Source organism: Triticum aestivum, chromosome 5A (genome assembly GCF_018294505.1).
Source record: "Triticum aestivum cultivar Chinese Spring chromosome 5A, IWGSC CS RefSeq v2.1, whole genome shotgun sequence".
Classification (NCBI taxonomy): Eukaryota; Viridiplantae; Streptophyta; class Magnoliopsida; order Poales; family Poaceae; genus Triticum; species Triticum aestivum.
Genome location: NC_057806.1, coordinates 140,912,712 through 140,984,800, shown reverse-complemented (window position 1 = coordinate 140,984,800; position 72,089 = coordinate 140,912,712). Strand labels below are relative to the sequence as shown.

Sequence of the window (72,089 nt, the reverse complement as noted above, 5' to 3'; positions counted from 1 at the left end):
TCCTTCTTGTCCGCCAAGTATTTGGGGTAGTTCCGCTTCCAGTGACCATTCCCTTTGCAGTATAAGCCCTCAGTTTCAGGCTTAGGTCTAGTTTTGGTCTTCTTCATAGGAGTGGCAACTTGCTTGCCATTTTTTGAAGTTCCCCTTCTTTCCCTTGCCCTTTTTCTTGAAACTAGTGGTCTTGTTAACCATCAACACTTGATGCTATTTCTTGATTTCTACCTTCGCTAATTTCAGCATTGCGAAGAGTTTGGGAGTCATTTTCGTCATCCCTTGCATATTATAGTTCATCACGAAGTTCTAGTAACTTGGTGATAGTGACTAGAGAACTTTGTCAATCACTATCTTATCTGGAAGATTAACTACCACTTGATTCAAGTAATTGTAGTACCCAGACATTCTGAGCACATGCTCACTAGCTGAACTATTCTCCTCCATCTTGTAGGCAAAGTACTTGTTAGAGGTATCATACCTCTTAACACGAGCACGACTCTGAAATATCATTTTCAGCTCTTCAAACATCTCATATGCTCCATGGCGTTCAAAACATTTTTGAAGTCCCAGTTCTAAGCCGTAAAGCACGGTGCACTAAACTATCAAGTAGTCATCATATCGAGCTTGTCAAACATTCATAATGTCTGCATCTGCTCCTGCAATAGGTCTGTCACCTAGCGGTGCATCAAGGACATAATTCTTCTGTGCAGCAATGAGGATAATCCTCATATCACGGACCCGGTCCACATCATTGCTACTATCATCTTTCAACATAGTTTTTCTCTAGGAACATATCAAAAATAAAAGAGAGGAGCTATACATGAGCTATTGATCTACAACATAAATATGCAAATACTATCAGGACTAAGTTCATGATAAATTAAGTTCAATTAATCATATTACTTAAGAACTACCACTTAGATGGACATCCCTCGAGTCATCTAAATGATGACGTGATCCATATCAACTAAACCATGTCCGATCATCATGTGAGATGGAGTAGTTTTCAATGGTGAACATCTCTATGTTGATCATATCTACTATATGATTCACGTTCGACCTTTCGGTCTCCAGTGTTCCGAGGCCATTTATGTACATGCTAGGCTCGTCAAGTTTAACCCAAGTACTCTGCACGTGCAAAACTGGCTTGCACCCGTTGTATGTGAACGTAGAGCTTATCACACCCGATCATCATGTGGTGTCTCGGCATGAAGAACTGTCGCAACGGTGCATACTCAGGGAGAACACTTATACCTTGAAATTTTTAGTAAGGGGTCATCTCATAATGCTACCATCGTACTAAGCAAAATAAGATGCATAAAAGATAAACATCACATGCAATCAAAATATGTGACATAATATGGCCATCATCACCTTATGCCTTTGATCTCCATCTCCAAAGTACCATCATGATCTCCATCGTCACCGGCATGACACCATGATCTCCATCATCTTGATTTCTATCAATGTGTCGTCACATGGTCGTCTCCCCAACTATTGCTTTTGCAACTATTGCTATCGCATAGCGATAAAGTAAAGCAATTATATGGCTCTTGCATCTTATGCAATAAAGAGACAACCATAAGGCTCCTTCCAGTTGCCGATAACTTTAACAAAACATGATCATCTCCTACAACAAATTATATCACATCATGTCTTGACCATATCACATCACAACATGCCCTGTAAAAAAAACAAGTTAGACATCCTCTACTTTGTTGGCAAGTTTTACGTGGCTGCTAACCACAACGATTTTTCGTCAAGTGTGTTGTTTTAACCTTCAACAAGGACTGGGCGTAGTCAAACTCGATTCAACTAAAGTTGGAGAAACAGACACCCGCCAGCCACATGTGTGCAAAGCACGTCGGTAGAACCAGTCTCATGAATGCGGTCATGTAATGTTGGTTCGGGCCGCTTCATCCAACAATACCGCCGAATCAAAGTAAGAGGTTGCTTGTAAGCACTATGACTATTATCGCCCACAACTCTTTGTGTTCTTCTCGTGCATATAACATCTACGCATGGACCTGGCTCGGATACCACTGTTGGGGAACGTAGTAATTCAAAAATTTCCTACGATCACGCAAGATCTATCTAGGAGATGCATAGCAACGAGACGGGAGAGTGTCTCCACGCACCCTCGTAGACCGAAAGCGAAAGCGTTTAGTAACGCAGTTGATGTAGTCGAACGTCTTCACGATCCAACCGATCCAAGTACCGAACATACGGCACCTCCGTGTTCAGCACATGTTCAGCACGATGACGTCCCTCGAGCTCTTGATCCAGTTGAGGACGAGGGAGAGTTCCGTCAACACGATGGCGTGGTGACTGTGATGATGAAGTTACTGGCGCAAGGCTTCGCCTAAGCACTACGATGATATGACCGAGGTGTGTAACTGTGGACGACTAAGACAAATCTTGGAGTGCCTTTGGGGTGCCCCTGCCCATGTATATAAAGGAGGGAGGGAGAGAGGCCAGCCCTCCTAGGGGCGCGCCAAGTGTAGGGAGTCCTACTAGGACTCCCAAGTCCTAGTAGGATTCCCTTTCCTTTTCAGGGTAGGAAAGAAGGAAAGGAGGGAGAGGGAGAAGGAAAGGGGGGGCCGCGCCCCCACCCCTTGTCCAATTCGGTTTGGGCAGGGGGAGGTGCGCACCACCACGTAGCCCTTCTTCCCTCTCTCCACTAAATCCCAACAAGGCCCATTAACTTCCCCGGCGAATTCCCGTAACTCTCTGGTACACCGAAAAATACCCGAATCACTCGGAACCATTCCGATGTCCGAATATAGCCTTCCAATATATTGATCTTTACCTCTCGACCATTTCGAGACTCCTCATCATGTCTGTGATCTCATCCGGGACTCCGAACAAACTTCGGTCATCAAATCACATAACTCATAATATAAATCATGATCGAACGTTAAGCATGCGGACCCTATGGGTTCGAGAACTATGTAGACATGACCGAGACACATCTTAGGTCAATAACCAATAGCGGAACCTGGATGCTCATATTGGCTCCTACATACTCTACAAAGATCTTTATCAGTCAAACCACATAACAACATACGTTATTCCCTTTGTCATCGGTATGTTACTTGCCCGAGATTCGATCGTCGGTATCATCATACCTAGTTCAATCTCGTTACCGGTAAGTCTCTTTACTCATTCCGTAATGCATCATCCCGCAACTAAGTCATTAGTCACATTTCTTGCAAGGTTTATAGTGATGTGCATTACCGAGAGGGCCCAGAGATACCTCTCCGATACTCGGAGTGACAAATCCTAATCTCGATCTATGCCAACCCAAGAAACACCTTTGGAGACACCTATAGAGCGTCTTTATAATCACCTAGTTACATTGTGACGTTTGATAGCACATAAAGGTGTTCCTACGGTATTCGGGAGTTGCATAATCTCATAGTTAGAGGAACATGTATAAGTCATGAAGAAAGCGATAGCAATAAAACTGAACGATCATTATGCTAAGCTAACGGATGGGTCTTGTCCATCACATCATTCTCCTAATGGTGTGATCCCGTTCATCAAATGAAAACACATGTCTATGGTCAGGAAACTTAACCATCTTTGATTAACGAGCTAGTCAAGTAGAGGCATACTAGGGACACTCTGTTTTTTCTATGTATTCACACATGTACTAAGTTTCCGGTTAGTACAATTCTCGCATGAATAATAAACATTTACCATGATATAAGGAAATATAAATAACAACTTTATTATTGCCTCTAGGGCATATTTCCTTCACACCCACATATCAAATTATCAAAGTAGCAAACACATATCAAACCAACATGATGAAAGTGACTAGATGAAATTCCTGTGTACCCTCAAGAACGCTTTGCTTATCATAAGATACCGTTTTGGCCTGTCCTTTTCCTCAAAAGGATTGGGCTACCTTGCTGCACTTTTGTTACTATTATCGTCACTTGCTCGTTACAAATTTTCTTGCTATCAATCTACTCACTACTTACAATTTCAGCACTTGCAGACAATACCTTACCGGAAACTACTTGTCATTTCCTTCTGCTCCTTGTTGGGTTTGACACTCTTACTTATCGAAAAGAGCTACAATTGATCCCCTATACTTGTGGGTCATCACCATTGCACACGATATTAACAATTTTATCGTTTGCGTTATTGAATGCATCACACATGGTGCGTAGAAGAAACTATGGGGCAAAGGCTGTCCATCACACACAGTCTTTATGTGGTAAACGTTTGCGCAAGGTGGCCTAACAAAAACAGTTTTCAAGAGGATGTCGTGTCTGATTGTTCATTGATCCAACACGGTTATTCCTAGAAACTATGTGTGTTGCATGAGGTCATCGCCCACGGTGTTTTCTCAAACCGTTTGCAATAGAAAAACCTAATTAGCAGGCTAATTGGCCATTAGCAGGCTAATTGCCCTATTATTAATAATCCATTTATTAATCTAATTGACATTTCATATTAAGCACACAATATATTTCATTTCCATATTAAGGAAGCGGGATTTCATAATTGAAATACATCAAAGTACAACATCATATAGCTTCAGCACTCAGCTACCCCATTACACAACTTCACCAGCACCAAGTTTCACATGCAACATCTATAACCTTTCGAAATTAGCATCATAGACGGTACATAGATAGATGCATCTCATCTGGAAAACTGCTGAAGCGGAAGGCGAATATTGAGCCTTCATTGATGTTGAAGGTCTTTGCAACATTAGGCCAGTGCATGTGGATGATTAACCGTCCATCCTTCGTCCTCTTCAAGAACACTTCAATATTGAACTGTGGGTGTTGTATGAAAACCTTCCTCGCCTCCTTACCGTAGAGGTGGTTTGAGAGGTAATCATCAGTGAACTTCTTTCGAAAGGCCTGAAAACAAGGATGTGCATAAATATCTTCTCTATATTGGAAATGGGGCAAAGGAATAAAAAAGGCAAGGTATAATAGTTAGTACCATCTTGTAGTGAACTGATGTCTTCTTCATTATGCAGACAAAGATCTTATTGTTTTTTTGGCGCTAATTTCTTTATCCTAACAATTTTTCTGAGTTTCTTCACTTGATTGATATTCATGGGCAACTCATTTCCCCATAAGCAAAAAGGGTCGAACAGTGGGTCAAAACCTCTGACAGCAAGACCTACATGTGCAAGACCAAATTGTTAAAAACCTAAATATTAGAATGGTTCCTGCAATTGCATAATAATGTGCTATTAGACAACGGACCATGCATGTGCTAACCTTGATTGTAAACCTCAGTGCTTCCCATTGTTTTCCCTGCAATACATATAAGGTAGTTAGTCATCAGGTTAAGTGAGGGTTCGCATGCTATCCGTAAAATATGTTGATGAAAAATAAGCACATTGCAGATTCATCAGATTAATTCAAGCCACATGTAAAACCCATTTATCCAAACCAAGCATGATTAAGAACTAGGGAATATAGCACTTGTATATGTTTCTCATGTATTAAGTGCAGTCAAATTCGATTTATTCCTCACATGCACAACAATAAAAAATTCTACCCACGACAATTGTACATCGCATTGCAGAATTGAACCAAGAAGTTAACTAAACACCACAACAAATGAACCAAACATTAACTGAGCACCACATTGCACAATATAACATACTCCTAATAAAAGAGCAGACAGTTAACCAAACCAAGTATGCTTAACAACTTGGAAATATAGCAATTGTTTTTGTTTCTCATGTATTTAGTACATCCAAATTCAATTTATTTCTCACATGGTATACAATAACAGAATGCACCCACAACAATTGAACATCGCAATACAGAATTGAACCAAAGAGTTAACTAAACACCACAACAAATGAACCAAACGTTAACTGAGCACCACATTGCACAATATAACATACTCCTAATAGAAGATCAAACAGTTAACCAAACCAAGCATGCTTAACAACTTGGAAATATAGCAATTGTATTTGTTTCTCATGTATTTAGTACAGCCAAATTCGATTTACTTCTCACATGGTATACAATAACAGAATGCACCCACAACTATTGAACATCGCATTGCAGAATTGAACCAAACAGTTAACTAAACACCACAAGAAATGAACCAAACTTTAACTGAGCACCACATTGCACAATGTATATGTAACACCCACGATGCGGCTATATCTCCCACGTGTCGGAGCACGACTTAGAGGCATAACCGCATTGTAGGCATGTCGCAAGAGGGGTAATCTTTACACATCCCATGTACTGAATAAGAAAGAGGTACAGAGTTGGCTTACAATCGCCACTTCACACAATACATAAATATAGCATTACATCATCCAGATACAATCAAGGTCCGACTACGGAACCAAAATAAAGACAACCCCAAATGCATAAGATCCCTGATCGCCCCAACTGGGCTCCACTACTGATCGTCTGGAAAGGAAACGTAGTAATGTCCTGAGTCCTTGTCGAACTCCCACTTGAGTTCAGTTGCATCCCCTGGAATGGCATCATCGGCACCTACATCTGGTTTTGGAAGTAATCTGTGAGTCACGGGGACTCAGCAATCTCACACCCTCGCGATCAAGACTATTTAAGCTTATGGGTAGGAAAAGGTAGTGAGGTGGAGCTACAGCAAGCACTAGCATATATGGTGGCTAACTTACGCAAATGAGATCGAGAATAGAAGGCAAAGCACGGTCGAGAAGCTACAAAGATCAATAAGTGATCCTAGAACTACTTACATTCAAGCATAACACAAGACCGTGTTCTCTTCCCGGACTCCGCCGAAAAGAGACCATCACGGCTACACACGTTGTTGATTCATTTTAATTAAGTTAAGTTTCAAGTTCTCTACAACCGGATATTAACAAATTCCCATCTGCCCATAACCGCGGGCACGGCTTTCGAAAGTTCAAAACCCTGCAGGGGTGTCCCAACTTAGCCCATCACAAGCTCTCACGGTCAATGAAGGATATTCCTTCTCCCAGGACGACTCGATCAGACTCGGAATCTCGGTTACAAGACATCTCGACAATGGTAAAACAAGACCAGCAAGACCACCCGCTGTGCTGACAAATCCCGATAGGAGCTGCACATATCTCGTTCTCAGGGCACACCGGATAAGCTAAGCATATGGGAGCCAACGTAACCCAAGTTGCCAAGGGACGGCCCCGCACGGTGCTCTAGGTTGGACCAACACTTAGAGAAGCACTGGCCCGGGGGGTTAAAATAAAGATGACCCTTGAGTCCGCGAAACCCAAGGGAAAAAGGCTAGGTGGCAAATGGTAAAACCAAGGTTGGGCCTTGCTGGAGGAGTTTTATTCAAGGCGAACTGTCAAGGGGTTCCCATTATAACCCAACCGCGTAAGGAACGCAAAATCAAGGAACATAACACCGATATGATGGAAACTAGGGCGGCAAGAGTGGAACAAAACACCAGGCATAAGGACGAGCCTTCCACCCTTTACCAAGTATATAGGTTCATTAAAGTAAACAAGATATAATAATGATATCCCAACAATAAACATGTCCCAACAAGGAACAAACTTCAATCTTCACCTGCAACTAGCAACGCTATAAGAGGGGTTGAGCAAAGCGGTAACATAGCCAAACAACGGTTTGCTAGGACAAGGTGGGTTAGAGGTTTGACATGGCAATATGGGAGGCATGATATAGCAAGTGGTAGGTAACGCAGCATAGGCATAGCAATAGAGCGAGCAACTAGCAAGCAAAGATAGAAGTGATTTCGAGGGTATGGTCATCTTGCCTACAAAGTTCTCCGAGTTGACGTAAGCTTGATCCTCATAAGTGTACTCAACGGGTTCCTTGATCACGTACTCATCTCCCAGCTCTACCCAAAGTAAGAACACAAGCAAAGGGAACCACAATCAACCATGGTGCAATGCGCAAGCAACATGATGCAAAAACATGGCATGATATGCGGGATGTAAAATGCAATGCATATGCGTGCTCCGGAAGGAAAAGATTGAACCAGGTCTCAACATGGCAAACCAAGAGCGCTGCTGGAAACATGAGTTGATTTCGGCCGAAATTGATATAAAGATCACCGGAATCGGATGCACGGTTTGCAAATGGCAAGCAAAACAATAATGACACAATTATGCGATTAATAGCACGATGCCATCTAAAATGCAACAAGAAACTAAGCTACTGCACTCTAACATAGCAACAAAGCACATGGCAGTGATCCACTCAAGATGCTTGACAAAAGATGAACACTAAGCTACGGCTAAATCACACAATAGCAGGTTCAAACAAGCATGGCAAAAGTGCAAAAAAAATAACAGCATCTCAGACTTAGTGAAAATGACAACCTGTCAGGATTTAACATCAGGAAGCAATGTTTAGAGCAAGATAACAGCATGCTACAGGAACATATCATGGCAAAGCAAGGCATGGCATGAAACTACTCCAAGCATATAACAAAAGTCCCTTACTAACCATAAGCCAAAAAGGATCAGAAAATATGATGGCACCCATGTAAACATAGCAAGTTTCGTTAACAGATTCAGACTTAGCAGAAAACTGGACATGGCAAAAATAGAGTTACGAAGGCATGTTTGCAAGCTCGATGCACTCACCACAAGGCATTGCATGACAAACTAAGCATACACCCAGCAAGAAGTCATGTTCAATAAGCTAACCATGGCAAGAACAAACTCATAGCATGCATGGATCAACTACAACAACCTTGGCAAAATTGATTAACACGTAAACAATCTGCCAGGAACATTTTATAGCGAAAGTAGAGCAAGATTGAGCCATGCTAGGATACTCCATAATTGCAAACAAAGACATGGATAGATATAACATAACAATATCTCAAAATTATCCTTACTGAACATGCTCAAAAGAGGCATGGATCACTCTGTAGCAACATGAATACATGGCATAAAAATAACATCAGGGAAATGACTTAGAAGAATTCTAAGTCCCTAAAATCAGCAACATCACGAGACCTACTTTGCATGCTTGTGCTAGTCACCACATTGATCACAAAAATACATGGCATACACCCCTGTAAATATGGCATGGCATAGCCCAAAACACATGTAGGGCTCAAGTTCATAGGAGGCACACAATAATCATGGCAAAAATGACAAATGCTCATAATCTGATAAGAATCAGGAACTAACATTTTATAGCACTCTTGCAACAGCATTTTAGGCATCAAGATGGACTCAAACAAGCATGGTGCAATGGAATGAAATGAAGAGCACATTCGGACGAACATTTTGATATATCACACGCGCAAAACGGAGCTACGGATGCGGAGATATGATGCAGTGAACATGCCTAGAAAATGTTAGGGACTTGGGGGAAAACGAGACAACCTAGGGTTACTGTAGCTGGATCTGGACGCACGTGAACCGAGGACATACTAGAAGATCAGACATTTAACCAAACCAAGCATGTTTGACAACTTGGAAATATAGCAATTGTATCCGTGTCTCATGTATTTTGTAAAGATAAATTCAATTTATTTCTCACATGGAAGACAATACAAAATTGCGGCCTGAAGAATTGAACATCACATTTGCAGAATTAAACCAAACAGTTAACTGAAGACGACAACTAATTAACCAAACAGTTAATAAGTGAGCACCACATTGCATGACATATAGAACATATACACTAGGGCAACAGATTGCATGGTAAAATTAGATAGCACAAGTCACTAGAATTTGTTAAAGAAAGGCAGGAGCAGCACACGTGACGGGTAAACCGAGCATGCTTAATCAGCGTAGCTAGCAAATGGCAAGGTGCTCCTCCAAGATATTGGGGTCAGCACGAATGGCAGCCATCACGACCTCATCCGCGCGTGCGGACACAATCTGCTTCTCCACTGCCAAATGCTCCTTGAGCTCTTGTCTATATTGCGTGCACCATGGCTTAAGGCGACGCTTATTTGGTGGAGGTGTCGATGATTTGGGTGGAAGGTGTCACGCCGGCGGTCGGGGCATGTGGGATGTGGAAAGGAGGGGGAGGATGGGGCGGTGTGGATTACCTGCCTGGATAGACGAGGCCGGGCAGCATGAAGGAGGGTCGCCGACGAGGAGGCGGCGCTGCGGAGTGAAGGTTTCAACTGGAAAGGAATGCAAAACAGGGGAAATGTGGCTTTTGGTAAGGGGGAGGGGGCAGGGAGGTAGATATTTCCGCGGAAGGCGAAAAATTTGAATCGGTTCAGCAAAAAAACTGGCGCGCAAAGTGTCATCAGACACGGTCTCGTATTCAGAACTGTGTAAGATATATGAACATCACAAATGATTCAGATAGCTTAACCCATGTGTGATGAGTTTGAACGTCAAAAATTTTGGTTCGAATTTTCCTGGTTACAGTGGTCATCCACGTCATTGCATAATTTGGGTACACAAAGGAGACTACAGCACACCCACACTTCTTAGTCGAGCAAGTTCAGCAATTAAACAGAGCTAGCTGACCTAAACATTACTCTAACAAATTAAAGACTGGCACTCTTAATTAAACAAAACAAACAGTACTACTACGACTTGTGCTCGTCGATCTCCACCGCCTCCTCCATGTCCAGCTTGCGCCCGATGGTCTCCTGGGGAAGGGGCTCCATGGCATCCATCGCACCATACTCGGCAAGCATCTTGCCATCCGCGCCCACCATCTCTTTGGAAAAGGCCGCCACGAGCTGGGTGTGGGCGGTTGTGATCTAGGCTTGGATGGGCTCCGTCGTGGCAAGGTATGCGGTGGAGGAACGAACGGCTGCTCGAACGATCTCAGTGATTGCCAACTCTTCGGTCGTGGGTTGCCGACCGTTGTCGGAGAAGCTTCGTTTGATTTGTGCGGTGAACACCACGAGCTGGGCATGGGCGACCTCGACATGGTCGTGGGTGGCCTCCATCAGGGCTAAGGCCACCGTTGCAGAACGGACAGCTAATGTGCCACTCTTGCCAGTTGCTATCCCCGAGGCAGATGTTGCTGCCGCCACCTGAGAAGCAACAATGGCTGTTTGGGCTGCCTTGGCCGCCCGGTTGCAGATTGCAGCCGCGCTCTTGCACCTTATTAGCACGCGCATGGCGGCTGCGACTGCGCTCTCGCCAGAGTGGGCCGCCGAAGTTTCCCTCACGACACGGGTCCACGTCCCCATCTTTCACCAGCGATGATTGAACAGTGAAATGATATTTGGGGAGTGAGCTAGTGTGATGGACACGCCGGTTGTGGACCGTTGCCGACGCACCTTATCGTGTAACCATAGGCATACTATACACCGCCGGTGCTCCAAGATAGTTTGTATTGCATCTCACACGGTTGGTGATAATAAACTGTGTGTGGTCTACTTGATTTTTCATCTTGATTTGAATTACATAATGGGGTCATAGCGGCAATGGAGGTTGTTTGAATTGCTAGAACTTTTATCTACAGTGAACATGCAACTATATGTGTGTCATAAAAAATTGGAATTATTCATGGTTCGTTTGGACATTTTATACATTAAATTGGTTTTGTAGCCATTTCAGGTGCACAATTCAAAATTAAACTACTTGCACATGCTCCGGTGCACCAACATGGGTTGTAAAATCATATATGTGTCCATGGGTTTATGCTTATGTCCCATGCAAGAAATGAGGATGAATTTCGAACACCACAGCATCGTGGCTCTCCGGCAAACATTGAGATACTTGCTTTTGTAATTTTAGTAAATCCAAAACCTGACTGAAATTCATGAACCTTGGCATGCTATCATGGAATGGCATCAATATGCTGCGGTAAAAAATATTATCCCATTTGGGGCAGGTTATGGTATAAGCTTCTCATAAACCAGAGCTTCACAAGAAGCCTCATGGTTCTATTAGGGAAATGTGTCACCTTTGTGGACAAAACGATATTTGTCGCCTCTTCTTGCTTTTAGTTTTTCCTGGTGTTAACATAGAACAACAGGACTGTCATGTTAAATTTTGGAATTTTCGGGGATCGTTTGGACATTTTTATACGTTAACTGAGTTTTCTAGGCATTTATGTGCATAATTAAAAATTGAACTACATGCACATGCTCTATCCCATAAAAATGGGTTGCAAAATCAAATGTGTGTCATTGGTTGCAAGCTTAGGTCACATGCAAGAAATGAGAATGAATGTCAAACACCTTGACACTGTCGCTCGGCCACTAATTTAAGATACATGGTTTTAAAATTCTAGTAAGTTGAAAACTCGTCTGAAATTCATGAATCTTGACATAATATCATGGAACGGCGTCGACATGCCATGGTAGAAATATTGTCCCATTTGGGTCTGGTTTGGGTATAAACTTCTCGCAAACTAGAGCTTCTCTCACAACAAGCCTGATGGTTTCGGTAGGGAACGTGCCACCTTGGGGACGAAACGATATATGTTGCCTCTTCTTACTTTCAAAAATTTCCTCGTATCAACATAGAACAACACGAGTGTCATGTCAATTATTAGGATTTTTCGGTGTTCGCTTGGACATTTTTATATATTAACTGAGTTTTCTATGCATTCATGTGCATAATTCAAATTTGAACTACATGGACATGCTCCAGTGCGTATAAATGGGTTCAAAATTGAAATGTGTGTCCTTGGTTGCATGCTTAAGTCCCATGCAAGAAATGAGAATGGATGTCAAACACCTTGCCACCGTCACTCGGCCGCTAACATTGAGATACATGGTTTTTAAATTCTAGTGAATCAAAAATGCGTCTAAAATTTATGAAACTTGACATGCTAGCATGTAACGGCATCAACATGCTAGGGTAAAAATATTGTCCCATTTGGGGCAGGTTGGGGTATATAAGTTTCTCACAAACCGGAGCTTCTCACAACAAGCCTCATGGTTATGGTAGGGAACATTTCACCTTTCTAGACGAAACAAAATCCGTTGCCTCTTCTTGATTTCAATTTTTTTTCTAGTGTCAACATAGAACAACATGAGTGTTGTGTTAATTATAGGAATTTTTCGGGGTTCATTTGGACATTTTTATACATTAACTAAGTTTTCTATGCATTTATGTGCATAATTTAAATTTGAACTACATGCACATGCTCCAATGCATGTAAATTGTTTGAAAATCAAATATGTGTCCTTGGCTTCATGCTTAGGTCTCATGCAAGAAATGAGGAATGAATGTCAAACACCATGCCACCGTCGCTCGGCCGCAAACATTGAGATGCATGGTTTTTAAATTCTAGTAAATCCAAAACTCGTTTGAAGTTCATGAAACTTGACATGCTATCATGGAGCGGCATCAACATGTTGTGGTAAAAAAATTGTCTCATTTTGGGCAGGTTTGAGTATAAGAATCTCGCAAATGAGAGCTTATCACAACAAGCCTGATGGTTTCGGTAGGGAATGTGCCACCCTTGGGGACGAAACGATATCCCTTGCCTCTTCTTGCTTTCAAAATTTTTCTAGTGTCAACATAGAACGACAAGAGTGTTGTGTTAATTTTTTGGATTTTCCGGGTTTCGCTTGGACATTTTTATACATTAACTGAGTTTTCTAGGCATTTTATATGCATAATTCAAATTTGAACTACATGCACATGCTCCAGTGCAGAAAAATGGGTTGACATATGAAATGTGTGTCCTTGGGTGCATGCTTAGGTCCCATGTAAGAAATGGGAATGAATTTCAAACACCAGGGCACTGTTCATTGTCGGCAAAACGTTGAGATACTTTGTTTTTAAATTCTAGTAAATCCAAAACTCGTCTGAATTCATGAAACTTGGCATGCTATCATGAAATGGCACCCGACATGTTGTGGTATTTTTCATTTCCATTTAGAGAGAAGGCGCACTCGAATAACAGCCAACAAAGGCATTTTGAAAAAAATAGCTACCACTTTAATATCTCAAATGTTTGTATAATTTAAATCGTGTGTGTTATGTTAACCATTCATGTGATGCCATGTGTCTTGGTTTTAATGGCTATAGGAGGTGTCGTGTGGATAGCTGCTTGACTGAACGGGAGACGTGCCAGCGCAGTCCGGTGCACAAGCAGACCGAGAGGCGTGCAAGTTGTCCTCTAATGCGCAGGCTCATCGGGAAGCATGCGAGATGTACGCTACGCAGGCTCACTGGAAAGCGAGCCCTTTGACTTTCATGGCGGCCCGCCTTGCTCGCATCCTCTCCATTAATGGCGCCTGACCCGTTGTTTAATACGGTCGGTCTTACTGTTCGCCCCCCATTCCCCTGCCTCCCGCGGACCTCCACCAACGCCATGGCACAGAAGGATCATCTACCACTAGTCTTCAAGTTTGGTGAAGTTGACTCGGAGCCGGAGGAGATAGAAAATAAGGAGGAATGGGGCCTCATGGACATGGCCCTAAATGAGCTGGCCGCGGCGGTTGCTGCCCCCGCGCCCGTCCCAGCTCCCATCCTCGTGCCCGCGCTAGCGACCATCCCCGTAGCATTGATGGGCTGGTCTCCGAGCACTATCGCAGAGCTGGAAGCCGCGGGCGTCAGCGAGGTCTTCGCGGACCGGCGCGAGCTCGTGTACATGCCAACGCCAACGCCCATGCCCGTGTGCGCTCCTCCACCCACCGCGGTGCTGGTCCCCGTGCGTTTGCCTGCACCCACCGTGTCCATGCCCGTGCGCGCGCCCCCCTCAGCGGTATGGGATGCTGTTGTCGACCACTATCTCGCAGTGCCGCCAGTTGATGTCCTCCCGTGCCCCGCCCGTCGATCCCGGGACGACATGATGTTTGATTGCCAAGTGAAGAACATTCTATGCTGCCTTGAAGACTTCAACAATGGCGTCCCGGAGGACGACCACGACAATGCCGGCGCGGCACGCCGCCTCCACCGGCGCCGGAAATAGATTTGTTTTGGGGTTTAATATTGTATCTCGATCATATGAATATAAATTCATAGTCTGACTGAATGAAAGATATGGTTTGAACAAACTTGTGTTTTTCTCTCTTAATGTATAGACTTATCAAATAATTTTCTTTTGAAAAAATGTCAATGGTTTTTAAATATAAGACACTCGTCACAAACGTTTTAGTTAGAACACACGTATGCAAACTGACAGCTTCCCCAGGAAGCCAAGGGAAAATGTGTCGAGCAGGATTTGTGCAGCTCTTGATCGCAAACATTTTAGATAGAACACCCGTATGCAAAGTGAGAGCTATGGTCTTCCCCCTTAAGTCAAGGGAAAATTTGCAGCGCGGGATTTGTGCATCTCTTTAAAGCAAACGGTTCAGATTTAATACGATATGCAAAGCCAGACTTCGGCGCTAAGCCAAGAAAAATGTGTCGAGCAGGATTTGTACATCCCTTCAACGCAAACGGTTATTTTGGATGACCTGTGTGTAACCACCTATAGACAATTTGGTAAGATTTGGATCTGTCATATTGGGTATATTGCCATTTGTCAAACTAGAAAGATTGACATTTGTTGATCTAGTAACATTGCCATTTGTCAACCTTGTAACACTGCGATTTGTCTATGCAGCTAAAAATCACTAGCACTACCTAATTTTTGTAACTAAAATTCAGTAATGAAGCATAGATTTCATTCATTGATTAAGCGGTCATTCTTTATACAAATAGTTCAACTCGACAGCTGAACCGACCAAACTTTTCTCCAATTATTGCCAACCACATACTGAAATAGCTAGTTCAACTATATATATACTAGCTAATTTTAAGTACGTTGTACAGTTTCACCACATCCATAGTTAGATGAACTGAACAAAATAGCCCCTAAATACTACTACTACAGAGGGGCTTTGTACTACTTCTGGCAGCCTCTCCTCTGCCAAGCGTGCTCAGTAAGAGGCAGAGGAGGAGGAGCCTACTGATGAGCTGGACAACTGCAATACGGTGCCTGCCACCGCTGCACGTTCAGCGACGCTCACCTCGAACGCCCTCTGCCGCTCCAGATGACCCCTCTCGAAGTGGTGGTTCTCCTCGTAGATCTCCTGATTCCTCGCCTCTGCGGCGGCATGTGCTGCGGCCACGGCGGCGGTAAGGCTCTTTACATGCTCGACGAGGCGCTCCACCTCCTCCCGCAGGAACTCGATGTAGCGCGCAAGGTCGCTGACGCATGTGCGGGCCTCCACCTCCGCCTCCTGCCTTCGGGCGGCGGTGATGGAGTGGGTGATGACCCCGGCGGTCGATGGTGGGCTGGCCGCCATGGTGGGCTGGCGGCCACGATGGCCGGCGATGGGGTGGCGGCCACGACCACCACCTCCCGCCTTCGGGTCGAGGCGGCGAAGCGGGTGATGGCCACGACAGCCACCTCCCGCCTTCGGGTCGCGGCAGCGGAGCGGGCGATGGCCCTGGCTTTCGACGGTGGTGTTGTGGCCACGGCGACAGATGGTGGGTTGGCGGCAACAGTTGCCGACAGGCAGGGGCGGTGGAGAGTGTGGTGGGTGTTCCGCGCACACCCAACAGGGACGCCACGCGCACTACACTACGCCGGGGACTGCACCGCCGCCGCGGTGTAGCCTCCCAACTGGAGATGTCCTCTGATAACAGCGGAGTGGCTGAGCAACAACGACGGAACAATGCCATTGGTGATTGTGGGAGAAGCAGACGAGATAAGCTACAGGGAAGGAGGGCAAAATGCGACGCGGGACTTGCCGACCGTGAGGGTTTATATAGCAGGCCGGTAAGCATTGGGATTTTGGGGGATTTCACCAAGGCGGGCGGGAAGCTTGCGCGGGAACTTACAAGGTTGCACGGGAACGGGGTCACCGAGGATTCATTGGTGCCACTTCGAGCCATCGTTTGGCCAAAAAGAACGCCCCCGCACGCTGTGCAAGCTTGTGCTGTAAGCCGTCTGCGGCAGCGGGGTGACAAGACGTGTGAGAGGAGGACGAAAGGCCACGAACACATACGGTTAATAAAAAATGTTTGCGATTTAATTACCAACTATACCCCCATCCTAGTTTATAAGTAGGATTTAACTAATAAAACACGAATGCATGTCGCCAAAGATTATACCGTTGGATTCGTATTTGAATATAGTTTCCAATTATATAATTTTTATAACATGAATTAACATTGTGTTGGTTAAATTTAAGGGCAAAGTATGGCACAAAATATAAAGGGGACTAATAGACCAAGACGGAGCTAGTAGCACATGGCCGCTCTCTACGCAGCGACGCAACTGTCAGCCGGCTTGTAGGCAACCATTTCCTGCGTGTTCAACTGCTCTATGCATGTGGTTGCTTGCGGTTAAGGCAGCCGTGGTGTGCTCTGCTCGCGTCCCGCCGCACGCTCTCTGCTCTCGCATCCCTTCGGGCGCTCTGCCCTCGTCCCTCCACGCGTGTTGCCAGTGTTTGGGACCGGCGCACGATCACGCACGTTCGTGTGCATGTGGTTTGCTACTTCTTGAGTTTGCGTTGGTTTTTCCCTTAAAGAGGAAAGGGTGATGCAGCAAAGTAGAGATAAGTATTTCCCTCGGTTAGAGAACCAAGGTATCAATCCACTAGGAGACAACGCACAAATCACTTAACACCTGCACAAACAATAAAACAACTTGTGCCCAATGCGATAAAGGGGTTGTCAATCCCTTCACGGTCACTTGCAAAAGTGAGATCTGATAGACATAGATGAAACTAAACAAACAATAAAGTAAATATTTTTGGTATTTTTGGTTTATAGATTGGAAAGTAAAGGATTGCAAAATAGTAGATCGGGAACTAATATTGTAGTTCGGAAACTTATATGATGGAAAATAGACCCGGGGCCATAGATTTCACTAGAGGCTTCTTCCAAGATAGCAAATAATATGGTGGGTGAACAAATTATTGTCGAACAATTGAGAGAAAAGCGCAAAGTTATGACGATATCTAAGGCAATGATTATGAAATATAGGCATCACGTCCGTGTCAAGTATACCGAAAAGATTCTGCATCTACTACTATTACTCCACACATCGACCGACTCCTGCCTGCATCTAGAGTATTAAGTTCATGAAGAACGGAGTAACGCATTAAGTAAGATGACATAATGTAGAGGAATTAACTCAAGCAATATGATGAAAACCCCATCTTCTTATCCTCGATGGCAACAATAAAATGTGTGCCTTGCTGACCCTACTATCACTGGAAAAGGACACCACAAGATTGAACCCAAAGCTGAGCACTTCTCCCATTGCAAGAAAAACCAATCTAGTTGGCCAAACCAAACCGATAGTTCGAAGAGAATTACAAAGATATCAAATCATGCATAAAAGAGTTCAGAGAAGATTCAAATAATATTCATAGATAAGCTGATCATAAATCCACAATTCATCGGATCTTGGCAAACACACTGCAAAAAAGTATTACATGGAATAGATCTCCAAGAAGATCGAGGAGAACATGGTATTGAGAATCAAAGAAAGAGAAGAAGCCATCTAGCTACTAGATATGGACCCGTAGGTCTGTGGTAAACTACTCACGCTTCATCGGAAGGGCAATAGAGTTGATGTAGAAGCCCTCTGTGATGGAATCCACCTCCGGCAGGATGCCGGAAAAGGCCCCTAGTTGGGATCTCACGGGTATAGAAGGTTGCGGCGATGTAAAAGTGTTTTCGTGGATGCCTCTAGTGGTTTGGGGATATTTGGGAATATATAGGTGAAAGAATTAGGTCAGGGCACTCACAGGGGGCCCACAAGGCAGGGGGCGCGCCCTACCCCCCTAGGGCGCCCTCCACCCATGTGGTCGCCTCGTGGCTCCTTTGACTTGAACCCCAAGTCTCCTGGGTGTCTTCTGGTCCAAGAAAAATCATGGCGAAGGTTTTATTCTGTTTGGACTCCGTTTGGCATTCCTTTTCTATGAAGCTCAAAAACAAGGAAAAACAAAAGGTGGCATTGGGCTCTAGGTTAATATGTCAGTCCCAAAAATAATATAAAATAGCATATTAATGCATATAAAAAATCCAAAATAGATAATATAATAGCATTGAACAATCAAAAATTATAGATACGTTGGAGACGTACCACAGTTGCGCCGGGCGCGGCGCAACGATGCAATTACCCGCTGCAAAAACTGTCATGCGGACACGCCGAGAATCCAGGCCGCTCGCCCCCCATTTATTCTTGCGGCCATTTACCTTCATCTCTCACGCCACACGACACAATAAGCACACCCACGACGACACATATAGAGACGACATCCAGCGGTTTCAATGGTGCTCCCCATGGCTCCAATGGCTCCCAACGGCCGACAACGACAACGGCGGGCAGTTCACCACGCATCACGTATTGGACACACACGTCAGGGGGGAAGGCCCTCTCAATGGTGTACACGAACAATCCGGTCTCGGTGGAGAGCTCCATCCAAACTATGGAGCCGTTGCTTGCCGAGGACAAGTACCAAGTGGTCGGCTTCGACCTCGAGTACACCATCGGTCGTGCTGGGCATGATTAGAAGGTTGCCGTCACCCAGTTGTGCGTGCGACATGACGTCCTCGTCTACCACTACCACCTGGCCACAAGGCCTAGCGAGCGTTTCTCCAGGTTTATCAATAGCTCCGACTACAGTTTCGCTATGGTGGACACCACCAACGATCTAAAAGCGCTCAAGGTTTCGGGCTTGAAATGCCAGAATCTTGTCAACATCCAGGACCACTACAAGGTCTGGGGCAGTGACAACAAGAAACAGAACTCCCTGGTCGACCTCACCTCGACCATCATCGACCCCTACTACATGAAGATGAAGGATGAGATCAAGAAGGACAAGAACACCTGGCACAGTATCTGGCATGAGAGACTGGATGAACAACACGTCAAGTATGCGGCCAAGGACGCGTACACAAGCTACGAGATGTACATGCGGATCGTTGACATGAGGGAGTGTCTTCTTCCTACCCCAGACAAGGGATCGAGTCACAGAGCAGTGGCGGGAGCGTCACAAGAAGTAGATGACTAGACAGTCGTTTCTCCTAGTTTAGAATGCATGCAATTGTTCATTAAGGTGTGTGCGAATGATCTGTGTAGTCACTTATGTAATTGGATGTTTATTTCAATTACATATTGTATACATGTTATTCTTCTGTAGACAGAGCAAATCACACGGCTTATTAGCAGCAATCGTCTGTGTTATTATTGGTCTTCGCACACAATTCTGATTACGGACCTGTTTTCCATGTATCACACACATCTTGTTCAGTTAAACTGTTTCCATTGTGTTGCCTAATCACACACAGTTCATCCTATAGTGAACTATATGAAGTATATCGCACACACCCTCATCTGGCTGCCTGTTTCTGTTGTTTTGCATCATCGCAAACAGTTCTTCTAGATTAACCGTTTGCCACTCATCGCACATGCAACTCTAATATGAACCTTGTTTGATGTCGCCGCCATCGCAAACGTTTTGCATCTTTTTTGACGGTTTTATTACATCACCGTTTGTGATTGATGCATCGCACACAGTTTCGTCGAAGGGTCTTTGATTCGACTGTCATGTTTGGACCATCCTGCAGTAATGGGGGCAAGTAGCAAATCATTCTCAGCAGGGGAAACCAACTGAGCCCCGCTCCAAATGGATGGAGCCAAGGCAGCACCGCGGTGTGGGCGGGCTGCAAAAAATCCCTAATAGAATCCATCTACATGGGCCCGTAGCTCCACCAGTTCTTGAATAAGAGAACCCTCATCCCATAACAAGGGGATGGTACAGAGTCTATGACGGGCATTGGTGATAACCTGAAAATATGCCATGTTGGCGTCCCCTAAGAGAACCCACCTCACGGATCCTCGATGACACCAAAATTCCTCTTCCCTACGGAAGATTTCCATAAGCTCATCTTTGAGGCTATACCGCAAGGCCCATTCGTCGGAAGCTAGCCCCACCGTATCCGCCTTCAAATCCAGAGCTTGGATCTGTGAAAGGAGCGACGCCTTTAGGACTCGAAGTTCATGGCCAATATTGGCGCCCCATCCCTTCATAAATTGTCGGGCACGCTTAGCCAAGAAGTGCCAGTCGTCAGTCGCCGACATGACACGATGGGGCTCTAAACACGCTGCCTCCCAGTGGGACTTAACCGCCTGAATGAAACCAGGTTGGCAGAGCAAAAATGTTTTGAAGCAGAATCTGGGAGGGGGGCGGGGACGATCGTCCGAAGAAGTGAGCAGCAAAGACACGTGGTACGAGCCAATTCGCGTGCTGGCCTGGAGGTAAGCGAGAGGGAACCGTAGCTCCCAATCCGGGGACATGAAGACCCAGTCAAGTACTCCCTCCAGTCCTTTTTACTCTGCATATAAGAATTGTCTGAAGTCAAACTACTCAAAGTTTGACCATATTTATATAAAAAAATATTAACATCTACCATGCTAAAGTTATACAATACTATATGAAACTTTAAGTCATGATGCATAAACTAGTATTGATTTCACATTGTGAATGTTGGTATTTTTTTCTATAAAGTTGGTCAAACTTTACGAGGCTTGACTTCAGACAAATCTTATATGCGAACTAAAAAGGACCGAAGGGAGTACACTCATGGTGGGATCTAACTGACAGTTCGTCCGGGTGAACCGGGCGCCAACTCTATCTAACTCTCGGAGGCCGAGGTCAGCGATCCAATCATTGAAACATTGCATGCCCGCCAGATCCAACCAAGCATTAATTTTATTAGTCGGGGCGCCGAGTCCATGAAAACTTATATTGTAATTTTATGTAATGGATAATATGGAAGTAATTAATTAGACTAGGATTAGTGGATGAGGCCCATCCCATTAAATTCAGGGAGAGAGAGAGATAATAAGGAAGTTCACATAGTGGCTTCGTAAGAGCTTGTGGATGGATCATTTTCGGTTCTAGCTATATCTCCTTTTATTTTTTGATTTGAGGGAACACCATCATGCCTCACTTTATTGTTATCAAATATTTTATCAAGAAAAAATACTTCTTGTGTAAAGAAATATAAGAGTCTAGTTGTTACATCATCCGCAAGTAAGAAAATAATAAAACTAGGGGCTTAACAGTCACTCGAGGTTCATCAACCCAAACATTGTGATTGTGACTAGCCTCCCTAGGTAAGCCATGAGCAACAGAATTAGCATCCCTATTACACGCAAAGAATTCAACTCTACTAAAAGTAGTAAGCTGAACACAGATATCCTCAAAGTATGGAGCAACTACTCTTGGTCCTTGTTGATAACTACATCCCGCGGCGGCAGAATCAGATTGCAAGAGCCACCGAGTGGTCCATGTGAGAGTTTTTCTTCGGATCCGGTGGTTGACTTCAGCAGGGAGATCGAATTATGGACAACGGCTTGACGCAGAGGAATGGTTGTGCAGCGGTGCTACTTCTTGAGCTTGTGTTCGTTTTTCCCTTGAAGAGGAAAGGGTGATGCAGCAAAGTAGAGATAAGTATTTCCCTTAGTTTGAGAACCAAGGTATCAATCCAGTAGGAGACAACGCAAAAATCACCTAATACCTACACAAATAATCAAACAACTTGCACCCAACGCGATAAAGGGGTTGTCAATCCCTTCACGGTTACTTGCAAAAGTGAGATATGATATAGATAAATAAATGGTAAAGTAAATATTTTTGGTATTTTTGGTTTATAGATCAGAAAGTAAAAGATTGCAAAATGGTAGACCAGAAACTTATATGATGGAAAATAGACCCGGGGGTCATACGTTTCACTGGAGGCTTCTCTCAAGATAGCAAATAATACGGTGGGTGAACAAATTACTGCCGAGCAATTGATAGAAAAGTGCAAAGTTATGATGATATCTAAGGCAATGATCATGAATATAGGCATCATGTCCGTGTCAAGTAGACCGAAACGATTCTGCATGTACTACTATTACTCCACACATCGACCGACTCATGTCTGCATCTAGAGTATTAAGTTCATGAAGAACAGAGTAACACATTAAGTAAGATGACATGATGTAGAGGAATTAACTCAAGCAATATGATGAAAACCCCATCTTTTTATCCTCGATGGCAACAATACAATACGTGCCTTGCTGCCCCTACTGTCATTGGGAAAGGACACTACAAGATTGAACCCAAAGCTAAGCACTTCTCCCATTGCAAGAAAAACCAATGTAGTTGGCCAAACCAAACCGATAGTTTGAAGAGAATTACAAAGATATCAAATCATGCATAAAAGAATTCAAAGGAGATTCAAATAATATTCATAGATAAGCTGATCATAAATCCACAATTCATCGAATCTCGGCAAACACACCGCAAAAAAGTATTACATCGAATAGATCTCCAAGAACATCAAGGAGAACATAGTATTTAGAATCAAAGAGAGAGAGAAGAAGCCATCTAGCTACTAGCTATATACCCGTAGCTCTGAGGTAAACTACTCACGCTTCATCGGAAGGGCAATAGAGTTGATGTAGAAGCCCTCCATGATCGAATCCCCCTCCGACAGGGAGCCAAAAAAGGTCCCTAGATGGGATCTCACGGGTACAGAAGGTTGCGGTGGTGGAAAAATGTTTTTGTGGATGCCTCTGGTGTTTGGGGATATTTGGGAATATATAGGCGAAAGAATTAGGTCAGGAGGTGCACGGGGGGCCACAAGTGTGGGGGCGCGCCCTACCCCCTGGGTGCGCCCTCCGTCCTTGTGGCCACCTCGTGGCTCCTCCGACTTCATCTCCAAGTCTCCTGGTTGTCTTCTGGTCCAAGAAAATGTTGGGAAACGTAGTAATTTCAAAATTTTCCTACACACACGCAAGATCATGGTGATGCATAGCAACGAGGGGAGAGTGTGATCTATGTACCCTTGTAGACCAACAGCGGAAGCGTTAGCACAACGCGGTTGATGTAGTCGTACGTCTTCACGGCCCGACCGATCAAGCACGGAAACTACGGCACCTTCGAGTTTTAGCACACGTTCAGCTCGATGACGATCCCCGGACTCCGATCCAGCAAAGCGTCGGGGAAGAGTTCCGTCAGCACGACGGCGTGGTGACGATCTTGATGTTCTACCGTCGCAGGGCTTCGCCTAAGCACCGCTACAATATTATCGAGGATTATGGTGGAAGGGGGCACCGCACACGGCTAAGAAAACGATCACATGGATCAAATTGTGTGTCTAGGGGTGCCCCCTGCCCCCGTATATAAAGGAGCAAGGGGAGGAGGCCGGCCGGCCCCTATTGGCGCGCCAGGAGGAGTCCTCCTCCTAGTAGGAGTAGGACTCCTACTAGGAGGGGGAAGGAAGTGGGGAAGGAGAAGGAAAGGGGCCCCCCCTCTCCTAGTCCAATTCGGACCAGGGGGAGGAGGCGCGCGTCCCACCCTTGCTGCCCCTCTCTCTCTCCACTAAGGCCCATATGGCCCATTACTTCTCCCGGTAGGGTTCCAGTAACCCTCCGGCTCTCCGGTTTTCTCCGAAATCACCCGGAACACTTTTGGTGTCCGAATATAGCCGTCCAATATATCAATCTTTATGTCTCGACCATTTCGAGACTCCTCGTTATGTCCGTGATCACATCCGGTACTCCGAACTAACTTCGGTACATCAAAACTCATAAACTCATAATATAAATGTCATCGAAACCTTAAGCGTGCGGACCCTACGGGTTCGAGAACAATGTAGACATGACCGAGACATGTCTCCGGTCAATAACCAATAGCGGAACCTGGATGCTCATATTGGCTCCCACATATTCTACGAAGATCTTTATCGGTCAGACCGCATAACAACATACGGTGTTCCCTTTGTCATCGGTATGTTACTTGCCCGAGATTCGATCGTTGGTATCTCAATACCTAGTTCAATCTCGTTACCGGCAAGTCTCTTTACTCGTTTCGTAATACATCATCTCGCAACCAACTCATTAGTTGCAATGCTTGCAAGGCTTATGTGATGTGCATTACCGAGAGGGCCCAGAGATACCTCTCCGACAATCGGAGTGACAAATCCTAATCTCGAAATACACCAACCCAACATTTACCTTTGGAGACACCTGTAGAGCTCCTTTATAATCACCCAGTTACGTTGTGACGTTTGGTAGCACACAAAGTGTTCCTCCGGCAAACGGGAGTTGCATAATCTCATAGTCATAGGAACATGTATAAGTCATGAAGAAAGCAATAGCAACATACTAAACGACCGGGTGCTAACTAATGGAATGGGTCATGTCAATCACATCATTCTTCTAATAATGTGATCCCGTTGATCAAATGACAACACAAGTCTATGGTTAGGAAACATAACCATCTTTGATTAACGAGCTAGTCAAGTAGAGGCATACTAGTGACGTTTAGTTTGTCTATGTATTCACACAAGTATTATGTTTACGGATAATACAATTCTAGCATGAATAATAAACATTTATCATGATATAAGGAAATAAAATAATAACATTATTATTGCCTCTAGGGCATATTTCCTTCACTCTCCTACTTGCACTAGAGTCAATAATCTAGATTACACTGTAATGATTCTAACACCCATGGAGCTTTGGTGCTGATCATGTTTTGCTCGTGGAAGAGGCTTAGTCAATGGGTCTGCTACATTCAGATCCGTATGTATCTTGCAAATCACTATGTCTCCCACCTGGACTAGATCCCGGATGGAATTGAAGCGTCTCTTGATGTGCTTGGTTCTCTTGTGAAATCTGGATTCCTTTGCCAAGGCAATTGCACCAGTATTGTCACAAAAGATTTTCATTGGACCCGATGCACTAGGTATGACACCTAGATCGGATATGAACTCCTTCATCCAGACTCCTTCGTTTGCTGCTTCCGACGCAGCTATGTACTCCGCTTCACATGTAGATCCCGCCACAAGGCTTTGTTTAGAACTGCACCAACTGACAGCTCCACCGTTTAATGTAAGCACGTATCCGGTTTGCGATTTAGAATCGTCCGGATCAGTGTCAAAGCTTGCATCAACGTAACCATTTACGATGAGCTCTTTGTCACCTCCATATATGAGAAACATATCCTTAGTCCTTTTCAGGTATTTCAGGATGTTCTTGACCGCTGTCCAGTGATCCACTCCTGGATTACTTTGGTACCTCCCTGCTAGACTTATAGCAAGACACACATGAGGTCTGGTACACAGCATTGCATACATGATAGAGCCTATGGCTAAAGCATAGGGAACATCTTTCATTTTCTCTCTATCTTCTGCATTGGTCGGGCATTGAGTCTTACTCAATTTCACACCTTGTAACACAGGCAAGAATCCTTTCTTTGCTTGATCTTTTTCAAAACTTTGTCAAGGTATGTGCTTTGTGAAAGTCCAATTAAGCGTCTTGATCTGTCTCTATAGATCTTAATGCCCAATATGTAAGCAGCTTCACCGAGGTCTTTCATTGAAAAACTCTTATTCAAGTATCCCTTTATGCTATCCAGAAATTCTATATCATTTCCGATTAGTAATATGTCATCTACATATAATATCAGAAATGCTACAGAGCTCCCACTCACTTTCTTGTAAATACAGGCTTCTCCAAAAGTTTGTACAAAACCAAATGCTTTGATCACACTATCAAAGCGTTTATTCCAACTCCGAGAGGCTTGCACCAGTCCATAAATGGATCATTGGAGCTTGCACACTTTGTTAGCTCCCTTTGGATCGACAAAACCTTCCGGTTGCATCATATACAACTCTTCTTGCAGAAATCCATTCAGGAATGCAGTTTTGACATCCATCTGCCAAATTTCATAATCATAAAATGCGGCAATTGCTAACATGATTCGGACAGACTTAAGCATCGCTACGGGTGAGAAGGTCTCATCGTAGTCAATCCCTTGAACTTGTCGAAAACCTTTTGCGACAAGTCGAGCTTTGTAGACAGTAACATTACTGTCAGCGTCAGTCTTCTTCTTAAAGATCCATTTATTCTCAATTGCTTGCCAATCATTGGGCAAGTCAACCAAAGTCCATACTTTGTTCTCATACATGGATCCCATCTCAGATTTCATGGCTTCAAGCCATTTTGCGGAATCTAGGCTCATCATCACTTCTCCATAGTTCGTAGGTTCATCATGATCTAGTAGCATGACTTCCAGAACAGGATTACCGTACCATTCTGGTGCGGATCTTACTTTGGTTGATCTACGAGGTTCAGTAGTATCTTGTTCTGAAGCTTCATGATCATCATCATTAGCTTCCTCACTAATTGGTGTAGGTGTCACAGAAACTGGTTTCTGTGATGTACTACTTTCCAATAAGGGAGCAGGTACAGTTACCTCATCAAGTTCTACTTTCCTCCCACTCACTTCTTTCGAGAGAAACTCCTTCTCTAGAAAGTTTCCGAATTTAGCAACAAAGGTTTTGCCTTCGGATCTGTGATAGAAGGTGTATCCAATAGTTTCCTTTGGATATCCTATGAAGACACATTTCTCCGATTTGGGTTCGAGCTTATCAGGTTGAAGCTTTTTCACATAAGCATCGCAACCCCAAACTTTCAGAAACGACAACTTTGGTTTCTTGCCAAACCACAGTTCATAAGGCGTCGTCTCAACGGATTTTGATGGTGCCCTATTTAACGTGAATGCGGCCGTCTCTAGAGCATAACCCCAAAACAATAGCGGTAAATCAGTAAGAGACATCATAGATCGCACCATATCTAGTAAAGTACGATTACGACGTTCGGACACACCATTACGCTGTGGTGTTCCGGGTGGCGTGAGTTGCGAAACTATTCCGCATTGTTTCAAATGTACACCAAACTCGTAACTCAAATATTCTCCTCCATGATCAGATCGTAGGAATTTTATTTTCTTGTTACGATGATTTTCAACTTCACTCTGAAATTCTTTGAACTTTTCAAATGTTTCAGACTTATGTTTCATTAAGTAGATATACCCATATCTGCTTAAGTCATCTGTGAAGGTGAGAAAATAACGATATCCGCCACGAGCCTCAACATTCATCGGACCACATACATCTGTATGTATGATTTCCAACAAATCTGTTGCTCTCTCCATAGTACCGGAGAATGGTGTTTTTGTCATCTTACCCATAAGGCACGGTTCGCAAGTAACAAGTGATTCATAATCAAGTGGTTCCAAAAGTCCATCAGTATGGAGTTTCTTCATGCGCTTTACACCGATATGACCCAAACGGCAGTGCCACAAATAAGTTGAACTATCATTATCAACTCTGCATCTTTTGGCTTCAACATTATGAATATGTGTGTCACTACTATCGAGATTCAATAAGAATAGACCACTCTTTAAGGGTGCATGACCATAAAAGATATTACTCATATAAATAGAACAACCATTATTCTCTGATTTAAATGAATAACCGTTTCGCATCAAACAAGATCCAGATATAATGTTCATGCTTAACGCTGGCACCAAATAACAATTATTTAGGTCTAATACTAATCCCGAAGGTAGATGTAGAGGTAGCGTGCCGACCGCGATCACATCGACTTTGGAACCATTTCCCACGCGCATCGTCACCTCGTCCTTAGCCAATCTTCGCTTAATCCGTAGTCCCTGTTTCGAGTTGCAAATATTAGCAACAGAACCAGTATCAAATACCCAGGTGCTACTGCGAGCATTAGTAAGGTACACATCAATAACATGTATATCACATATACCTTTGTTCACCTTGCCATCCTTCTTATCCGCCAAATACTTGGGGCAGTTCCGCTTCCAGTGACCAGTCTGCTTGCAGTAGAAGCACTCAGTTTCAGGCTTAGGTCCAGGTTTGGGTTTCTTCTCTTGAGTAGCAACTTGCTTGCTATTCTTTTTGAAGTTCCCCTTCTTCTTTCCTTTGCCCTTTTTCTTGAAACTAGTGGTCTTGTTGACCATCAACACTTGATGCTCCTTCTTGATTTCTACCTCCGCAGCTTTCAGCATTGCGAAGAGCTCGGGAATAGTCTTATTCATCCCTTGCATATTATAGTTCATCACGAAGCTCTTGTAGCTTGGTGGCAGTGATTGGAGAATTCTGTCAATGACGCAATCATCTGGAAGATTAACTCCCAATTGAATCAAGTGATTATTATACCCAGACATTTTGAGTATATGCTCACTGACAGAACTGTTCTCCTCCATCTTGCAGCTATAGAACTTATTGGAGACTTCATATCTCTCAATCTGGGCATTTGCTTGAAATATTAACTTCAACTCCTGGAACATCTCATATGCTCCATGACGTTCAAAACGTCGTTGAAGTCCCGATTCTAAGCCGTAAAGCATGGCACACTGAACTATCGAGTAGTCATCAGCTTTGCTCTGCTAGACGTTCATAATATCTGGTGTTGCTCCAGCAGCAGGCCTGGCACCCAGCGGTGCTTCCAGGACGTAATTCTTCTGTGCAGCAATGAGGATAATCCTCAAGTTACGGACCCAGTCCGTGTAATTGCTACCATCATCTTTCAACTTTGCTTTCTCAAGGAACGCATTAAAATTCAACGGAACAACAACACGGGCCATCTATCTACAATCAAACATAAACAAGCAAGATACTATCAGGTACTAAGTTCATGATAAATTTAGGTTCAATTAATCATATTATTAAAGAACTCCCACTTAGATAGACATCCCCCTAATCCTCTAAGTGATTACGTGATCCAAATCAACTAAACCATGTCCGATCATCACGTGAGATGGAGTAGTTTCATTGGTGAACATCATTATGTTGATCATATCTACTATATGATTCACGCTCGACCTTTCGGTCTCTGTGTTCCGAGGCCATATCTGTATATGCTTGGCTCGTCAAGTATAACCTGAGTATTCTGCGTGTGCAACTGTTTTGCACCCGTTGTATTTGAATGTAGAGCCTATCACACCCGATCATCACGTGGTGTCTCAGCACGAAGAACTTTCGCAACGGTGCATACTCAGGGAGAACACTTCTTGATAATTAGTGAGAGATCATATTATAATGCTACCGTCAATCAAAGCAAGATAAGATGCATAAAAGATAAACATCACATGCAATCAATATAAGTGATATGATATGGCCATCATCTTCTTGTACTTGTGATCTCCATCTCCGAAGTACCGTCATGATCACCATCGTCACCGGCGCGACACCTTGATCACCATCGTAGCATCATTGTCGTCTCGCCAATCTTATGCTTCCACGACTATCGCTACTGTTTAGTGATAAAGTAAAGCATTACAGCGCAGTTGCATTGCATACAATAAAGCGACAACCATATGGCTCCTGCCAGTTGCCGATAACTCGGTTACAAAACATGATCATCTCATACAATAAAATTTAGCATCATGTCTTGACCATATCACATCACAACATGCCCTGAAAAAACAAGTTAGACGTCCTCTACTTTGTTGTTGCAAGTTTTACGTGGCTGCTACGGGCTTAAGCAAGAACCAATATTACCTACGCATCAAAACCACAATGATAGTTTGTCAAGTTGGTGTTGTTTTAACCTTCGCAAGGACCGGGCGTAGCCACACTCGGTTCAACTAAAGTTGGAGAAACTGACACCCGCTAGCCACCTTTGTGCAAAGCACGTCAGGAGAACCGGTCTTGCGTAAGCGTACGCGTAATGTCGGTCCGGGCCGCTTCGTCCAATAATACCGCCGAACCAAAGTATGACATGCTGGTAAGCAGTATGACTTATATCGTCCACAATTCACTTGTGTTCTACTCGTGCATATAACATCAACACATAAAACCTAGGCTCTGATACCACTGTTGGGAAACGTAGTAATTTCAAAATTTTCCTACGCACACGCAAGATCATGGTGATGCATAGCAACGAGGGGAGAGTGTGATCTATGTACCCTTGTAGACCGACAGCGGAAGCGTTAGCACAACGTGGTTGATGTAGTCGTACATCTTCACGGCCCGACCGATCAAGCACCGAAACTACAGCACCTCCGAGTTTTAGCACACGTTCAGCTCGATGACGATCCCCGAACTCCGATCCAGCAAAGCGTCGGGGAAGAGTTCCGTTAGCACGACGGCGTGGTGACGATCTTGATGTTCTACCGTCGCAGGGCTTCGCCTAAGCACCGCTACAATATTATCAAGGATTATGGTGGAAGGGGGCACCGCACACGGCTAAGAAAACGATCACGTGGATCAACTTGTGTGTCTAGGGGTGCCCCCTGCCCCCGTATATAAATCAGCAAGGGGAGGAGGCCGGCCGGCCCCTATTGGCGCGCCAGGAGGAGTCCTCCTCCTAGTAGGAGTAGGACTCCTACTAGGAGAGGGAAGGAAGTGGGGAAGGAGAAGGAAAGGGGGGCGCCGCCCCCAATCTCCTAGTCCAATTCGGACCAGGGGAGGAGGCGCGCGGCCCACCCTTGCTGCCCCTCTCTCTCTCCACTAAGGCCCATATGGCCCATTACTTCTCGCGGTAGGGTTCCGGTAACCCTCCGGCTCTCCGGTTTTCTCCGAAATCACCCGAAACACTTTCGGTGTCCGAATATAGCCGTCCAATATATCAATCTTTATGTCTCGACCATTTCGAGACTCCTCGTTATGTCCGTGATCACATCCGGGACTCCGAACTAACTTCGGTACATCAAAACTCATAAACTCATAATATAACTGTCATCAAAACCTTAAGCGTGCGGACCCTACAGGTTCGAGAACAATGTAGACATGACCGAGACATGTCTCCGGTCAATAACCAATAGCGGAACCTGGATGCTCATATTGACTTCCACATATTCTACGAAGATCTTTATCGGTCAGACGCATAACAACATACGTTGTTCCCTTTGTCATCGGTATGTTACTTGCCCGAGATTCAATCGTCGGTATCTCAATACCTAGTTCAATCTCGTTAGCGGCAAGTCTCTTTACTCGTTTCATAATACATCATCTCGCAACCAACTCATTAGTTGCAATGCTTGCAAGGCTTATGTGATGTGCATTACCGAGAGGGCCCAGAGATACCTCTCCGACAATCGGAATGACAAATCCTAATCTCGAAATACGCCAACCCAACATTTACCTTTGGAGACACCTGTAGAGCTCCTTTATAATCACCCAGTTACGTTGTGACGTTTGGTAGCACACAAAGTGTTCCTCCGGCAAACGGGAGTTGCATAATCTCATAGTCATAGGAACATGTATAAGTCATGAAGAAAGCAATAGCAACATACTAAACGATCGGGTGCTAAGCTAATGGAATGGGTCATGTCAATCACATCATTCTTCTAATAATGTGATCCCGTTGATCAAATGACAACACATGTCTATGGTTAGGAAACATAACCATCTTTGATTAACGAGCTAGTCAAGTAGAGGCATACTAGTGACGTTTAGTTTGTCTATGTATTCACACAAGTATTATGTTTCTGGATAATACAATTCTAGCATGAATAATAAACATTTATCATGATATAAGGAAATAAAATAATAACATTATTATTGCCTCTAGGGCATATTTCCTTCAGAAAAATCATCACGAAGGTTTCATTCCGTTTGGTATTCCTTTTCTGCGAAATTCCAAAACAGGGGAAAAACAGGAACTGACACTGGGCTCTAGGTTACTAGGTTAGTCCCAAAAATAATATAAAATAACATATAAATGCATATAAAACATCCAAAACAGATAATATAATAGCATGGAACAATAAAAAATTATAAATACGTTGGAGATGTATCAAGCGGAGACAGATACAAATCGCGTGTAGCTGCTGGGATCATGCAAAAGAGGTGGCAACAACACATAAAGGATATCGATGGTGGTGCTACTCGAGCACCCGGTTTTGAGCTCTGGGGTGAAAACCTAGGTATTGCTCAAGTTGGATATACCTGGCAATGGTGATGTTTTTACATCATTACCTTGTTGAAGGCATTGCTTGGGTAAGCTCGGATTGATTCTTCAGAGTGAAAATCTAGATTCTAGCCTTGGATGGTTGGATCCGGTGATGATGACGTTTGGGCGTCGCTTCCTTTTTTGACTATAGGGCGCCAATTCTCCTGAAGGCATTGTTGTTAAAGAGCCTAGTAGTCCATGTGGTGTCATAAGATGGTTGGTGCGGTTATGGTCATTGTTTAGTTTGACAATCATGTAATTGATCGCTTCTTTTTCTTTCTCGCCTGTGCATAGCTTTGGTCTTGTATGACTTTGCTATTTGCAAGCGTGTGTTTTTGCGTGTGTTAATATTGTTTGTGTCAATCTTAGCTATGCAGAGGGTAGATGTGTGCTCATTATGTTTGTATCCTCTTGATGCTTCATTTTGAGCGAATGAAATCCATCTTTTATCCAAAAATTCATAGTCTCAATGGCCTCAAGAAAAAAAATCAGACTCCCTAATAATTCTATCAAAATGCCTAGAGCATCTCCAACAGATGCACTAAATAAGACACGCACTAGATAAAACGGCTATATAGCACGTGCGACCAAAAATAGCGCTTCAGCAGCCGCGCTATAATCCCGCGCGCGGTAAACAAGATTCAGCGCGCTGGGGAAAACTGCAGCGCGCGCTTGGTATTTTGTGCGCCAGCTCCAGCACACTGGGTAGTTTGTGCGCCAGCTCCAGCTCCAAGCGTCGGCTGGGCGCGCTCCAGATTTACCGTGCCTGATGAAGCGCTACAACTGTGCGCTAAATTTTGCAGCGCCTGGAAAAGCAACCACCCTCCCGCGCGCACTAAAACACTATTTCAGCACTGCAATTTTTTTAGCGCGCTGCGCTACCGCGCGTCTGTTGGAGATGCTCTTATAACAACTCCAATGCAGGTACCCATTTCGTCTGCCGCCGTCCGTTTTGGTCACCATGGACAAAAGTGTTGGCCCAACGCGTCGACCCATTCCCGAAACGCGTCTGCCCGGACCCATTTGCGGCCCAAATTTGCGGCGGGAATGCGTCGGTGCGGACGCGAAGCGGACGCGCCGTGGGTCCTCTTGATGCCCGTCGCGTCCCCACCTGGCGGCCGCCCAACTACCGCGGTCATCTTTATTAATGATGATCGCCCACCGTGGGCCCACGCATCAGCGATGGCGGTCGGCCTTTTTTAATCCGAGCGTGCGTTGGGGGGCCGTCCTCATCCGCTTCCAAACGCCCTCGTCCCCATCTCGCCACCCACTGTGCTTCCCTATCGGCGATAAACCCTAGCCACCGCCATGGGCTTCTTCTCCGGCAAGGGCAAGGCCCCCGCAGGCTCTCCCCGCCTCCGCCAGCGTCTTCCCGCCGGCCTCGGCAGCGCATCAGCGTCCCAGTGCACCAGGCAAAGTGGCACTGGGAGCACCACGCCCCCCTCCCATATCCCGACATGACGTTGCCACACGACTGGCATTTGGATCCAGAGAGGATCCCAGTGTCAGCGGCGCCGCGGTCAGCAAGAGAGCACACAGAGGAGGTGCGGCGCCGACGGCAGTTGTTGACGCCGGGGCAGCGCCGACGGCAGTTGTTGACGCCGGGGCAGCGCCGCGACCCCGCCTACGCATTCGACTCTCCCGCTTGGGAGCAGTGGTTCGTGTTCCAGCATGAGGAGGCCAGGAGGAGCGGCGTTCACGACGTGCGGCATTGGCTCCCCGCCGCCGGCCCTCATCGCACACGACGAGGACCTGAAGGCGGAGGCCGTCTACCAGGCGGCGCTGGTGGCAATCCTCCGTGAAAGCGAGAAGGAGGAGCGGCGCAAGGAGGAGGAGGAGAAGGAGGCGTACCAGGCATGCATGGCGAAGGCCATGGCGCTCTCCGCGGCCGGCGACTGCGTCATGTCGTTGTTGAGACCGCCGTCCACCGTCAAGGTCGAGCCGGCGCCGACCCCCATCGAGCGCTACTCATGAACCAGGGTGGTGCGTGAATGGGTCAGCGCACCACCTGTCTAGTTGGGGACGACGCCAGCGCAGGAGTGGACCTACCTCAATCAATGGCGGCAGTAAAGGCTGGCCGAGGAGCGCCGCAAGGGCGAGTACCTCGAGCAGCTGGAGCGCGACGCGAAGGAGGACCTTCTTGCCTACGGTGGACCAGCCTAGCCAACGACCATACAGCCCGCGGCGGACGATGTCGCTAGAGCCTGGTCGACGGCGTTCTCTTGGACTGGCCCGGCGTCGACGCTCATCGACCTCACTGGCCCCGACCACGACGACGAGGATGCCTAGGACAACGCGCCTCCTTGTAGTTCTTACTTTTATTTAATGTTTTAGTTAATGTAAAAAAAATGGACTCATGGACTCTCGCCGGTCTTTGTGACCGGCATTAATGTTTAATTAATTTTTTTATTTTTCAAAATGTTTATGGTAATGGGTTTTTTGTGCGACCTTAAAAATGAGTCAGACCAGCGTTGAGTGTAAGCAACGACCCAAACACAAAAGTGATCATATGTCTGTCAAACTGACTCAAACAGATAAAAAACAGACCGAATCTTCGTTGAACCGGAGCGCTGGAGTTGCTCTAGGGAAGCAATTTCGTTTTACAAAAATGATGTCCCGGGATTCGCTCGCACGGGCCACTCCTTCGCTCTGCGTCACAAACGTATTTTTCTGGCCTGCGATTCAATGCGCCGCAGCACGCGATAAGCCTACGGGATACGGCTCATCTAGGCCGTCCGTTCGTCTCCATTTCAAACCCTCTCGCCCACCCAACGGTCGTCTCGCAGCATCTCTCACCCACGGACCCACCATTACTTCTCTCGCAGGCATGTGGGCCAGCAAATGGTGGACCCACGGGTCAGCGAGACGCTCCCGCTGCATAAATCCGCACCGGGAACCGTCTCATTTCAGCCACACGCGAACCCTAGGATAGACATGGCCAAGAAAAAGTCCTCCTCCGCCGCCGCCGCCGCCGCCAACGGCAACGGCAACGACTCCGCCGCCGCTGCCAACAGCAGTGGCAACGGCAGCCACGCCGCCGCGGCCAACGGCAACGGCAACCACGCTGCCCCGGTGCTGGCGCCGGGGATGGAGGAGAAGCGGGACCCATCGCCGGTACGGGACCGGAAGGCGGAGCAGCTCAAGACGCTCAACTCCATGCTCCTCAAGGAGGCGGTCGAGCGGCGCGGCCAGGTGGCGGCGCTCACGGCGCGCCTCGAGGAGATCTCCGCCGATGGCGACGCGCTCGACGCTGCCGAGCGCGCAGTCGCGCAAGCCGCCCTCGCCGCGCCCCTCCGCGCCGCGGCCGACGAGGCATCCGCGCTCCGCGCACGCCTCGCCGCCGTCCAGGACTCCCTCCGGCTCGCGGAATCGAAGGCCGCGCTTGAGGCGGGCGCCAAGGACGATGCCACCGCGCGCCTTGAGGCGGTCGCTGGGGAGAAAGCACGGTTCCTGAAACTTCTCCAGGTCAAGGAGGCGGAGGTGGCGTCCATATCCAACAAGGTCGCGAGCCTGTCGGCCATGATGGCCGAGTTGGAGGGCAACAATTCCGAGCTATTGAGTCAGAATGGCGAACTCATAAAGCAATTGGGGGAGACAAAGGAGGCGGTTCGGGTGGTCTCCTGCCAGAAGGCAGAGGTGGAGAGAAGCTTCCAGGAATTCAAGAAAGAATCTGAGGCGTTCCGGGTGGAAATGGAGGGGAAGTTGAAGGTGAAGGTGGAGGAACTGAAGGTGCTGGGATCCAAGAAGGCGGAGATGGATGCAAGGGTGGCCTCTTTGGAAACAGAGCTCGCATTGTCTGTGACTAAGACAGGGGGGTTAGAGGCTGAAGTAATGGCAAAGAAGAGGGAGCTTGATTTGTTGAAGGGCAAAAGTGATAAGCTCCAATCAGAGGTTGCTGAAGCAGAGAGGAAACACAGCATGTCTGCAGAAGAGGTTGAGAGGCTCAGGATGGAATTGGGTGTGTTGGTGAAGGCAAAGGAGGTTGCTTCCAAGGCATTTGATGCTGAGAAGACTGAAATCATGAAGGAATTGGAGAGCCTCAAGAGGAAGGTGGAGGAAATCCAGGCTGACAAGGAGGCGGCCAAGGGGGTGACACGTGAGAAGGATGCTCAGACCGTTAAGTTGAGGGCTGAGTTGGAGGAGCTCCATGTTTCCATGTCACAGCTCCAAACATCATGTGATGAACTTGATACCAAGCATTCACGCCTGCAGAGCGAGAAGAATTCAGTTCAGAAAGCACTGGATGCTGAGAAGGCTGAAGCAGGGAAGCTGATGTCTAAAATCAAGGCACTGGAGAACTGCAATGGTAAAATGGATGGCGAGATTGGAGAGTTGAGGATTGCATTGAAGGAAAAGAATGGGAAGATCGAAGCCCTTACCAGTGAGGCTGAGGAGCTGCAGCTCGCAGTGACTGAAGCGCAGAAGAAGAACAAGGGTGGTATCTGGGTGTGGGTGTATGCCGCCACCACCACCATGGTGGCCGCAATCTCCCTGATCTATGCTGCCAGGGGCCATTGAAGGAGTGCACTTTTCTTTTTCTTTTTTCTATGTTGATCCTCTATTTGCATGCTAGTATGCCACTCGAAATGGTCAGGTTGCTATCTTAGCTGCATCACATATGATGAATCGGCTGGTACTATGGAATGAAATCAATTTTTTGCTTGCATTCTGGCAATATGTTTGTTCTTGTTGCTGTTGATGTTCATGTGTTTCGTCTTTGAAGTTCTGTACCATGATGATTGCTGGGTGTTTTGCTGTCAGGGCAAGCATTATGGGTATATGGGGATTTCCTGTTGGTGTTGTTTTCTCATATCGGCTTGCAAAATGGACCTTGAGCTGGTAGGATGTTATAGTTGTTACTTGGCCAGTACTGGGATGTGTTAGACTTCTTCCAGTGCTTGGTGATAACTAAACTGAGAGTTGTATTCTCTCATTTTTAATTTGCTACTTTTTGCATTGGCACTACCTTTGCATCATGAGCAAATATTCGTGCGTCCTGTCTGATAGCACTAGGACACAAGGGTTGCTTTCCAGTTTCCACAGAATATATGGTTGTATGGTGGTGATGATATATTGATAATATGTTTCCCATTGTAACAACTACTGGTTTCGTTGTCCTGTTTTTGCTCATGTATGTAGAGAAATGCAAAGGGCCTTTTCTGAACCACGTGAAAACACTATGAAGAGGACCAAAAGGGATCTCAACGTCACTTCAAAGTTGACAAAAGCACAAGGAATTGTCTCTCTTTGAAGTGTTACATAGCACCAAGTTGTACGGCATCTTCCTGGGATACGTTGAGGTAAAAGCTTTGGGTGTATTGCTTGAGTGTTGGTCATTCATATAGGTTAGAAGATAATTTAAGTTCCTGTCAAGAGAAAGATAATTCAAGCGAAGAAAACAGGGTCGTAATAGACATTAGTGTAATACTAGAATACAGAGGCACAGAACTACGCTTTGTCTTAAGGGTTAGGGTTTTCGTGATAATTTACGCACTGCACTTGATTCAACCGGCTCCCTCCTCTGTACTCAGAATAAACAAAGACTATATCTTGAGATGAAAATTATTCTGTGCTTGCTATATTGCTAAAAATGATTGGTCAGATGGGTAACAGTGTACAGCTTGTTTGTTCTGTGCTCTATATTGCTAAAATTATTCTATGCATAACTGCTACCCCCTCCGTTTCAAAATACTTGACTTTTATTTGTCCAAAAATGGATGTACCTATATACTAAAACATGTCTAGATATATCTATATTTTAACAAAAGAAAGGCATGTATTGTGGAACGGAGGGAGTACATTGTAGAGGATTTCTGGTCTGGGTTGTGTTGGCATCCTGGAGCCTCGAACCACTGAGGAGGATTACTGAACAATTTATGCTGAGAATGGTGCAAATTGAACTTACAATCATATTCTCATGAAACATTCAGGAAGTTTTGCAAGCCTTTTTTTTTGTGTGTGTGGAGGGGAAGAAGCTTACAAACTTGCTTGAAAGAAATAGTACCGTCGCACTTCCGAATCTTGCCATGACTGAAGATATGCAGGTGTTTCAGTGCTAAAAAGGATTCTAAGCCTTATATTCAATCTACAAAAGGGCACTCACACATCATCATGAATTGCTGTTGGGGTAAGCACCAAATAGCTGAATTGAACAATCACATTTGCCAACAAGAACAAACTTGGGCATTCGCTTAACAGAAGAACGCCCACGGGCCAGAAAGTAATCCACAGGATCACAACAGTCCAGCGCCATTCATTAATCAGACTAAACAGAACTAGCACCTCCGTTTCATGCAGATTAACAAGACTTTTTCACATTGACAAATCACAGGGAGTAATAACGAGAACTAGATTGCTAGTATTCCATTCCAATCGGATTCATCGTCGATACACCAAACAAAACATTCGCCCAGAACTAATCCAACAACCTAAAGCATCGTCATGGTAGAAAAGCAGTACATAGCTACCTTGCAATTATGAATTCAATGTGCTAGTTGAAACAACTTCCACTTTGAAAATGGTATCATGGGACGAACAGGATGATGTGCTCACTATATTGCTAAAATGATTGGTAACATCTTACTGTTTCTTTTATCCTTGTTAGTCTGCAAGATTCTACGCTTGACTGCTACTCCCTCCGTTCCAAATTACTCGTTGTGGTTTTAATTCAAATTACTAAAACCACAACGAGTAATTTGGAACAGAGGGAGTACATTGTACTGCCAGAAAATACTCTCTGGAACAGCATTCAGACTCAAACTGTAAAAACATGTTTTCACCATTCATTCCGCATCATAGACATCAATAAGATGTTTTCACGTTGACATATCACGATGAATAATAACAAGAACCAGATTGACCCAGAACGTTGTTAGATTAGTTCTAGTTTGATCTGCGAGGTTCTAGAACTCCTGGGACGCGGAGCCGATGTCGCCCTTGCCCTTGCCGACCTTCTTGGGGAGCAGCGTGGTGTGGATGTTGGGCAGCACACCACCGGCGGCGATGGTGACCGCGCCCAGAAGCCGGCTCAGCTCCTCATCGTTGCGGACCGCCAGCTGGATGTGGCGCGGCACGATCCGGGTCTTCTTGTTGTCGCGCGCAGCATTGCCGGCGAGCTCCAGGACCTGAAGAGAAGAAAACCAAGAATCGAATACCCGTGAGGGGACAGAAGAGGAGAATGCCTATGGGTAACGAAACGCGGAGAGGGTTGATGCGGTTACCTCAGCGGCGAGGTACTCGAGGACGGCGGAGAGGTAGACAGGGGCGCCGGCACCGACGCGCTGGGCGTACTTGCCGATCTTGAGGTACCTGGCGATGCGGCCGACGGGGAACTGGAGGCCGGCCTTGGAAGACCGCGAGACGGTCTTGGACACCGCCTTGCCCTTGCCCCTCCCGCTGCCGGCAGAACTCATCTTCTCGTCGCTACGAAGGGTGGACGCGCGGATACGGTGGTTGCCGGAGAGATGGCCGGAGTCGGACAGATTGTTGAGGGATGAATGTGGAGATGGTGTGCCCGCGGGGGCGGTGGTGTGATTATATAGAAGGAGGAGGCGGTGCATGATTGGTGGGGAGGGTTAGGCCGTGGATCGGTGACGTGGAGGGGCACGATGCCGTCGGATGGAGGACGAGGAGGGGAAATTTTGGGGGATTGGCGCGGATCAGGAGTTTGGAGGGAGGCGGAAAATTTTGGAATGGAAAGTGATTAGAGGGGGGGAGAGCACGGGAACTCTCTCGGTTTGGGGTGTTTCGTCCAAGATGGGCCCATGCGTCAATGGCTTGTGGACTTACTCTCTCCGGTCTTTTTTACTTTGCATATAAAAATTATCTGAAGTCAAATTTAGTAAAGTTTGACCATATTTATATGAAAAAATATCAACATCTATAATGATAAAGTTATGCAATATGAAAATTTAAGTTATTGCGCATCTATTGATATTGATTTCACATTGTGAATGTTTGTATTTTTTTCTGTAAAGTTGGTCAAATTTTACGAGGCTTGACTTCAGACAAATCTTATATGCGAACTAAAAAAGACCGGAGGGAGTACTGTCGTACCTGGACCATGTGACACGTGGCTAACTGCTTGTTTGGCTCATGCCATTGGGTTGGAATTCACGGATTTCATTTTACAATTCCAGCCCAACTTGTTTGGCTGTCGCGCAAGGATAGCAATAGGCACATATTGATCGGCGTCCGATCCGGGCAGATGCGAGTCTCGTGGGCCGTCAGATTTGGCCAAAAAGTTTGCCCCACCGCCCTTTTCCTCTACCTCTTGCGCACATTGACAATCAGTTCACGCACATGCCTCCGCGCTTGCCGACCGCCCGCGCTCTCGACGTCCCTCTCACCACTAAGGAAGACACAAAGTTGGCCGCAAAAACACCTCCTTGTCAAAAATGGGCATATTATACCTACTGACTTTTTTATCCTTGATATGCCCGAAGATGAAAAATTATCAACTACTCTTGGTAGGCCATTATTGAACACCACAGGTCCAGCATTGGATTGTGCAGAAGGGAAAGTAACCTTCAGAATTTGCGATGAATAAATAGTGAGGTATTTCCCGAAGAAGCCCAAAATGAAAGAGAAATATATTTTCGCACCTAAAAATGTATGTGCGGTAAGTAGAGAGAATCGCAGGCCACTGGAGACCTGAAATGATACTAAGGTATGAGGTTAAGCTTAGCAACCTAAATACCAACACTTAATGGGAGGCAACCCATTATTTTGTCTTTTTCTTTTTGCTTTGATATTTTGCTCTCATAAATAACTTGATGAATAACTCTCGAAAAAGATTGTTTTTGACTTTGTGTTGTAGGAGAAAATCGAGGAAAGAAGACACTAGAAAAAGGCTAAGGAGAAAAGAAAACGGGGAAAAAGACGGCGTATCATGCGAACATCTGCGGTCGTTCAGGCGATCGCATGAATAAAGGAGGACACATCAAACAACGGTCGGAGCTATCAGCGGTGTTCCATGTGACCGCTCACACTTGTATGCGGTCGTATGGAGCCGTCGTCGAAAATCGCCAACGACATTCAGCACAGGAGATAGTGTTTCGTGCGATGGCTTGCGCCTGCATGAGCGGTTGTATGAAGCTTTAACCAAAATGCGCAAAAAGGAAATAGAGCAAACAACGGTCTTTCATACGGATGCACGAGCTCGTGTGACTATTTGTACAAAATCCTACCTCGAATGGTTTTCAGCTCTGATGTGATTGACGGTGTTTCAAACGAGCGCTCGCCTTCGTATGAGCGCTCGCATCCGTATGAGGAGGATTCAGAGGCAGATGACCATTTCTATTTCCCCTGCGAGGTGTATGCTCAAACTTGGCAGGGTTATATTACTCATATCATGCATATGTTGTATTGCAATGCTTAGTTTTTACATCATATACACGATATTGAATGCCATCTCCTTAGTTGACACATCATATATGTGATTGCCCTCTGCTCACTTGCTTAATATATAAATAATATATTTGAATTATATCATGCCATGATGTTTACATAGACAACATGTATCTGAATTATGGCATGTCAAACCCATTTTCTAAAGACATAATATAGTTATATCATCTCATCCTGTTTGCATGGTCATCATATTTTGAATTATATCATGCCATCATGTTTCCAACGGCACGTTTGTGAATTATGGCATGCCAACCACTTTAATAGACACATCATATAGTTATATCATGTCATCCTGTTTATATAGCATCATATTTTGAAGTATGTCATTTTACCATATTTAGTTAGCCATCATATATATGAAATTGTGTCATCTATTATGTTTAATTAGCCATCATATATGTGAAATTATGACATGCTATCCTATTTGGTTAAACAACATAAATGTGAATTATTTCATGCTCTGTTTTCTTCGCTATTGTCCATTGCACCTCTATGTTTACAATGTATGTACATTTAATTTCTTTTCTTGTTTATCAACCATTTGAATTGGAGGGGGTGATGGCAGTATCTATGGGAGTAAAAACACAGTCTTCAGAAAAGATCGTGCTACCCGTCGATGTAGATAGAACCACGATTTTAGTTACCCAAGAACCAGCCCCACCACACATAACCCAGACTCACGCATATTGTACCCCTAACCAGTTGGACAAAGAAGCAGCTACACCCTTTCTAACTCCAACCCCAGCAGATAGTAACCTAGTTCTAGTTGACACAACACCGTCTCCACCATAGAGCATCCAAACACGAGCAGTTAGTAAGGCAACTACAGTGCCCAAAGCACGAGGACCACCACCCCAAACCCCAAGTCAACGCTTAAAGCAGAAGAAGAATTATTCCCAGGTCAGGTTCCGTAGCTATGGTTAATAACCCTTTGCTCTTGCATCACTGTATTTACTCATACCAGCTAATTTCAAATTTGAAGGATGCAATTGAAACTCCAATGGCATCACAGGTATGTTTTAAACATGTTTCTTTAACGTGTTTGTTGTTGTAACTTGCTCTATGTTGATTTTAGTTTCAATTGAATAAACAGTTATGTTCTCATGCCATGCACATTACAAGTGTTGTTATTGCTGTGTAGTTTCCCACATTTATATTTTGCCTATGCTGCTTTGTCTTAAATAGATATGATTTGAACTATCTCTATCTTGATTTGGCAAAATAAACTAGAATGATATAGACCATACAGTGACCATACTACATAGATATATGTTTGTTTCATGTTATTATCATGTCCACCTTACTACTAAACTGGTTTACCAAAATAAGTTTCATATACAATATGGTAAAGTTGTGATCTGTCTGCTTGTTTCTTTTTTAGAATGCAGACAAAATATTGGAGAAAAGTACCCCGTTATGCAATGGTAAAGGAAGTAATGCGGATAAGGTTCGAGATAGTGAGACATGCCTCTTGGTCTCCAAGAAAGCTGATAAAAACTATATTGAAGACACTGATACAATCCCAAAGTCATGTCTTGATGTAGTGTTCGAGTTACTGGCCACTATTGCTGGAACCAGCTCTTTGAACTCGCTGCCTGAATCAGTTCGGCTTCTTGAGTCTCAACTTCGAGTTGAAAGACATCGATCAGATGTGTTGCGACAGGAAGCCGAAGGATTGAGGAAGTCCCTGCAAAATTCAGATGCATACTTTCTGGTGCAACAGCAAGCTGTAACACCCTCGATGCGACTATAGCTCCCACGTGTCGAGGCACGACTTAGAGACATAATCGCATTGAAGGCATATGTCGCAAGTTAGGCAATCTTCACAACATCCCATGTAATATAAATAATAAAGGGGAGAATAACATAGTTGGCTTACACTCGCCACGTCAATCAAGTACACAAATAACATTACATCATCCATACACTCATGGCCCGACTATGGCGCCAAAATAAAAGATGACCCAACATGCGACACGGTCCCGATCACCCCCAACTGGGCACCACTACTGATCATCAGGAAAGGAAACATAGTAACATTGAGAGTCCTCGTCGAACTCCCACTTGAGCTCAAACGCTTCTCCTGGAGCGGAATCATCAGGCCCTGCATCTGGTATAATAGTAATCTGTGAGCCACAGGGACTCAGCAATCTCGCACCCTCGCGATCAAGACTATTTAAGCTTATAGGTAAGGCAAGGTAAATATATATATGGAGCTGCAGCAAGCGACTAGTAGGTATGGTGGCTATCCTGTTCGCAAAAGAGAGCGAGAAGAGGAGGCAAGGCGCGAGCGAGAAACTAAAGAACAACCTGCGCAAACATTACTCCAACACCGTGTCCACTTCCCGGACTCCGCCGAGAAGAGGCCATCACGGTAACACACTCAGTTGATTCATTTTAATTAAGTTAAGGTTCAAGTTGTCTACAACCAGACATTAACAAATTCCTATCTGCCCATAACCGCGGGCACGGCTTTCGAAAATTCAAATCCCCGCAATACTTCTGTTGATACGGCTGACGGAACGGAGGAGGAGGAAGCCAATACTTCTGCTGCTTGGCCACTTGAGTAGAGGAAGAAGGAGTAACATCTCTGACTCGCTTCTTAGAAGCGTCACACCTCAACTGAGCAGCCTCTTGCTTCAATGCCATGTTGTAGAACTCATCGTATCTCAAGGGCTCGAAGAGGACAAGAGCGAGCTGAATTTCTTCTCTGAGACCACCCCTGAACTGATATATCATGCTCTTCTCATCAGGGACGCCCTGCTTGGCAAAGCGGGCGAGCTTCTGGAACAACTTGTTGTAGTCATAGACAGACAAAGAGCCTTGCTTCAGGTTGCGGAATTCCTCACGCTTGCTTTCAACCACGCTCTGAGGGATATGATGAGCTCGGAAATCTTGACGAAATTCATCCCAAGTGATAACACGTCCACCTCTGGAATCCTTGTACTGCTGGAACCATTCTGCAGCTTGATCTTTGAGTTGGAAGGAAGCGAACTTGACAAAGTCCTCATGCCTGACGTTACTGCACTCGAAATGCTTGCACAGATCCACAAGCCAATCGTCAGCATCGGTTGCCTCAACACAATTGCTGAAAGTCTTTGGCCCGTTAGCGAGGAACTGGTTGAGTGTAGCAAAGTGATTCTGATTGTTGCCTTCATTCCCTTGATTGCCTTGATTGCGCTCTTGAAGAATTTGCATGATCAACTGTGTATTTGCATTGGTTGCGGCCATCACAGCTTGCCATGCCTCCGGAGGAGGTGGAGGTGGTGGCGGATTAGGATTCGGAGTTGTGCGCGTTGGAGGAGCCATCCTAAAGAGGTTGACATCCATCAGCACATTGATAGACAAATATTGAAGCTGAATCCAACAGAATGAAAATTGCAACATATAGTCTTCACATCCGAACAAAATGAACGAATGCATTCCTCTTGAAATGGTCACATATCCATAAATTGAGAAGCCACGTAGAATTAAGGTAGAGAAATAAATCAACAAGGTACGGAACAAGAACGAATAATCGGTAAGAAATCCCAATCTCAAACCAATATCCGTGGAAGAAGAACTAGAGCTACTAGAATTCCCACCTATGAAACTCCCGAACCTTTCCGGTTATGCAATCAGGTGGTGGGGATACAGGGGAAGCATAATATCTCAACCAAACTAGCAAATCCTACATCCAGCTGTATCCATCCTTCAACACATAACCAAGAAACCTTCGGAAACCATCTACCTCAACCTTCGAAAAGCATCCGTTATACAAGTTATGGCGATACTCCCTAACTCCCGCCCCAGTACTGGGTGGCATCGAGGTTATCTCACCAACGAACTGCATAAAGGAGATTTTGATGTTGGCGTACTAAACTCAGGTATTCCAGAACTGCAACGATAAAATTATGATGACAACACCTCAGAGCTCAACTCCCCAGGACACTTCCACTAAACCCCTGTCAGGAGGCACCAAGACAATGTTCTCATCATAAAACCATCGGAACGATTCCAAGATACCCGCGTGATCCTAAAAAAAATTAGTGAAATTTGAGAAGAGAAGAGTCAAAACTCTACGTCAGGATGCCTTACCAGAGCGATGAGGAGACTAGGAAGTAAAAAGAATTCCTAAACTCTCTGATATATAATTCCTAAATGACTCAAAACATTTTTCTAGACATAACTCGGCCGCTAATAACGATCAAGCAATGGGGCTCCTAAGGTCGGGGAAGGCTCTGATTACCAACTTGTAACACCCTCGATGCGACTATAGCTCCCACGTGTCGAGGCACGACTTAGAGACATAATCGCATTGAAGGCATATGTCGCAAGTTAGGCAATCTTCACAACATCCCATGTAATATAAATAATAAAGGGGAGAATAACATAGTTGGCTTACACTCGCCACGTCAATCAAGTACACAAATAACATTACATCATCCATACACTCATGGCCCGACTACGGCGCCAAAATAAAAGATGACCCAACATGCGACACGGTCCCGATCACCCCCAACTGGGCACCACTACTGATCATCAGGAAAGGAAACATAGTAACATTGAGAGTCCTCGTCAAACTCCCACTTGAGCTCAAATGCTTCTCCTGGAGCGGAATCATCAGGCCCTGCATCTGGTATAATAGTAATCTGTGAGCCACAGGGACTCAGCAATCTCGCACCCTCGCGATCAAGACTATTTAAGCTTATAGGTAAGGCAAGGTAAATATATATATGGAGCTACAGCAAGCGACTAGCAGGTATGGTGGCTATCCTGTTCGCAAAAGAGAGCGAGAATAGGAGGCAAAGCGCGAGCGAGAAACTAAAGAACAACCTGCGCAAACATTACTCCAACACCGTCTCCACTTCCCGGACTCCACCGATAAGAGGCCATCACGGTAACACACTCAGTTGATTCATTTTAATTTAGTTAAGGTTCAAGTTGTCTACAACCGACATTAACAAATTCCCATCTGCCCAAAACCGCGGGCACGGCTTTCGAAAGTTCAAATCCCCGCAGGGGAGTCCCAACTTAGCCCATGACAAGCTCTCACGGTCAACGAAGGAATAGACCTCCTCCCAAGACGTTCCAATCAGACTCGGTATCTCGGTTCTTCAAGACACTTCGACAGGTTAAAACAAGACCAACAACACCGCCCGAATGTGCCGACAAATCCCGATAGGAGCTGCACATATCTCTTTCTCAGGGCACACTCAGATAGGTCAAGCTACGAGTAAAACCAACCCTCGAGTTTCCCCGAGGTGGCCCCGCAGGCTGCCTGGTTCGGACCAACACTCAGAGGAGCACTGGCCCGGGGGGGGGGGTTTAAATAAGACCCCTCGGGCTCCGGAAACCCAAGGGAAAAAGAGGCTAGGTGGCAAATGGTAAAACCAACGTTGGCATTGCTGGAAAAGCTTTAATCAAGGTGAACTATCAAGGGGTTCCCATTATAACCCAACCGCGTAAGGAATGCAAAATCCGGGGACATAACACCGATATAACGGAAACTAGGGCGGCAAGAGTGGAACAAAACACTAGGCGAGAGGCCGAGCCTTCCACCCTTTACCAAGTGTATAGATGCATTAAGATAACAAGATAATATAACGGTATCCCAACAAGTAAATAAATGTTCCAACAGGGAACAGCCTCCAATCTTCACCTGCAACTAGCAACGCTATAAAGGGGCTGAGCAAAGCGGTAACATAGCCAATCAACGGTTTGCTAGGACATGGTGGGTTAGAGGTTTGACATGGCAATTTGGGAGGCTTGAAAGCAAGTGGTAGACATCGTAGCATTGGCATAGCAAAAGAGCGAGCAAACTAGCATAGCAAAGATAGTAGTGATTTCGAGGGTATGATAATCTTGCCTGCACAGTTGTCAGAGTTGACTGGATCCTCGAAAGCAAACTCAACGGGCTCCTTGTTAGCGAACTCGTCTCCCGGCTCTACCCAAACAAGACAAACAAGCAACAAGGATACAATCAACCACGTGCAATGATCAAGCAATATGATGCAAAGATGATATGCTATGCGGGATGCGATGCGGGATGCATATGCAAGATTTGACAAGGAAAGCAAGAACCTGGCTTCAACTTGGAAATACAAGTGTGCCACTGGAAAGATGAGATGAAATCGCTTGAAAATGATATAAAGAACACCGGAATCGGAGTTACGGTTTGGAAATGGCAAGCGATTCAACTATGACACCGGTCTGCGATTTACAGCAAGTAGCCATCTAAATGCAATGAGATGAACATGCTACAACACCCAAACATGACAACAAAATACATGGCAGGAATGCATTCAAGATGCTTAACAAAAGTCTAGCACTAAGCTACGGCCAAATCATCCATTAACAGATTCAAACAAGCATGGCAAAAATGCATATGAAAAACAGATCTCAGACTTGGTGAAATTAACACTTGTCTGGAATTTCAGATCAGGTAGTTCTCTTCGGAGCAACAAAACCACATGCTATAGGAACCGAACATGGCAAAGTAAAGCATGGCATGGAGCTACTCAAATAGCTTAACAAAAGTCCCTTAGTGACCTTGAGCCAAAAGGGATCAGAAAATACAATTGCAAGCATGTGAACATAGCAAAAACATAATCAGTTTTCAGACTTAGTGAAAACTGGAACATGCTGAAACACAACTCAAGTAGGCATGTTTACGAGCTCGATGCACTCACTACGGTGAAAGTCATGAAAAGTTAAGCATACACCCATCAAGAATACACAAAATGCAAGCTAGACATGGCAAGAACAATAGCATAGCATGCACGGATCAACTACAACATCATCGGCAAAATTGCAAACAAGTTGACAATCTGTCCAGATTCACAAAGTAGCAAAAGTAGAGCTTGATAGACTCAAGCTAGGGTGCTCCATAATTGCAAACAAAGACATGGATGGATAGAGCACTACAAGATTAACAAAACATCCTTACCGGTCATCCTCAAAAGAGGCATGGATCACTAGGAAACAACATGAACATATGGCCATATGAGATAAACAACTCAAGGACTTAGTGGAAATGCTAAGTCCCTGAAATCAGAATTACTAAGTGCACCACTTTGCAAGCTTGTGCCAGTCACCACACACATCACAAAAATACATGGGTTGCACCTTTGGAAAGATGACAAAACCCTTAACAAAACATATGTAGAGCACAGGGGCATAGCATGCACACAAAAATCATGGCAAAAATGACAAAAAGCTAAATGGAGCAGCAGATCTGACAATTATCTCAAGTAGCCCTTTTCTAACAGCATTTCGGGCATCAAGATGAACTTAACTGAAAATGATGCAATGGAATGAAATGATGTAATCTCTGAGATGAACATTTTGATATGCTATATGCATGAATCAGAGCTACGGATGCAAAGTTACGAGGCCATGAACAGGAGCATATGGATCTGAAAAATTGGGGACTTAGACGAATTTTTCAACCTCCGGATCTAGGGTTTCGGTGGCACGCGGCCCGAGGCGACTCCGGCAAGCACTGTAGCGATTCCGGCGAGGCGATGGCGGCCAGGGTCGACAAGGGAGGGCCGGAGGGCGGCAAGGACGCGGCGGCCGGGGGCGGCGAGCGGCGCCGCGGGGGCGTCGGGGCGGCGCGGCGACCCGGGAGGAGAGGCGGCGTTCGCCAGCGTCGGGAAGGCACGTCGGCCGGCGAGGGCGCGTGGTGGCGGCGGCGATGGCGCGCGGTGGCGGCGGGAGCAGCGCGGGCGGCGGGGAGGCGGACGAAGCGGCGGCGGAGACGATGGGCCGGGCGGGCCCGCTGCGGGCTCGCCGGGCCGCGGCGGCGGCTGGCGGTGGAGGTGCCACGTGGCGGCACAGGAGTGGGCGCGCAGGCGGATCGGACAATGTCCGTCGGCGGGGGAGTTTGTCTGGCGCGCGCGAGGGGTGGATCTAGGGTTTTTCGGGAGGAAGGGGAAGGAGATATTCGGGGGCTCTTTAAATAGGCATAGACGGAGCTAGGAGAGTCCAAATGAGGTGCGGTTTTTGGCCACGCAATCATGATCGAACGATCTAGATGATGGAGAAGGCTTAGGTGGGTTTTGGGCCAAAATAGAGAGGTGTTGGGCTGGAACACACACGAGGCCTTTTCGGTCCCTCGGTTAACCGTTGGAGTATCAAACGAAGTCCAAATGATACGAAACTTGACAGGCGGTCTACCGGTAGTAAACCAAGGCCGCTTGGCAAGTCTCGGTCCAATCCGGAAATGTTTAATCCCCACACACGAAAGAAAGTTAGAATTGACCACCGGAGGAGAACGAAGCGCCAGAATGCAAAACGGACAACGGGGAAAATGCTCGAATGCATGAGAAGAACACGTATGCAAATGCAATGCACATGACGACATGATATGAGATGCATGACAACGACAACAACACACGGAGACAAAAACCCGAACCTGAGGAAATAAAATAACTTAACGTCGGAAACGACAAGAGTTGGAGTACAAATTGGGAAAGTTACATCCGGGGTGTTACAACACTCCACCACTACGAAAGGATCTCGTCCCGAGATCTAGGACTGCAAGAACGCCGGGTACTCAGAATGGAGGTGATCCTCGCGTTCCCAGGTAGCTTCACGGTCGGAATGGTGTGACCACTTGACTTTGAGAAATTTGATGGACTTGTTACGAGTCTTGCATTCAGTCTCTTCAAGAATAGCAACTGGGTGCTCACGATAAGAGAGATCTTCTTGGAGCTCAATGTCCTTGAAGTTGATGGTGCGGTCAGGAGTCTTGAAGCACTTTCAGAGCTGAGAGACATGGAACATGTCATGAACATTTACAAAGTTTGAAGGAAGCTCGAGTTGATAGGCGAGGTCGCCTCTCTTGCTGACAATCTTGAAAGGTCCCACATATCTGGGGGCAAGCTTCCCTTTGATACCGAAGCGACGAGTACCTTTCATAGGAGAGACGCGGAGGTAAACATGATCTCCGATCTCGAAAACCAAATCACGGTGCTTACTATCGTAGTAGCTCTTCTGGTGGGATTGGGCTGCTTTGAGGTTATCTCGAATGACTTTGCACATTTCCTCTGCCTCTGTGATTAAGTCATTACCCAAAAGCTGACGTTCACCGGTTTTAGACCAGTTGAGAGGGGTACGACACTTCCTGCCATACAGAATTTCAAATGGGGCCTTGCCCGAACTTGCTTGAAAACTGTTGTTGTAGGAGAATTTAGCATAAGGAAGACAATCCTCCCACTTCATGCCGAATGAGATCACACAAGCCCTGAGCATATCTTCAAGAATCTGGTTGACACGCTCGACTTGACCGCTAGTTTGAGGATGGAAAGCTGTGCTGAAGCGGATGTTGGTGCCCATGGCCTTCTGAAAAGAATCCCAAAACTTGGATGTAAAGATGTTGCCACGGTCTGAAGAGATCACTTGTGGAATACCGTGCAGAGAGACAATACGAGAGGTATAGAGTTCCACCAATTGAGCCGCAATGATCGACTCTTTGATAGGCAGAAAATGAGCCACTTTAGTGAGTTTATCGATGACAACGAATATAGCATCATTGCCACGCTTGGACTTTGGAAACCCAGTCACGAAGTCCATTTCAATGTGGTCAAACTTCCATTCTGGAATGGCAAGAGGTTGGAGGAGACCAGCTGGCCTTTGGTGTTCTGCCTTCACTCTTCTGCAGACATCACATTCATTCATGAACTGAGCGATCTCACGCTTCATTCGAGTCCACCAATAAGCCTGCTTAAGGTCCTGATACATCTTCGTGCTCCCAGGGTGGATGGAGAGGAGAGAATTGTGAGCCTCGTTCATGATCACTTTACGAAGTTCGCCTTTGGGTACAACAATACGATCCTCGAAGAAGAGAGTATCCTTGTCATCGAGGCGGTAGTACTTGTACTTGGGCTGACTCTTGACAATCCCAATCTTCACCTTTTTCACCATAGCATCAAGAAGCTGGGCTTGGCGAATCTGGTCTTCCAAGGTAGGAGAGACTTGAAGGTTAGCAAGGAAACCTTGAGGAACAACTTGCAGATTAAGTTTGCGGAAAGCTTCACAAAGCTTGGGTTGATAAGGCTTGAGAATCAGACTGTTGCAATAAGATTTCCTGCTCAATGCGTCAGCAATCACATTGGCCTTGCCTAGAGTATACTCGATACTCGGATTATACTCTTGAATCATTTCGACCCATCGAGTTTGCCTGAGGTTGAGATTAGGCTGAGTGAAGATGTACTTGAGACTCTTGTGATCAGTGAAAATGTCCACTTTTCTTCCCAATAGAAGATGTCTCCAAGTCAAAAGAGCATGCACAACTGCCGCCAACTCAAGATCATGAGTGGGGTAGTTCTTCTCATTAGGCTTCAACTGGCGAGAGGTATAAGCAACAACTTTCTTCTCTTGCATCAATACTGCGCCAAGACCTTGGAGAGAGGCATCACAAAAGACCTCGTACGGCTTGGATTCATCAGGCGGAGTGAGAACTGGAGCAGTGATCAATTTCTATTTCAAAGTGTTGAAAGCAATATCACACTCTGGAGACCAAACGTACTTGACGTGCTTCTGAAGAAGATTTGAGAGAGGCTTCGCGATCTTAGAAAAGTTTTCAACGAATCTCCGGCAGTAACTTGCGAGACCGAGGAAGCTACGGAGTTGCTTCACGTTCTGAGGAGGTTCCCAATTCACAATTGCAGACACCTTCTCAGGATTCACGGCAATGCCCTTGGCAGAGATGATATGACCAAGATAAAGAACCTCATAGAGCCAAAATTCACACTTGGAGAACTTGGCGTAGAACTGATGTTCCCTGAGCTTATCAAGAACCAAACAGATTCAAACAAGCATGGCAAAATGCATATGAAAAACAGATCTCAGACTTAGTGAAATTAACACTTGTCTGTAATTTCAGATCAGGTAGCTCTCTTCGAAGCAACAAAACCACATGCTACAGGAACCAAACATGGCAAAGTAAAGCATGGCATGGAGCTAATCAAATAGCTTAACAAAAGTCCCTTAGTGACCTTGAGCCAAAAGGGATCAGAAAATACAATTGCAAGCATGTGAACATAGCAAAAACATAATCAGTTTTCAGACTTAGTGAAACTGGAGCATGCTGAAAACAGATATCAAGTAGGCATGTTTACGAGCTCGATGCACTCACTACAGAGCAAGTCATGATAAGCTAAGAATACATCCATTAAGAACACACAAAATGCAAGCTAGACATGGCAAGAACAATAGCATAGCATGCATGGATCAACTACAACATCATCGGCAAAATTGCAAACAAGTTGACAATCTGCCCAGATTCACAAAGTAGCAAAAGTAGAGCTCGATTGACTCAAGCTAGGGTGCTCCATAAATGCAAACAAAGACATGGATGGATAGAGCACTACAAGATTAACAAAACATACTTACTGATCATCCTCAAAAGAGGCATGGATCACTAGGAAACAACATGAACATATGGCCATATGAGATAAACAACTCAAGGACTTAGTGGAAATGCACCACCATATTAGAATTACTAAGTGCACCACTTTGCAAGCTTGTGCCAGTCACCACACACATCACAAAAATACATGGGTTGCACCTATGGAAAGATGACAAAACCCTTAACAAAACATATGTAGAGCACAGGGGCATAGCATGCACACAAAAATCATGGCAAAAATGACAAAAAAGCTAAATGGAGCAGCAGATCTAACAATTATCTCAAGTAGCCCTCTTCTAACAGCATTTCGGGCATCAAGATGAACTTAAATGAAAATGATACAATGGAATGAAATGATGTACTCTCTGAGGTGAACATTTTGATATGCTATATGCATGAATCGGAGCTACGGATGCTAAGTTACGAGGCCATGAACAGGAGCATATGGATCTGAAAAATTGGGGACTTAGACAAATTTTTCAACCTCCGGATCTAGGGTTTCGGTGGCACGCGGCCCGAGGCGACTCCGGCGAGCACTGTAGCGATTCCGGCGAGGCGATGGCGGTCGGGGTCGATGAGGGAGGGCCGGAGGGCGGCGAGGACGCGGCGGCCGGGGGTGGCGAGCGGCGCCGCGGGGGCGTCGGGGCGGCGCGGCGACCCGGGAGGAGAGGCGGCGTTCACCGGCGTCGGGGAGGCACGTCGACCGGCGAGGGCGCGTGGTGGCGGCGGCGATGACGCGCGGTGGCGGCGGGAGCAGCGCGGGCGGCGGGGAGGCGGACGAAGCGGCGGCGGAGACGATGGGCCGGGCGGGCCCGCTGCGGGCTCGTCGGGCCGCGGCGGCGGCTGGCGGCAGAGGTGCCACGTGGCGGCACAGGAGTGGGCGCGCGGGCGGATCGGACAATGTCCGTCGGCGGGGGAGTTTGTCCGGCGCGCGCGAGGGGTGGATCTAGGGTTTTTCGGGAGGAAGGGGAAGGAGATATTCGGGGGCTCTTTAAATAGGCATAGAGGGAGCTAGGAGAGTCCAAATGAGGTACGGTTTTTGGCCACGCAATCATGATCGAATGATCTAGATGATGGAGAAGGCTCAGGTGGGTTTTGGGCCAAAATGGAGGGGTGTTGGGCTGCAACACACACGAGGCCTTTTCGGTCCCTCGGTTAACCGTTGGAGTATCAAACGAAGTCCAAATGATACGAAACTTGACAGGCGGTCTACCGGTAGTAAACCAAGGCCGCTTGGCAAGTCTTGGTCCAATCCGGAAATGTTTAATCCCCACACACGAAAGAAAGGTAGAATTGACCACCGGAGGAGAACGAAGCGCCGGAATGCAAAACGGACAACGGGGAAAATGCTCGAATGCATGAGAAGAACACGTATGCAAATGCAATGCACATGACGACATGATATGAGATGCATGACAACGACAACAACACACGGAGACAAAAACCCGAACCCGAGGAAATAAAATAACTTAACGCCGGAAACGGCAAGAGTTGGAGTACAAATTGGGAAAGTTACATCTGGGGTGTTACACAAGCGCTGGAGGATTTAAGCGCCAAACAAGAGAAAGTTAATAAGCTTGCTAATTATCTTGCCAGCATTATGTGTACCCACGATATTTCTTCTTGAGCTCTTCTAAAGTGGTTTAAATTCTGAACTTGTTTTGCCGTGGCGTTTATTTGCACTCGTCGCCAACTTTGACAACCAGTGTATGTTAGGTGCCGCTTTGTTCCCAATTTTTGCACTGGTGGCGAACTTTGATGCCAAGTGGATGTAATATGTGTAATAGCTGTGACAGCCTCGCGTAAGTTGCTTGCTTATTTATTTCCTTCTTGTCTTGTTTATTTGTTTGCTTGTAGTCAGTGTAGTTCTTTTTTATGCAGTTTGCTAGTGGTCATAATAGCCTATTTTTTTGAAACTAGGCCACAATAACCACGGGCTACATATTTACTGTAGTGACCATGGCCCTCCTACGGGCCGTAGAAACAACTCGGTATCACCGATTTCACTGCAGAGAAGGCAATTTGCCATTTGTTCTTATAGTTTTATTCCAGCTCCACTCGATGATTCTTGTCCTCTACCAGCATCACAATCTATATGTTGCTTTGCTCTGTACTCAAGGACCAAACCTATTTGACTCACACTCCAGAAGATCCCTTCTTGGAAATTGATGTCAAAGGGGGAAAGAGATCACATCAAAGCTTATTCTCTTTAAAGGGGGGAAAGAAATAGGGGGAGAAAGAGAAAATGGGGGAGAGAGAGATAATCACATCAAAGGCCCTAGATGCTTGGTATTCAAGAGGAGAGAAGTCACATGTATTTAAGAGGGGAAAGACATGTCTATGTTATAGATATGATTTGTTTTGCTCTGATTTTTGTTTCCCTATGTTCTCCCATTATCCAATACAAGATTCAGGGGGAGAAAGACTGCTAGGGAAGGAAATATTTGAATTCATTGCATATCTTTACCTTTTGGGAACATGTCTATATCGAATAGAGTACTCATTACTCACTCACTACATGTCATCCCAGTCTTGGTACTCTTGTGGTTTCTTTTGTTTGCTCTGGCTTGTAGACGTATCTATGTTATCTAACCTTGTTTGCTCAGGTTCATTCCCTCCTAAGCCAACTCAAGACCACAAGGTAAGTATATGCATCCCACTCATGTGCATAAGGACTTCTTGCTGATGTACATATTGTTTGCAAGGAAGACTCATGAGCATGTAGGTACAATTCCTATATTTACATCTTTTGCTCTAAGGCATATAACCAAGATACATGTAACACATTGCTTACTCTGTCATGCTATGCATTCACATGTTCTTATACTCCACATTTACATGATTGCATACATATAGGGGGAGCCTGTGCATGTTACATGTCTTTCCAAAGCTTTACTTGCTATTCTCTATATCTTTATCTAAAGCTTTGATGTATGTTGTCATCAATTACCAAAAAGGGGAAGATTGAAAGCACAAGTGCTCCTTGGATGATTTTGGTAATTAATGTCAACATATCTCTTGTTGGACTAATACTTTCATCTAGCATATCTCAGATAAGTCCAACAGTGGAGTGGCATCGACTACAGGATGTGGGACCCCTTCAAGATGATGAAGAAAAATGATTGGCTCAAGCTCAAAGCTTAGGACTCTACATTTTTCATTTTAGTGATCCAAGATCACATTGAGTCCATAGGAAAGCCAATACTATTAAGAGGGGATGAGGTGTTGCTTAATGGCTTGCTTGCTCAAAGTGCTTAGTGATATGCTCCAAATCCCTCAACCACTTTCTCACATCCACATTTGTCCCAAACCAAAAGTCAAACTCAGCCCCACCGAAACTTTCTATCCGGCGCCACCGAGTTCTCTTGACATAGCCACTGCTAGAAACCCTAACCAATTTGGTCTCACCGATGGGATCTCGGTCTCACTGAGATGGGCTTGCAAACTCTTTGTTGCCTATTGCATTAATTTCGGTCGCACCAAAATATGAAATCGGTCCCACCGAGTTTGCTTGGTCAACTCTCTGGTTTGCTTATTACCCAAATCGGTCCCACCGAGTTTGTGTAATCGGTCCAACCTAGATAAGGCTTTACCCTAACCCTAGCACATCGGTCCCACCGAGTTGATCATGTCAGTCCCACCGAAATGCCTAACGGTTACATTATGAACCAAATAGGTCTGACCGAGTTTTATAATTTGGTCCCACCGAGTTTGGTGATTTGTGTGTAACGGTTAGATTTTGTGTGGAGGCTATATATACCCCTCCACCCACTCTTCATTCGGGGAGAGAGCCATCAGAACATGCCTACACTTCCAACATACATTTTCTGAGAGAGAACCACCTACACTTGTGTTGAGGTCAAGATATTCCATTCCAACCACATAAATCTTGATCTCTAGCCTTCCCCAAGTTTCTTTCCACTCAAATCATCTTTCTACCAAATCCAATCCTATGAGAGAGAGTTGAGTGTTGGGAAGACTAACATTTGAAGCACAATAGCAAGGAGTTCATCATCAACACATCATCTATTACCTTTTGGAGAGTGGTGTCTCCTAGATTGGTTAGGTGTCACTTGGGAGCCTCCGTCAAGATTGTGGAGTTGAACCAAGGAGTTTGTACGGGCAAGGAGATCGCCTACTTCGTGAAGATCTACCCTAGTGAGGCAAGTCCTTCGTGGGCGATGGTCATGGTGGGATAGACAAGGTTGCTTCTTCATGCACCCTTCGTGGGTGGAACCCTCCGTGGACTCACGCAACCGTTACCATTCGTGGGTTGAAGTCTCCATCAACGTGGATGTACGATAGCACCGCCTATCGGAACCACGCCAAAATCTTTGTGTCTCCAATTGAGTTTGCACACTCCAATCCCATCCCTTTACATTCTTGCAACTTGCATCATTTACTTTCCGCTTCTCATATACTCTTGTCATGCTTGCTTGATATGTATTGTGAATGTTTAAACTTGTGCTAAAACTCCACTTCAACTTAAAGAAATTAAAAAATGGCAACTTTTCTTGCTAAGAGTCTATTCACCCCCCTCTAGACACCTCTTCTCGATCCTTTCAATTGGTATCAGAGTCTTGGTCTCCATTGCTTTGGTTTAAACACCTTTGGAGGAAGATGGATGAGTCTACGTTGGGGAGTCTTAGACATAGAGTGCCTATACTTGATGGAGAGTACTTTCATAAGTGAAAAAATGAGATGCTTGAGATTTTCAATGAATATCATTTGAACAAGTACATTACTAGCCCTTGTGCACCTCATGTTGATCCTTTGCATCCTACACTTGATGAGTCTATTGACATGATCCTTAATCTTAGAACTGTCAATTTAATCACTAGAGGTTTGCCTAGAAACTTGCTTGCTAGCTTGCCTACTATTGATTGTGCCTACACCTTATGGAGATTCCTTGAGGAATGATTCCCAAATTATTCCTTGAAAAATCTAGATGAGATTCTTCATAAGTCTATTGCCTCGAGTAAGATGAGTTCCAATGATCCCAAATTTGGTGATTGCTTATTTGAGCTTACTAATATTACGAGTGCAAAAGGAGATGTTGGAATCATTTGCAATATCATTTCCGAAGTCATTATAATTCATAGAGATGAACATTGTTACGGTCATACTTCTAATGAATCACTCTCTCTAGGAATTGATCCACCACATGATAATGTTGAACATGGATACTATGATGAGATTGATGATAGTGACTATGATCTTGATGATGCGATGAGACACTTTGGTCTTATGGCTAATCTTCGCGGCTATATGGCTGAAGGAAAGGAATGGGTCCTTGATAGTGGATGTATTGATCATATGACCGGAGACAAAGATATGTTTCGTGAGCTTGCTGAAAACGACGATCCTCGAAAGTATGTCACTTTCGGTGATAACTCAAAGGGTAAGGTGGTCGGCCTTGGTAAGGTGGCCATCTCACATGATAGCTCCATACAAAATGTTATGCTCGTTGAATCTCTTGGCTACAATTTACTTTCCGTATCTAGACTTGCTGACTTTGGTTTCAATGTCCTATTTACTGAAGTAGATTGCCAAGTGTTTCGTAGAGATAACCATAAAATGGTCTTTACCGGTACACGTAGAGGTGATCTTTACATTGTTGATTTCTCTAAAAAGGCTCAACCTAGAACTTGCATAATTGCTAAATCCTCGAAAGGTTGGTTGTGGCATAGAAGGTTAGGTCATGTGGGCATGCGAAATCTTGATAAGCTTATTAAAGGTGATCATATCCTTGGAGTAAAAGATGTTATATTTGACAAGGATAGACTTTGTAGTGCTTGTCAAGCAGGAAAACAACTTGGAGGAAGTCACCCCGTGAAGAACATTATGACCACAAGAAGACCGCTCGAGCTACTTCATATGGATTTTTTTGGTCCCAATGCCTATAAGAGTCTCGGTGGTAACTCATCCGGTCTAGTTATAGTTGATGATTTTTCAAGATTTACGTGGGTGTTCTTTCTTGATGATAAATCGTAGGTCCAAAATATCTTCAAGAACTTCGCTAGGAAGGCCCAAAATCAATTTGAATTGAAGATCAAGAAGGTTCACAGCGACAATGGAACGAAGTTCAAGAATGCAAATGTGGATGCCTTTCTTGACGAAGAAGGGATTTCACACGAGTTTTCGGCTACGTACACGCCTCAACAAAATGGAGTTGTTGATAGGAAGAACCGAACTCTTATTGAGATGGCAAGAACGATGCTTGATGAGTACAAGACTCCAGAACACTTTTGTGCGGAAGCCGTTGAGACAACTTGTCATGCAACAAAACGCTTGTATCTTCACAAGCTACTCGGCAAGACGGCTTATGAGCTCCTCACCAGTAACAAACCCCAATTTGGATACTTTCGAGTATTTGGCTCAAAGTGTTACATTCTTGATAAGCATCGTCGTTCTAAATTTGCTCCTAAATCTCATGAAGGTTTCCTACTTGGTTATGGCTCAAACTCTCACACTTACCGTGTCTACAACAATTTCACCCGAAAGGTTGAAGAAACGGTAGATGTGAAGTTTGATGAATCTAACGGCTCGCAAGTACAAAAATTGCCGATTGATGTAGGAGATAAAGATACTTCGAAAGCAATCCAAGACTTGTCTATTGGCAAGATCCGTCCAACAGAGGTGAAGGAGAGTACCTCGTCCATCCAAGTGGAAGCTTCTACCTCACGACAAGGTGAACCAAGAGTTGATACAGAAGCATCCACGAGTGGGACACATCAAGATGAAGAAAACGAGGAAGTACACCAAGATGAACCTCATCAACCTCCTTCTCCACCATGACAAGAGAACGACAACGTCAACAATGAAGAAGGCCAAGAAAAAGGACAAGATGATGAAGAAGATGTTCCACCCCGACCCAAGCAAAATCTCTCATGAGTTCGAGCAAGAGTCGCTAGAGACCATACCGTCGAGCAAATCTACAATGATATTAAAACCGGGAGAATCACTCGCTCTAAAACTCATTTGTCTCATTTTTGTGAACATTATTCATTCATCTCTAGCATTGAACCTATGAAGGTTGAAGAAGCATTGGAAGATCCGGATTGCATAAACGCCATGCATGAAGAGCTACACAACTTTGAGAGAAACCAAGTGTGGACATTGGTCGAGAAGCCCAACAACAACCACAACATCGTTGGTACCAAATGGGTTGTGACGCCCCGAGACCGTTGCGCCAGGTGTCTTCTAGTTATTCGTTGTTGTTGTCTTGTCATTTGCTTGCGTGTTGCATCTTGCCATGTCATTATCCGCTTTGCATCATCATGTTTTCAAAACTTGCATCCGTCCCTATCTCCCTGTTCCTTCCGTTGTCCGTTTTGAGCCCAGACACACAAGCACGCACCCGTGGCACGTCCGAAATAGTATTTTATAAATGGCTGAAAAATGTTCTCGGAATGGGTTGAAAGTTGGCATGCAGTGTTTTTATGTTGTTAGTAGGTTGCCCGCCAAGTTTCATCACTTTTGGAGTCTGTTTGATGCGCCAACGTTTAACTATAGCGACAATATAGTCGGTCAAAACATCGGACGTTTCCGGTCTCCGGAAACGGTTGCCGGGTTGCTTTCCTCCTCTTTCTTCTCAGTCCAACCACACACTTGACCTTGTCCGTCAAACCCTCTTTGCACAGTGCACCGACCCCCTCGCGCGTCCGAAAGCTGTCCCGAACCCGACCCGGGCTGTCGCTACCGTAATGTCCGGATCATCCCCAAATATTTATAAAATATCTCCGTTTTTCTTTTTAGACTCCCTACCTATTTGTTTGTCGACCATCCAATTACGATCGGAGGGTTATTTTAGCCCCTTTCTAAATTTCTTTTGCTATATATATTAGACTAACCCATACCTATTCTAGTCAAACCCTAGTCCGAGGAGCCGTCCCATCCTTTCCATCCGTCCCATCCGCCGCCACCTCCTCGTTTTCCTCTCTGGCCATATCCAACCAGCGGCCCCGACCATCTCCCTTGATTTCTGCCACCACCCAACCAGTGCCTCCTCTGGATCCTGCGTCGACCCAACCAACGCAGCCACCAGACCGGAGCCCCTCGCCGAAGCAGGTGTTGGGGAACGTAGCAGAAATTCAAAATTTTCCTACGTGTCACCAAGATCTATCTATGGAGAAACCAGCAACGAGGGGAAGGAGAGTGCATCTACATACCCTTGTAGATCGCTAAGCGGAAGCGTTCAAGAGAACGGAGTTGAAGGAGTCGTACTCGTCGTGATCCAAATCACCGGAGATCCTAGTGCCGAACGGACGACACCTCCGCGTTCAACACACGTACAGCCCGGTGACGTTTCCCACGCCTTGATCCAGCAAGGAGAGAGGGAGAGGTTGAGGAAGACTCCATCCAACAGCAGCACAACAGCGTGGTGGTGGTGGAGGAGCGTGGCAATCCAGCAGGGCTTCGCCAAGCACCACGGGAGAGGAGGAGTAGGGAGAGAGGTAGGGCTGCACCAAGAGGAGAAGTTCTCACGTGTTTAGCAGCCCCAAACCTCAACTATATATAGGGGGAAGGGGGGGCTGCGCCCCCTTTAGGGTTTCCCACCCCAAGGGGTGCGGCCAGCCCTAGATGGGACTTGGGGGGGGGGGGGGGGCGGCCAAGAGGGGGAGAGAGGGGAGGCGCGCCTGGGGTGGGCCTTAGGGCCCATCTGCCCTAGGGTTTGCCCTCTCCCCTCCTAGTTGCGCCTTGGGCAAGGGTGGGAGGCACACCAGCCCACTCTGGGGCTAGTCCCTTTCCACTCTAGGCCCATGCAAGCCTCCGGGGTTGGTGTCCCCACTTGGTGGACCCCCGGGACCCTCCCGGTGGTCCCGGTACGTTACCGATAAAACCCGAAACTTTTCCGGTAACCAAAACATGACTTCCCATATATAAATCTTTACCTCCGGACCATTCCGGAACTCCTCGTGACGTCCGGGATCTCATCCGGGACTCCTAACAACATTCGGTAACCACATACAAGCTTCCTTTATAACCCTAGCATCACCGAACCTTAAGTGTGTAGACCCTACGGGTTCGGGAGACATGCAGACATGACCGAGACGTTCTCCGGTCAATAACCAACAGCGGGATCTGGATACCCATGTTGGCTCCCACATGTTCCACGATGATCTCATCGGATGAACCACGATGTCAAGGACTCAATCGATCCCGTATACAATTCCCTTTGTCTAGCGGTATTGTACTTGCCCGAGATTCGATCGTCGGTATACCGATACCTTGTTCAATCTCGTTACCGACAAGTCTCTTTACTCGTTCCGTAACACATCATCCCGTGATCAACCCCTTGGTCACATTGTGCACGTTATGATGATGTCCTACCGAGTGGGCCCAGAGATACCTCTCCGTTTACACAGAGTGACAAATCCCAGTCTCGATTCGTGCCAACCCAACAGACACTTTCGGAGATACCTGTAATGCACCTTTATAGCCACCCGGTTACGTTGTGACGTTTGATACACCCAAAGCATTCCTACGGTATCCGGGAGTTGCACAATCTCATGGTCTAAGGAAAAGATACTTGACATTAGAAAAGCTTCAGCATACGAACTACACGATCTTTGTGCTATGCTTAGGATTGGGTCTTGTCCATCACATCATTCTCCTAATGATGTGATCCCGTTATCAACGACATCCAATGTCCATAGCCAGGAAACCATGACTATCTATTGATCACAACGAGCTAGTCAACTAGAGGCTCACTAGGGACTTATTGTGGTCTATGTATTCACACGTGTATTACGATTTCCGGATAATACAATTATAGAATGAATAAAAGACTATTATCATGAACAAAGAAATATAATAATAACACTTTTATTATTGCCTCTAGGGCATATTTCCAACAGTCTCCCACTTGCACTAGAGTCAATAATCTAGTTCACATCACCATGTGATTAACACTGACAGGTCACATCACTATGTGACCAACATCCAAAGAGTCTTGGGTTTGATCATGTTGCTTGTGAGAGAGGTTTTTTAGTCAACGGGTCTGAACCTTTCAGATCCGTGTGTGCTTTACAAATCTCTATGTCATCTCCTAGATGTAGCTACCACATTCTATTTGGAGCCATTCCAAATAACTGTTCCACTTGGAGCTATTCTAAATTGTTGCCCCATTATACGTATCCGGTATCTCTACTTAGAGCTATCCGGATAGGTGTTAAGCTTGCATCGACGTAACCTTTACGACGAACTCTTTTAGCACCTCCATAATCGAGAAAATTCCTTAGTCCACTAGTTACTAAGGATAACTTTGACCGCTGTCTGTGATCCATTCTTGGATCACTCTTGTACCCCTTGACTAACTCATGGCAAGGCACACTTCAGGTGCGGTACACAGCATAGCATACTATAGAGCCTATGTCTTAAGCATAGGAGACGGCCTTCGTCCTTTCTCTCTATTCTGCCATGGTCGAGCTTTAAGTCTTAACTTCGTACCTTACAACTCAGGCAAGAACTCCTTCTTTGACTGGTCCATCTTGAACACCTTCAAGATCATGTCAAGGTATGTGCTCATTTGAAAGTACCATTAAGCGTTTTGATCTATCCTTATAGATCTTGATGCTCAATGCTCAAGTAGCTTAATCCAGGCTTTCCATTGAAAAACACTTTCAAAATAACCTTATATGCTTTGCAGAAATTCTACGTCATTTCTGATCAACAACATGTCAACAACATATACTCATCAGAAATTCTATAGTGCTCCCACTCACTTCTTTGGAAATACAAGTTTCTCATAAACTTTGTATACACCAAAATCTTTGATCATCTCATCAAAGCACACATTCCAACTCCGAGATGCTTACTCCAGTCCATGGAAGGATCGCTAGAGCTAGCATACCTTTTAGCATCCTTAGGATCGACAAAACCTTTCTGATTGTATTACATACAACCTTTCCTTACGAAAACTGGTAAGGAAACTTGTCTTGACATCCATCTGCCAGATTTCATAAATGCAGCTAATGCTAACATGATTCCGATGGACTTAAGCATCGCTACGGGTGAGAAAATCTCACCGTAGTCAACTCCTTGAACTTGTAAAAAACTCTTCGCCACAAGTCGAGCTTCATAGACGATAACATTACCGTCCATGTCCGTCCTTTTCTTAAAGATCCATTTATCTCAATGGCTTGCCTATCATCGGGCAAGTCCACCAAAGTCCATGCTTTGTTCTGATACATGCATCCTATCTTGGATTTCATGGTTTCTTAACCATTTGTCAGAATTTGGGCCCACCATCGGTTCTCCATAGCTCGTAGGTTCATTGTTGTCTAGCAACATGACCTTGAAGACAGGATCACCGTACCACTCTGAAGTAGTACGCATCCTTGTCACCCTACGAGGTACGGTAGTGACTTGATCCGAAACTTCATGATCACTATCATAAGCTTCTACTTCAATTGGTGTAGGTGCCACAGGAACAACTTCCTGTGCCCTGCTACACACTTGTTGAAGTGACGGTTCAATAACCTCATCAAGTCTCCACCATCCTCCCACTCAATTCTTTCGAGAGAAACTTTTCCTCGAGAAAGGACCCGATTCAAGAAACAATCCCTTTTGCTTCCGGATCTGAGACAGGAGGTATACCCAACTGTTTTGGGTGTCCTATGAAGATGCATTTTATCCGCTTTGGGTTCGAGCTTATCAACCTGAAACTTTTTCACATAAGCGTCGCAGCCCCAAACTTTTAAGAAATGACAGCTTAGGTTTCTCTAAACCATAGTTCATACGGTGTCATCTCGACGGAATTACGTGGTGCCCTATTAAAGTGAGTGCGGTTTTCTCTAATGCCTAACCCATGAACGATGGTGATAATTCGATAAGAGACATCAAGGTACGCACCATATCCAATAGGGTGCTACTATGATGTTCGGACACACCATCACACTATGGTGTTCCAGGCGGCATTAATTGTGAAACAATTTCCACAATGTCTTAATTGTGTGCCAAAACTCGTAGCTCAGATATTCATCTCTATGATCATATCATAGACATTCTATCCTCTTGTCACGAAGATCTTTAAACTTCACTCTGAAATTACTTGAACTATTCAATAATTCAGACTTGTGTTTCATCAAGTAAATATACTCAACATCTACTCGAATCATCTGTGAAGTAAGAACATAACGATATTCACTGCATGCCTCAGCACTCATTGGACTGCACACATCAAAATGTGTTACTTCCAACAAGTTGCTATCTAGTTCCATCTTACTGAAAACAAGGCTTCTCAGTCATCTTGCCCATGTGGTATGATTTGCATATCTCAAGTGATTCAAAATCAAGTGAGTCCAAACGATCCATCTGCATGGAGTTTCTTCATGCGTATACCCCAATAGACGTGGTTCGCATGTCTCAAACTTTTCAAAAACGAGTGAGTCCAAAGATCCATCAACATGGAGCTTCTTCATGCATTTTATACCGATATGACTTACGTGGCAGTGCCACAAGTAGGTGGTACTATCATTACTATCTTATATCTTTTGGCATGAACATGTGTATTACTACGATCGAGATTCAATAAACCATTCATTTCAGGTGTAAGACCATTGAAGGTATTATTCAAATAAACAGAGTAACCATTATTCTCTTTAAATGAATAACCGTATTGCGATAGACATAATCCAATCATGTCTATGCTCAACGCAAACACCAATCTCGATGGTAGAGGGAGCGTGCGATGCTTGATCATATCAACATTGGAAACACTTCCAACACATATCGTCTGCTCACCTTTAGCTAGTCTCCATTTATTCTGTAGCCTTTTATTTCGAGTTACTAACACTTAGCAACCGAACCGGTATCTAATACCCTGGTGCTACTAGGAGTACTAGTAAAGTACACATTAACATAATGTATATCCAATATACTTCTATCGACCTTGCCAGCCTTCTCATCTACCAAGTATCTAGGGTAATTTTGCTCCAGCGGCTATTCCCCTTATCACAGAAGCACTTAGTCTCGGGTTTGGGTTCAACCTTGGGTTTCTTCACTAGAGCAGCAGCTGATTTGCCGTTTCATGAAGTATCCCTTCTTGCCCTTGCCCTTCTTGAAACTAGTGGTTTCACCAACCATCAACAATTGATGCTCCTTCTTGATTTCTACTTTCGCGGTGTCAAACATCGCGAATACCTCAAGGATCATCATATCTATCCCTGATATGTTATAGTTCATCACGAAGCTCTAGCAGCTTGGTGGCAATGACTTTGGAGAAACATCACTATCAAGTGATTGTTGCACTCAGACAATCTGAGCACAAGCTCAACGATTGAGCTTTTCTCCCTTAGTTTGCAGGCTAAGAAAATCGTCGGAGGTCTCATACCTCTTGACGTGGGCACGAGCCTGAAATCCCAATTTCAGCCCTTGAAACATCTCATATGTTCCGCGATGTTTCGAAAAACGTCTTTGGTGCCTCTACTTAAACCATTTAATTGAACTATCACGTAGTTATCAAAATGTGTATGTCCGATGTTCGCAACATCGACAAACGACATTTGGGGTTCAGCACACTGAGCGGTGCAGTAAGGACATAAGCTTTCTACTGTCCGCATAATTGCTACTTTCAACTTTCAACTATATTTTCTCTAGGAACATATCTAAAACAGTAGAACTAAAGCGCGAGCTACGACATAATTTGCAAAATCCTTTTGACTATGTTCAGGATAATTAAGTTCATCTTATGAACTCCCACTCAGATAGACATCCCTCTGGTCATCTAAGTGATTACATGATCCGAGTCAACTAGGCCGTGTCCGATCATCACGTGAGACGGACTAGTCATCATCGGTGAACATCTTCATGTTGATCGTATCTACTATACGACTCATGCTCGACCTTTCGGTCTCCGTGTTCCGAGGCCATGTCTGTACATGCTAGGCTCGTCAAGTTAACCCTAAGTGTTTTCGCTGTGTAAAACTGTCTTACACCCGTTGTATGTGAACGTAAGAATCCATCACACCCGATCATCACGTGGTGCTTAGAAGCGACGAACTGTAGCAACGGTGCACAGTTAGGGGAGAACACTTCTTGAAATTTTGTAAGGGATCATCTTATTTACTACCGTCATCCTAAGTAAACAAGATGCATAATCATAATAAACATCACATGCAATTATATAGTTGTGACATGATATGGCCAATATCATATAGCTCCATTGATCTCGATCTTCGGGGCTCCATGATCATCTTGTCACCGGCTTGACACCATGATCTCCATCATCATGATCTCCATCATCGTGTCTTCATGAAGTTGTCACGCCAATGACTACTTCTACTTCTATGGCTAACACATTTAGCAATAAAGTAAAGTAAGTTACATGGCGTTGTTCAATGACACGCATGTCATACAATAAATAAAGACAACTCCTATGGCTCCTGCCGGTTGTCATTCTCATCGACATGCAAGTCGTGAATCCTATTACAAGAACATGATCAATCTCATACATCACATATCATTCATCACATTCTTCTTGGCCATATCACATCACATAGCATACCCTGCAAAAACAAGTTAGACGTCCTCTAATTGTTGTTTGCATGTTTTACGTGGCTGCTATGGGTTTCTAGCAAGAACGTCTCTTACCTACGCAAAACCACAACGTGATATGCCAATTGCTATTTACCCTTCATAAGGACCCTTTTCATCGAATCCGTTCCGACTAAAGTGGGAGAGACTGGCACCCGCTAGCCACCTTATGCACCAAGTGCATGTCAATCGGTGGAACCTGTCTCACGTAAGAGTACGTGTAAGGTCGGTCCGGGCCGCTTCATCCCACAATACCGTCGAAACAAGATTGGACTAGTAACGGTAAGCATATTGAACAATATTAACGCCTACAACTACTTTGTGTTCTACTCGTGCAAAGAATCTACGCAATAGACCTAGCTCATGATGCCACTGTTGGGGAACGTAGCAGAAATTCAAAATTTTCCTACGTGTCACCAAGATCTATCTATGGAGAAACCAGCAACGAGGGGAAGGAGAGTGCATCTACATACCCTTGTAGATCGCTAAGCGGAAGCGTTCAAGAGAACGGGGTTGAAGGAGTCGTACTCGTCGTGATCCAAATCACCGGAGATCCTAGTGCCGAACGGACGGCACCTCCGCGTTCAACACACGTACAGCCCGGTGACGTCTCCCACGCCTTGATCCAGCAAGGAGAGAGGGAGAGGTTGAGGAAGACTCCATCCAGCAGCGGCACAACGGCGTGGTGGTGGTGGAGGAGCGTGGCAATCCAGCAGGGCTTCGCCAAGCACCACGGGAGAGGAGGAGTAGGGAGAGAGGTAGGGCTGCACCAAGAGGAGAAGTTCTCATGTGTTTAGCAGCCCCAAACCTCAACTATATATAGGGGGAAGGGGGGGCTGCGCCCTCTTTAGGGTTTCCCACCCCAAGGGGTGCGGCCAGCCCTAGATGGGACTTGGGGGGCGGCCAAGAGGGGGAGAGAGGGGAGGCGCGCCTGGGGTGGGCCTTAGGGCCCATCTGCCCTAGGGTTTGCCCTCTCCCCTCCTAGTTGCGCCTTGGGCAAGGGTGGGAGGCGCACCAGCCCACTCTGGGGCTGGTCCCTTTCCACTCTAGGCCCATGCAAGCCTCCGGGGTTGGTGGCCCCACTTGGTGGACCCCCGGGACCCTCCCAGTGGTCCCGGTACGTTACCGATAAAACCTGAAACTTTTCCAGTAACCAAAACATGACTTCCCATATATAAATCTTTACCTCCGGACCATTCCGGAACTCCTCGTGACGTCCGGGATCTCATCCGGGACTCCGAACAACATTCGGTAACCACATACAAGCTTCCTTTATAACCCTAGCGTCACTGAACCTTAAGTGTGTAGACCCTACGGGTTCGGAAGACATGCAGACATGACCGAGACGTTCTCCGGTCAATAACCAACAGCGGGATCTGGATACCCATGTTGGCTCCCACATGTTTCACGATGATCTCATCGGATGAACCACGATGTCAAGGACTCAATCGATCCCGTATACAATTCCCTTTGTCTAGCGGTATTGTACTTGCCCGAGATTCGATCGTCGGTATACCGATACCTTGTTCAATCTCGTTACCGGCAAGTCTCTTTACTCGTTCCGTAACACATCATCCCGTGATCAACCCCTTGGTCACATTGTGCACATTATGATGATGTCCTACCGAGTGGGCCCAGAGATACCTCTTCATTTACACGGAGTGACAAATCCCAGTCTCGATTCGTGCCAACCCAACAGACACTTTCGGAGATACCTGTAATGCACCTTTATAGCCACCCAGTTACGTTGTGACGTTTGATACACCCAAAGCATTCCTACAGTATCCGGGAGTTGCACAATCTCATGGTCTAAGGAAAAGATACTTGACATTAGAAAAGCTTCAGCATACGAACTACACGATCTTTGTGCTATGCTTAGGATTGGGTCTTGTCCATCACATCATTCTCCTAATGATGTGATCCCGTTATCAACGACATCCAATGTCCATAGCCAGGAAACCATGACTATCTGTTGATCACAACGAGCTAGTCAACTAGAGGCTCACTAGGGACTTATTGTGGTGTATGTATTCACACGTGTATTACGATTTCCGGATAATACAGTTATAGCATGAATAAAAGACTATTATCATGAACAAAGAAATATAATAATAACACTTTTATTATTGCCTCTAGGGCATATTTCCAACAGCAGGAGCTCCCATGGCTGCCGCCGCCGAGCCGCCCGAGCACCTCCTCTTCACCGCCACCTCATCGCGCCGGCGACTCGTCACGCCGGATTCCTCCCGCAGAAGCTTCGCCTAACGCCATGAGCTCTGTCGCACCGTCAACCACATGGGGCCTAGCGCCCTCGTTCGTCGCCGGATCCGGGGATGCCATGCCCGGATCAATCCGTTCCCGGCCTCCCCCGCGTCCAGCTCGCTGCCTGCAGCTTTCAACCGTACCCCTGCCTCGCCATGGACACGCCTCCCTGCTGTCGAGGCCCCGTGCTAAGCCCTAGCAAGCGTCGTCCCCTGAACCTGGCCTTCTTCCTCTGCATCGAGCTAGACTGCTCATCCGCGTCGACCCGCCGCCCCGCCAAAGTCCATGGAGCCGCCTTGCCTGCTGCTGATTCTTGCCACGCCAGCCACCGCACGCTTCACTCATCAAGTCCAGGCCTCCTCTGCTTCGAGCCATGTTCTGCTTCAAGAGAGCGCTCATCCATGAGCGTTGACCGCACCCCTCTCTGCTCGTCTGCCTCCCAGCCTCCAAGCCCGCTGGACTCTGCCGTCCTCATGACTCCGAGGAGCCGCCGGAGAGCACCACGCCATGGCCTCTCCGATCTAGTCCAAGCTGCTGCCTCGCCCAAGTCCCTCGCCAGAGCACTCGTCCCCAAGTCCCATTTCTCCGCCTCCTCAAGTCGCGCCCTCGCCGGCCGGAGTTCCTGATGCCGCCGCCGTCGTTCGAGGCCAGCACCTCGCCTCTACTTCAAACAGGGACCAACGTCGCCCGCTCCCCGTTGACCGCGCCCTGGACCGCCTGGAACGACCTTTTCTTCCAAGGCCCATCCGCCCTCTTTTCCTCTCCACCATGTGGGCTAAGCCCCTCTGGTGAGGCCCAGTCAGCCTCAGTTTTGGCCCACTTCTTTTTTTTCCAGTTCAACAATTTTCCTTTTATTCCAGGGTTTTGCTGTTTTGCAGAAAACCCCTCAAGCAACATGCATTTAAGAACTCACCAACCATGCATCTTTTGTAAAAACTTCATATATGAAATATGACTAGAATTTCATCTAGTTTAATAATATCCAACTTTAAATCATGTTTAAAATGTGTAAAATGATGTTTTCTTATATTTTTCCTATTGCCATGTTAAAATGATTTATTTCATAACTATTAAACCGTAGCTCGGTTTTAAATAAATTATATATGTAAATGGGGTAGAAAAATGCATAGTTTAACATGGTAGCCCTACTTTGCATGTTAAACAACTCTAAAATTGTGTATAGGGTAGAACAGTACCAAACCTAATATATGCATATGGGGATTTTTCCGGAATTGTTGTTCGTTGTTTCCGGCCTCATTTAAACTTGCCTAGATAGGTAGTTTTGTTGTGCTTCACCTCTTGCCATGTTTAACAACATTTAATATTGTTGGATACCTAAACAGGAGAGAACTAAATAATTGTTGTGGTGTTTCGTCAATATGCAACTCGTTGCATATTGAGCTCCACTTAACTTGTAGTGTTGCTTGTGCACTTTGCCATGCCATGCATATTTAAACCGGACATGCATCATACTTGTTTGCGCATCGTGCCATGCTTATGTGATGATTGTTTACTATGTTGCTTGCTTTTTTCCGGGTTGTCTCTATCGTTAGCTTCGGTTTCATTCTGGAGTTGTGAGGATTCGTTCGGCTACGTCTGTTTGTCTTCTTCATGGACTCATTCTTCTTCCTTGCGGGATCTCAGGCAAGATGACCATACCCTCGAAATCACTTCTATCTTTGCTTGCTATTTGCTCGCTCTATTGCTATGCCGCGATACCTACCACTTGCTATATCATGCCTCCCATATTGTCGTGGCAAGCCTCTAACCCTCCTTTCCTAGCAAACCGTTGTTTGGCTATGTTACCGCTTTGCTCAGCCCCTCTTATAGCGTTGCTAGTTGCAGGTGAAGCTGGAGTTTGTTCCATGTTGGAA

General features: G+C 45.5%; 2 protein-coding genes across 2 annotated transcripts; one reads left to right on the top strand and one right to left on the bottom strand.

The window, feature by feature from the left end:
• The first annotated feature begins 35,505 nt into the window (after positions 1–35,505).
• On the top strand, positions 35,506–37,284 carry LOC123102659 (myosin-7B). The gene has a single exon (XM_044524079.1). It carries the CDS (start codon positions 35,544–35,546, stop codon positions 37,125–37,127), a length of 1,584 nt encoding a protein of 527 aa, XP_044380014.1. The 5' UTR covers positions 35,506–35,543; the 3' UTR covers positions 37,128–37,284.
• A 2,085-nt stretch (positions 37,285–39,369) lies between these two features.
• LOC123102658 (probable histone H2AXb) lies at positions 39,370–40,183 on the bottom strand. The gene is made up of 2 exons (XM_044524078.1): positions 39,830–40,183; positions 39,370–39,733 (listed from the first exon to the last, which is right to left on the bottom strand). Exons 1-2 carry the CDS (start codon positions 40,166–40,168, stop codon positions 39,512–39,514), a joined length of 561 nt encoding a protein of 186 aa, XP_044380013.1. The 5' UTR covers positions 40,169–40,183; the 3' UTR covers positions 39,370–39,511.
• Between the last annotated feature and the right edge of the window lie 31,906 nt (positions 40,184–72,089).

Excerpts from the sequence above, each read along its gene's own strand:
- LOC123102658 (XM_044524078.1), bottom strand. The coding sequence starts at position 40,168 with ATGCACCGCCTCCTCCTTCTATATAATCACACCACCGCCCCCGCGGGC. Across the intron at positions 39,734-39,829 it reads TCGAGTACCTCGCCGCTGAG|GTCCTGGAGCTCGCCGGCAA; the intron begins GTAACCGCATCA and ends TCTTCTCTTCAG.
- LOC123102659 (XM_044524079.1), top strand. The coding sequence starts at position 35,544 with ATGGCCAAGAAAAAGTCCTCCTCCGCCGCCGCCGCCGCCGCCAACGGC.